We start from the raw sequence: 61,531 nt of genomic DNA, 5'->3' as shown, positions 1-61,531 counted from the left end.
TCCTATCACGAGCCGAAACTAATTCTCTCTCTCTCTCTCTCTCTCTCTCCCCTCCCCCCCCTCCTCATATTATTTACACACCCTTTTGCTTTCATAACTTCAACCATATATATTATCTCCTCCAACCCCCCTTTCTCACATAACAAACCAATTCCACATCTTCTTCTCCTTCTTCTTCTTCTTCCAAATGGGTTTTGATGATCATCCTTGTAACACAGGCCTTGTCTTAGGGTTAGGTCTCACAACATCGTCCCCTCAAGAGAGTACTTCTCCACCAAAGGCTCATAATCCATCAAGGTTTGCAAATAAGCCCTCCCCAAATTCTGCTCCCACAAGTGCTACTTTTGAGCCATCTTTAACTTTGGGTCTTCCTGGTGAGCCATATCATCAATTAGTGGCCTCCAATTACAAAGGTGGTGGTAATTCTCATGAGGAAGCAATAGATTTGTATAGGCAAGCTTCCTCACCTCATAGTCATAGCGCGGTCTCTTCCTTCTCTAGTGGTAGAGTGGTCAAAAGAGAGAGAGACCTTAGTAGTGAGGAGGTTGAGGTAGAGAAAGTCTCTTCAAGAGTGAGCGATGAAGATGAAGATGGCTCTAATGCTAGAAAGAAGCTTAGGCTCACCAAGGAACAGTCTGCCCTCTTAGAAGAAAGCTTCAAACAACATAGCACTCTCAACCCAGTAAGTTCTCTCTCTCTCTCTCCCTTTCTCTCTCTCCACGTCATTTTTGTCTATGTTTGGAATCTGATATTTGCCTTTATGAAAACTAATGTTAATTTTGTTGGGTTTAATTACAGAAGCAAAAGCAAGCTTTAGCCAGGCAGTTAAATTTGAGGCCAAGACAAGTGGAAGTATGGTTCCAAAATAGGAGAGCCAGGTAATTAATTACACAGATCATCCTTAATCGTATGCATAATTAAACATAACCCATTATTTACAAGTACTGTATATAGAAATTAATTAATTAATTTGGGGGGGTTTTTGTTAATTGGCAGGACAAAGCTTAAGCAAACTGAGGTAGATTGTGAGTTCTTGAAGAAGTGCTGCGAGACGCTAACGGATGAGAACCGGAGGCTACAAAAAGAGCTACAAGAACTCAAGGCACTCAAGCTAAGCCAACCTTTGTACATGCATATGCCGGCAGCCACCCTCACTATGTGTCCTTCTTGTGAAAGGATTGGAGGTGTGGGCAGTGAGGGAGCTTCCAAGAGCCCATTTTCTATGGCTCCAAAGCCTCACTTCTATAATCACTTCACCAATCCCTCAGCAGCTTGTTAATTAATTAGGCTCCCACTAATTAATTACTGCTGTATTATTAGAATTAGATGATAAGCGAAGGAGAAATTAAACCCTCATGACCCCTATATATTTTTTTGGTTCAGGGCTTTGTAGTGAATGAAAGACTAGCTAGTGTAATTAATTTGTAGAAAAAATAGTTTATTACTGATCAATCACCTTTACTTTTTTTTTTTTTTCAAATTATAATTATATATGTCTGTAAATCGTCAAGAATTATATCTATGAAGGGATTACTATTATTTTATTTATTTTTGGATTAATCTGTCTTTTGTAAATTTCTGTTCTTGGAGTTGATTTTTGTACAAAGCGTGCATAGCTTACGTATTATAAGAGGCTGATAATTTCAGATGTAGACAAGTTGAGACAAACTCGTGCATGACTTCATGAAGAAGTTGAAGTGAAAGATGTTGCAATGGATATATGTACGAAATTAAACCCCCCCCTTAATTTGTTGTACGTGTCCCAAAGTTCATGTAGGTAAATATTAGATGGGACAGAAATCTGGAACTGAATACAAAATATATATGTTCAATAAAAACCAAACAATATAAGACGGAAGTATCAATTCTTGGTCTTAGGCAAAAGGTTAAAGTAAACGTGAAATACGTTAAATCATCTGTATTCAGACGTGTATCAAGTAAATTCGAATAATGCTACATCACTCATGAGGATTCGATTTGAAGAAGTGTAAATTTACAGTTGAGTCTTGTATATAAACCATCCATCCATCCAAGTTAACTATTATATCACTTTGACTGATCATTTCCCTACCTAAAAGCAAAAGATTTCTATATATAAATGTGACCATGTCACTTTCATAAAATGTAAACAAGCAATGATGCAGCATTAGACATCAAACAAATGAAAATTGGTAATTAATTTAGGATCTGGATAAGATATTTTTAAAGGTCATCACTGAAACCATGAGATATTTGACCTAAAAAAAGAAAGAATTAATATTAATATTGGAGATGATGATTACATAAGAAGTAAGTGTGGGGTTAAGGGGTGGGACGTTAGCTCACATGTATCTGTCTGTAATTCAGTTGCTTAGAGACAGATAGAAGAAGGTGAGGGTCTACAAAAATGGGTGGTGAGAAGCGTGCAAAGAAAGAAAGGAATGGATGATCACTCAAAAAATAAATAAATAAAATATTTGAGGATTGTGGTCACGTGACATGCTACGCCTTTACTAGGACCAGTAGGGCCACAACCCACGTGATATGCCAATGGGTCTCTTCACTTCTTTCCTTCACAAAATCTTATCATGAGAGATTTTGTATCAAAGTCAGACTCTTCTTCTTCCCATTTGATGGATGGACCCCAACCCACCTTTGCCTTCCCATGGCTTAGAATTCCTAAAACCCCATATATGTATTCTACCTTTTTCAATAATGGAAGGATCAAATGGACGGTCCAGATTGATTAGGGCAAAGGAAAAAAAAACTTACATATGTTTACGTTATAGGCACGCTATGATGAATTATGAGAAAGGTATTTCTAAAACAAGTCCACACATCACTCATAATGGATGGTGTGGAGTGTGGACCAATTAAATCATGAGGGGAACTTTCCAGGAAAAGAGTGCACTTTCAGGGAAAACTCCTTTGTCTTATGGGCTTTCATCATCACTTCCATCACCCATTTTGTTCTGTCACAATCATCACCATCCATCTGCGAACCCTTCAACTCCCTCCCCCCCTTTGAATTCCAAAGTTGAATTATTTTAGTTTTGATTGGTAAAGAGTGTGAAAGCTTTATGCCTATTTTACAACAACTATATACATATATTTATATTTGTTAGTTTTTGATACTTTCTTTTTGCTATTTTAAGAGAGATTTTTGGTTGTTAATGCTATTTCTAGGAGGATTTGCTTGTTTTTGTTGTCGACTATGTGGGGGATGGTGAGGGGACATCCTTTGTTTAAGAGAAAATCATAATCAAATTATTTGAAAGGGCAAAACCAGTAGGGTCATTTGCTTTATAAAAGCTTTGGGTGTTTTAATATTTTCTCTAATTATAGATTCAATCTACGTGTGCACATACGTATAGTTAATAAAGAAATAAACCTGCAAACACATGTCTTGTATTGGATTCATTGTCGGCGCGTGGAGTTTGTATAAGGATTTGTTGAACATGAATTTTAGAATTACCTAACTTCACAAAATTCTACATCACTTACGCAAGTTTAAGTTAAATTAATCTTCCAATTTGTTTTTATTTGGGTTGGTTATTTCGGAGGTGTTTTCTTTTCTTTGTAAAATGTGTTGGTCATAAGTTTTCGTAACACGATTAGCCTCGATAAATAAAATCACATTCAATAGTAAATAACCAACTCAATGGCTAAAATTCCAATCCAACTGTCAAAATTTAAATATAAATAAATATAGATCAAATTCTACCCAAAAAAAACCATCCCAAATTCTATGAACTTTGATGTATATGAAATAAAAATGTTTTTTTTTTGTTGGGAAATTTGCAATTTCGTGGTTGATTTGTTTGTAGAAAAAAAAATAATGTTACTGCAAAATTAAATTAACACAAAAAAATGGAGACTAAATAATTGTTTAAAAACGAACAAAGATGAGGTCTCAAATGTTGAGAGTGGAGGCAAACAGTTGTTTGAGACCTCATGTATTTGTGAATAGTTGTACTTGGGATCTCAAAATTTATATACTCCTGCATTGTTAAATCATTCATCCTTGAAAGCAACTGAGCTGATTTTTATATTAAAAACCAAAAAGAGAAATTAAAATTAAAACTTGAGTATGGGTACGTATATACGTATGCGATGGTGCCCCCCCATCTCATATGACTCAGCAGTAAGGAAAAGAAAAATAAGCAAAACATGTCCATCAATCATGATGATATTCATGGGCAGCTTGTGACTATAGCTAGCAAGTACACGCGTGAGTCAGTACAATATGCCACATAAATACATTAACGTACCTAAATTTCAAACACACAAGTATAGAGATTTGTTTGGTTTGATTTGGTTTGGTTTGGCTCCTCACCCTGAAGACAAACATATGTAGGTTTGACTAGGACTGCTTGTTGCTTGTTATAGGTACTATAGCTTGCGATTATTGGACTTTATGAAAATGTTTCATTTATGGATAACCAGAATGGGGTGTTGTTCTAGATACGTGGAAGCCGACCTAGTTGTCATCTCATCTTAAATAATTGAGGGCTGAATGAAACACCTAGTGCCGAACATAATTAAATAAGACGGCTTATTGGTTGCTATCTTGTGTCAAATTTGCTGACACTATTGTGTGAGCGTTATCGATTTAAGGCTCTTTTTATCTGAAATTGATACTCGCGTAATTGATTTGAGGTCCTTGTTATCTGAAATGAGTATTAAAATGATTTCGATTTCTAACTCTAGTATCTCATTCTCAATCCTTGTTTGTCATATTCATGACTTCTTCAATCGATGGATGGTTCATATATATCCTGCTCCTAATATACTCAAGGACAATTAATATTAGAAAATAAAAACGAATAAAGGCTCTCTCTGCAGAGAAAGTTAAAGAAGTCGAGATTTGGAGGTTTTTAAAGAAGTATTCGACTGAGATTTGGTGTCTCGATCCACCGCCCAAAGGTTCACCAATTGGAAATACATCAGGCCAACAGGATCTTTCGAAAGTTCAGATATATAAAGTTCTATATGTTTGCAATATGGTTAGCAGAAGCTAAACCTTTATGGATGGAAGGTGCTTTCTTTGTCTTTCTTTTTAAATTTTTACAAATTCTTTTAGACTATGATTTATTTATTCTCAACTTACTTTTTTTCTTTAATTTTTTTTTACGTTTGTTGGATATTTGCATTGTAAGATGTTTTATTCATATTATGCATGATATTCGTTTATAGCTTTTTATACTTTATGAATGAGTTAATTAGCTCTAATGCGTTTTGTTTGATTTAGGTATAATTTTATACGACATGTCATTAACATTATTTTTTTGGTCGAAGACATCAACATGATTGAACACAACATGTTTCCGTATCAATAACCAAACCTTTCTACACAAATGCCCTACCATCTGCCAAAGGAGAAGAAAAAAACTTTCTTGACAGTTGAAGAAAATATATAATTAAATTGAGACTGGTAAAATGGATATGAAAATAAAATTGAAAAATCACTTTGAAAAATTACCCCTTTAATTTATTAGCTAAACAATTGATCTTTTGTCAATGAGAGTGGAAAGGGTCTTGACTTGCAGATAAATTGTCTTAAATTTGAACCCTCATGACATATTGGCAGTGCGTGAGTGAGAAAACTCTCATTTCCTAATATCTCTTGTATTTTTTTTATTAAAAAAAAAAACTGATCTTTTTGTAGATGAGGACCAAACAATAAATTATGGGATGAATTTGTGAGATGAGCTCGAAAGAGGGTTTAGTGCTTTCTGAAAGGGTTTAGTGCCTTCTGAATGAATACTGGTTAAATACTTGAGCCACTCTCTAGACTTAAATACTTCATAAAATTCTTGGTTTGTTGAGAGAAATTTGGCTCTTGCAGGACGAAAATTAGCCAAGCTCTCTTTTTTAAATTTTTTTATTTTTAGGTGTTTAAAAGTAGTGCGTTTGGATGAGGGAAATAAACTTAGAATTTTGACAAAAGTTAGAATTTCTAAATTAACATGAATCAATTCCCGTCGTCGTGGGAAAAACCATGGAATTTGGAGATCATAAATCCCAACTTTAAATTCTATCTAAAAGTCGTCATATCTAAAATTCCAAGAGAGATTGAGTTTTAAAAAAAGATAACTTTACAACTAAAGGTTAAATTCTGTATTTTAAATGCATCACCCAAACAAGAAACTTTACAAATTTTAGAACATTAATTTTCTTCATTTTAAATTCCGTCATTTATGAAATTTTTTGTACTTTTAAGTTCATGAGGTAATGATGCATATGCGTAAAAATTCAGGTGGTATTCAAGCAAATTTTTAATTTTTTTTTCTTCGGTATAACGGGCCTAGCTCAATAAAAAGCTCAGTCAGAAGCCTGAAATCAATTTGGTTCATGGGTAAGGCCTGGGCCCGATCATTCGTATTAAAATGGTCCAAGGATGGAAGCATTCGCCAGTTCTTGCAATGCTATCATTTCCTAATCCACGGTGCCTGCCTGCCTGCAATCTGTTCTTGAGTTTTTCTCTCTCCGAACCAAATGGTACTTCTTCTTCTGCTGTATTTCGCTTTTGGTTGCTGGTTGTATCTGCAAGTAAAGATAAAGATAAAGCGCACCAACTGTTTGCTAACATTCCCCCATGTTTGTGTACTGTGATGCGCCTTCTCGGTTGTAATAAATTTTTTTATTTTTAGAGAACTGAAGCTTTTGTTTTAGTTCATGAACTAAGAAATCCAAAATTAAGCTAATGTGTTCATCCATTGGAGCCAATATCCAGTATAATTATAATTATGTATGTTATACTGTGTATGTCTCTGAGTTTATCTATGTATCATCCAAACTGTTCTTGAGCGCAGGAATGTGCTGAGCAGAGGAGATGCAGAGAGATGGCCGAAGCGTCTACCTTTTACCGTGCAGTGTACTCAGAGGTGATTGGACAGTCATTTGAACCCATTATCTTTTGCCACACAAACACCAGTTTCCTGGAACTAAGTATCATTTTATACTGCAGGGTTATCACATCTGGTCTAGCATTTTGAAGTATTTATGTTTTAAATCTTTCAGGAGTCTAAAATATTATGGGTGCTAAATGCTCATTCTAAGGACCAAAAGTAAATTTTAAAATGTTTTTGGGTTAGTGAAAATCTATGCCTTTGAACTCATGGATCGTTCACCACAACTATTTTGTGTAAAATAATATATTTTTATGTTGAGTACAAATTCTATGAATCCCCATTGTGAAGGGCTCACCTTTCCTTCCTGAACAAGGCTGGGTTCGGAGAGGCCAGCTACACAATATTGCTTCAATTGTTATTTCCTTTAATTCACTCATGATTTTATTTCCCATTGAAATTAGGAAAACGCCAGAGGTATGAATAAGAACCTGTTTAAGATTCTGAATGCAGCAGTTGCTAATTATTTTCTCACATGAACCTGTATCCTGATGCTCTAACACCATACAAGCAAACTGATGTGAAGGCTTGTAGAATTGTTTCAGTATACGATTAAAAGCATTTGTGAAAGTTGTTAGTTATTAATGTCTTTGGATTTTCTATGACATTTGGTAACATAAGAACCTTCATTGCTGCTGATCATTGACTTGGTCATCATGTGAATGTAGATAGAGGAGGTTGGATGGGAGCATCTGGTGAGGTTCGGTGGAGATCTAACATCTCTCAGCTTTCGGATCTTGTAAGATATTCTTGTTCCCATTTAGTATCCAATCACTATTGTTTTCTTATTCATTTTGCATTTGATAAAAAGGAAAAAGAATTCTTTGGTTCTTCGAATATGCTGAGAATTTCTCTACACGGGCCAAGGATATCTGGTTTTTTGTGTGCCAGATTAGTTATAGTGATTTCAATATAAGAAGGAAGTGGAGATATTTAGTTGTGAGAAATGAAATAGTGCTGCCAAACATCTTTTGTCTTGTGTCCCAATAAATATTTAATGCTGTAAACATGTCATGCAATTATCAACTTATTAAAAGTTTCAAGATTGTATTTGTGTCGTGGACGAGCAATCTGGTTAGTGTGAAGTAGAGTAAACATGCTTTATCTGAAGGCATGTGTTGTGTTGGATATTATTTCTTGGGTTGCCGAGTTCTATTTTTTGGTCAAAGGGTTACTGAGTTCAGAACTGTGTTTTTCTTAATCCTTAATTCTCATCAGTAGATTAAATTTTATATATCAAGGAAGTACCAAGGAAATTCTAAAATGTTTATCCTGGGTGCTTGTGGAGTATTAAACCCTAAAGTTATGATAAGAAAAGTTTAATTTTCCAAGAATCAGATTTGAACTTCTAACACTTTTCAGAGTAGATCGTTTAATACAATAGTGTTATCTTAGGTTATCCTTGGAATTTTCTTTTAACACCATGTTGTTTAGCAAAAAAATCTTCCTGAACATTTAGGCTGTTATTGCAATCAGTTGTTTGGTAAAATTTCCTTTTTTGGCCATGCAATATGAGTTTCTGCCATTCTTCATTTTTTTATAAACTTTTTGGCATTCTTTTCCGCCATTTTGCACATGTTTATACTGTCTTAATCATGTAGTGGGCTCAATCTTTTGTAAATCTGATTACCAGAGATGGCAAGGGGAGAATGCGTATTATTGAGATTCAATTGGATAAAACCCATCCTAAATGCCCTCCTTCAATTTCAGCAGTATGTCTTCTCTAATCTTTTGCATTGTTAAGTTTTCCATTTGAGGCATAAATAAGATTTAAGCTTATCTCTCAGGATGTACCATATATGTTTGATTTAAAATGGTCAACACACTCAAGATTGAAAGATGTGGTGCAGCAGTTTAAAAAGGTATTCATTTTTTTCCCTTCAAAATACATTTGAGAGATGTTGCATTAGTTGATTCTAGTTGCCACTTATAGCCTTCATCTATCTTAATTGTCAAGTTGTTTTCTTGTGTTCTTATCTTTGCTAAAAGCTATCAATAACTTATTCTTGTATCCAGCATCTGGAGAAGCTTCAGGCATTTTGGTCTACTTTGGATGATATTGACAGGTCCCTTTGGGTTGTTGATCCTAAACAAGCATCTCCTGCTGTATCCTATCGCCAGATCAATATGGGTGAAGCTTCTTCTTCATAAGTATTGATAACTCTTCTCCCTTCTGTTTGTCGGTGTTAAGTCTTTCGAGATTTTTGTTTCACAGGAAATGATTGCTTCATTGTGTTGTCTATTAATGCCTTTGATCCTAGATCTTTACCAGAGTGAGATTCCATCTCAAACAAGTTACTAGAGCTACTACCGTCTAGCTTTTGCTCTTCATTCAATGAAAATATCAAGTTGTGTTAGATGTCGTTTTATTGGTTCAGGTCCAATTGTGAACTTGTTGAGAAATAGATGGCGAAGAAATAGCAAAAGATGGTATAACATTGCATCCCTTCCTTGTATTTCAATCTGTATTCTTTGGTACTTGTATTTAAAAGTAATCCAAATAGGAATTTTCTGGCTGTGTTACCGCCAAATCATCTTTTTTCATGAATATATTTGTCTATTTGTGCGCTTAATTTTGATGACACCTGGCTTTTCTTTAATGAACTCTACATCAACCTCGGTTAAAGGTTGGGAATCAAAAATAAAATTTCTAGAATAGGGATAAGTTTGTTATTGGGGGAGAGAGAGAGAGAGAAAAGGACTGAGTGATATATCTTTTGTGTGATTGCCCAGGATAAAAGACAAACAATTTCTAGAAAATCTTAAATGTCTTTTGGAGACTCAACTGCCAATTCCCCCTGATGTCCAGAAGAATGAGCAGCAAGTTGAATGCGGAATTTGTTATGCTCAGAGTCTTCCAATTGGTAATCCTCTACATACATTCTTAGATGTTTACTAAGTTTTTCAGTCGTTGATTTTAGCAATGTTAATGTAGATGAAGAGCTCAGACATAAGAGTGGAACTGGGACTGACTATACATGCGACAATACCAGTTGCAAAAGGGCTTTCCATAGCATATGTCTTGTGGACTGGTTGCGTTCTATCACCACAACAAGGCAGTATGTTAAGCTTCTTGTATCACAGTTAACTTCTGCTGGTTTATGCATGAATGTAGCCTTAGTTGTCTTTAGTAATATTTTGTAACAGAAACTGTGGGTTGAGATTAAATATGGCATATTTCAATAATGTAGTGTGCATTTTAACTTTAATATGATAAAAAAGAATACATGCACTTGTCCAGTTGAAATCTTTTATTAAAGCATTTCACTATGAGGCACAGCAATTATATACAAGCAGAAAATGGGAACTATCAGGACCACAACAATTATTTTAATCATCAGAACAGTTTGACATTAAGAATTATTTGGGCCACATCTGTCGGCCATGTGAATGCATAACCTACAGTGGTAAACGTAGGCTTCCTTTTATGGATACTTGAGGTATGATATTTATGTGTACTTTCATTACAGGTCATTTGATGTTCTATTTGGAAGTTGTCCATACTGCTCAGAACCAGTTGCGGTGAAAATTGACAGCATGAAGAAGTAAGCTAGGTCTTCTATACCTTCTAATAATTTGATTTCCTCATTTCTTCTGCACGTCCTTGAAGTCCAAAGGCTGTTAATTCTTTATGGTAAATTTGTACCACTGTGGAAATGTGAAGACCAAAACTCGGAAAATTGTATTTTACTTTGTGTATATCGAACAAGATGACTTATCAAATGCTAAATAGTTGTTTTCTATGCATAATACTCTGTCTAAACCTTATCCATTGTGCCTGTTCACTTGAAACCAAAAGAGTAACTTTACTTACCCTCTATACCAAATGAACATTTTTCTTTTTGTTTGGTTGCCAAAGCATTCATATATTGTCGGCTGTTTGTATATGCCTTGTGTCTAAGCAACTTTAAATTGATACCAACAGGTAGACCATCAGGTTGCCTCTCTATGGAATGCAGCAAACCACGTTTTGTTGAGGTACATTTGCACTATTCTTCTTGTGGTGGTCCTAATCCATGCTACTAGTACTAACCAACCAAGTCAGAGAAGATGTGCCATTCCAAACAAACTTTTTAATCCCTCAATTATCAATTATCACAGAATGGCCCCTCATTTGAATGCCCATTATCGATCTGGTTGGGATTTGGGGTCCCTTGTTATTTAGGCCTCCCCACATCATTATGAAAATGTTGCGATTTCTTTCGATTCAACATATACAACCAGTTGTAGGCAAGAAAAATTCAGCGACCTATTGATTGTTTGCTTGCGGGTTCTACACTTTATGTTGTAAGAGCTCGATGCAGTTGGATGCTTTGCCCTGCTGTTTTCAATTTGTCAATTTTGCTTTCTTCATGTTGGATTTGAACTTTTTTTGTTGATTGACTATATGGAGATCACCCAAATGGATATTGGTGGATTATTCATTGTTGTGAGTGTAAGTGATTCAACTTCTAATGGCCCGCTGGTTGGAGTGACATGTTTTGGAGTCATGCGTGCATGCAACAACTGACTTTGACCCTTACTCACCATGGGACCATCTTTGTGGTATTTATGGCTTTTGCTAGCTACCTAATGAGCCCCACTTGAAGAACCATTTCACTATTTCAGGGACGAATAGGTCATGCACTTACTCTCCTTAGAAAGTTAAAGCCATAAAGAATGCTATGGTGAGTCGATTAAGCTCCAAATGCACCGACTATTAATGTATATGGAACTCCCAATACATTAACGGTCATGATCATCACACTGCACCACTAAGCTCGACACTGCTCTAAAGATATCTAGAGAACAAACGAAGTATATATCATAGGACCATATGTTACATATTTAGTTCAGCTCAGTCTGGTACAGTAGTACTACTAAATCAAATCAACCCCTGTTTGTTTCCACAATTTCTTTCTTGGCTCGTGTCAGAATGGACCAAATTTCGTCCTTTTAACAGTTGAAAATAAGCACAGATTTTTGATTCACATTTGAAAACTGATAATGGATTTAAAAGACATATCCTTTTCACAATAACGCAGGAGCCTTATTGGTACAATAATGCGAGCTGGGTACAGACACATACAACAAGTAGAAATTGACATTTGCTCACTTCTAAAAGACTTAAGACTTCATCCACATATACATACACACAAAAGATTTTTCCATATTCCCAAACACATATATGTACGTACCACCGACATGGATTGTTCGGTATAATTGGGTCTGATTTAGAAGCCCGCGAGACACTCCGGTGGGGCTACCGGGTACCGGGATTTATCGGTGCAGTAATCGTAGATCATGTGGTTGATACGAACCCACCTGTATCTTCTATATTCAAGGGCATTGAGTGCTTGGTAGGCAGTCCCTTCCCACCAGTTAGTGGCGCTTGAGGCACAGTTGGCTGGTCCTGGCACAGAGCACCCCTCAATATCAAAATCCTTGTAGTAAGAAAAGAAAGGAGCTTTGCTCCAGTTTATCTTCTCAAGCCCTCCTCTTGTAGCCCAATCATCAGCTTCCCACAATGTTGAAAAGACCCCCATGGGTTGGAGCTTGGGGTATGGAACTCCTCTGGCTTCATTGTTCTTGTACACCCTTATAGGCACATCATCCACATAGAAACTGCACCACCAACAATCACGTTGACACCAAATTACACCAAATTCAAAACAGTTATTATAATAAAAAATAAAAATAAAAAACCAATATTATTATGTCTAATGGAGTAATTTTCTCTTGCCTAAACATGTCTGAAAGATAAAAATATTGTTCATGGTTAATGGTCTTGTTAGCTTACACAATATGGTGATGGTTCCAGAGTATTGTGTAAGTGTGGAAATCTGCAGCAGGGTCAAACCAGAGGTTGACCCTTTGCTCCCTATTACCCTTCCCATGAGCATATATATTGGTTTGGACTGTATAAGGCTGCCCAGTCCGGTTCCCCAAGAACTCAAAGTCTACCTCATCACGCACTGCGTCTGTGTTTGAGTTCATCTGCCAAACAAAAACCAATCCAAAGCAAATATTAATTCCCAAAAAACCAAGAAACCCAAATATCATTGTGGGTTTTTTTTAATCTGTGAAGTTACATAGAAAGCAGTGACAGTTCCAGCAGAATCTCCAGGGATGAGCTTGATCTTCATGCTCACACGCCCAAACAAGTACTTGCGTTTGGAGGCAAACCCACATCCTGAAATGCATCAAGTTTAACAGCCAAATCTCAAATGTTAGAATTTAGAAACCACTCATTGTTTTGTCATGCTTTGTGAGGACAACCCAATTGAACCAAACTTCTTTTTTTAAACCATTACTAAATATAATAAGTTGACCCCACGATTTTATATACATATATTTACCAGAATTTTGGTCAAGAATGAGTTGGATGGCCCTCCCTCCATCGATCTGCCTGATGTGAGAATCAGACCATGTGACTTGGAAGTCTTGCAGAAAAGTGGCTGGTCGTCCAAAAGCTGAGAGAGAAAAAGCAAGAAAACAAAAGCAGAGAGAAGCAATGAGGCTTCTCAAAGAGGGATATAGGGCCATAATAATTTTTAGCACAAAATCAGACTACTTTGTGATTAAAAGGAATTAATAATATCGATGAGATTTTAGATGATGAGAGGCTTGTTGTGGGCTGTTATATATATACACACACACACACACATAGAGTTGGGAGACTGAGGAAAGATTAGTGATTACGACTGTTGCTTCCTATTGGAAAGTTCCATCACAACTTTGCTTTCCATCCAGCTAATGGCAAGCTTTCAATTAGGCCCTACCCAACAGTTTGTATTCTTCTTTCGCGCTTCTTCTTTCTTAATCTCCCCCTTTAATTAACTATGATCCTTTTCTTCATCTTATTAATCTTTCTACTACTACAGAAATTATTCCAATTGGACTAACTATTGTGTGGGGTGGCATACTCCTCAGCGATCCTACCTTACTATTTTTTGGTCCGCTACAATGAAAGAGAATCGAACTCTTGACATAGTAGAATCTTATTAACTCTACTATTAGATCTAAATGAGACTTGTATATGAATTAATTGTTATATCATTCTAAGGAAAGTTATCAACATAAACTAGTTAACATAGCTAGTCTTTATACTCTCACAAATAAAATCAGGAAATAGCATCGACGATTACCTACGTGGTTGATATGCGTCGACATACGATAATGGATAAGTGTTAACTTGCAGATTATTTGTTTGGTATTGTGATAGTTCTGCAATTTTATTATGCAAATGCATCCAAATAATAACGTGAACCTTGGTTTGTGTGGATGCAAATGATGCCAAACTCATTCATCCATGCCATGACATTCCAAAAGAATAGTAAGGTTGGTGATTGTGATTTTACGGGACTATGGAATGTGTGGAATATTGGGATGAATTTTACTTGCACCAAACTCCAGAAGACATAGAGGCCATCAGGGCCATCACTGTTGAGTGTATGGCATAGTAGCCGTCGGGCAACAATCCCTGAACTTGAAGCCATCCAATCAAAAGTTCATCCTTTTTATGTATATATCAGCCTATATATAATACAGCCAATACAAATTGATTGATATGGAATTGCTGACTGGCCAGTAGTTCAAGCATGGAATGGACCCAATGATGTGGCCCTCACTTTACAGGCTGGGATTTTTGTTATTATTAAACACCATTTTAATTGGTTATTGTTTGCTTTTCAAGGTATTTCCAAACTTGTTTATATTATTGGAGGTAATATTTTGTCATTCGAAGCTAAAAATCTCTAACATTTGTCATCATATAGCTGCGATGATTTTTAGCTTCAATAATGAAGCATTTGCAACCCTATGAGAAGTGCTAAGATCAACCGCGCACTCGCACATGTTTTAATCTTGATTGTTAATATATGTAGAAGTTAGAGTGAATTAATGATTAGAATTAACTCGTACTAACTTGTATCGGCTATCATATCATTCTTCTTAACACTATACTTATAATTGTGATGATTTTTAGCTTCAATGATGAAGCGTTTAAACTTTATAAGAAGAAATTACATCGATTTTGAGTACATATCTATATTAGTCTTAATCATTGATACATGTAAAACTTAAAATGTATCAACGATCACAATTAGTACGCGCTAGTGTACTTCTAACAAGAGTTTCTAAATCGAAACAAAGCAAATCATATCAAATTTATATCTCTTTCAGGAAGAATTCTTACACTCCACCCTACGCAATAGAAGAACTTACTAAAGCTATTTGGCACGTGCACAAAATGGACAACTGGCTTCATAGAGCACAATGGCGATCCTGGAGATTTGATTGACACGTGGCGGATCCAACGCCAACCACGTTGTTGTCGGCTTCGGGATTATATTTGGTGTCAGAATAGAAATGAAGGCTTTAGAAATGTGGGGCCCAACTGAGACTGACGTATATGAGTGGAAGGAGAAATGTGGCACTACAAGACAAATGAATCACTTTTCCTCTTGCAACATTAGAAGGCTTTGTTGGGGGTCCAACATCTAAGTTCCTAGCTTATTATATGTTTATTTTGGCTTTTGGGATTTAATTTGAGCAAATTTAAATGAAAAAAAAAAAGAGTTTTGGAATCTAATACTTTTCTTTTATATCACATCAATTCAGTCAAAATAATACAAAATTAACATATATAGGTTGCAACAATTAAAATATATCATTTACAGCCCATTAGGGTTAGTTAAATTGGCAAGGATTGTTCTCTTCACTATGAAGGCCTAAGTTTGAGTCTTACTGTCAACAATTCATCTTCGTGGGTAATCTGTAAAAATCAAAAAGGAGCTAAGACCCCATCTGTAAATCCTCAAAGAGGCCTTGGTATACCCTGACCTTAGAATGGGATAACCTCTCATCCCCCTAAACTTGCTATTAGAGCACTTCTACCCTTATGGGCAAGGGCTGTCACTATTCATGTGAATGGTGACCCATTGCAATTTTGTTTCCACCCCTATGGGTTAAGGCAAGGGCAATTACTATTCACATGAGATATGAGGAGATGAATTTATATAGAGTTTTTGGTGTGGGAAGTAAAAAATATGACTATGTATTTATAATAATAAGAAATTCTGAAATTGTTGGTTTTTTTTTCTTTATTTTTTGTTGCTGACGTCAGCATTTTGCCCAAGCAGCAGCTCGAGCTTCTCTTGCCCCTGGGTTTGCTAGGGCTCGTGGAACCCACCCCTTGCCCGGGCTGAACTTAGCGCGAAGGTGTTGGATTTTGGCCCTTGGGCCCCCTCCTGCCTGGGTAAAACCCAAGCGGTGGAAGTGCTCTTATGAGTTTATCTAAAAATTACGTTCAAAACTTAATTGTAATCTCCATTCCCTAAGAAAAGGTATGAATTGTAGAGAACATAGTTTGAGGAGAATGTTGATGAGACAACACAATCAGCTGAAAAATCTCTATAATTGGTTATTATATATGGTAGACCATATTATTCTTCAATTCAGAATGGGTTTGCTTCAATTTTTTTTTTCGAGGTTCATTTAGGCCCAGTTAATCGGCCCACTCTAATACTATGTTAAGATTTCAGAAAAACGAACCCACAACCTACTACTAACAACATTGTAACTGTCTGCAACTTAACAACTTGGATATTCAGCATGTGTGGAGTTTTATATAAAAGGCCTAGATGTCAATAGTAATGGAATCATTCACTATATGTATTTGATCAAGTTCCCGATATATGGCTTCATATTCTTCAACATAAATAACATAGATTACAAATAATATTTTCTAGAATTTAATGTTGTTGACCACAAAAAAAAAAAAAAAAAAACACACACACACACACAGAATCATGAGGTGTTGTTCATGTTGTATCAGAAGGAATGAGTGGTAGAGCTGCAGAAATTAATTCCTCATCTGCCAAATATCAAATTCAGCATAAGCTTTATTTGGAGGAGAACATAGTTATTGTATAGGCTGAGGCTGGGCTGCAATCATTATATTTAAAAGATCTAAAAGAGAGATCTCAAAATTTTCAAAATTGATGGTTAATGATTCTTTCAAAATTGAGTTGTACAATTAGCCCACAATTGGTTGTTCACCCATTGAAAATATTTTAGCAGAAAAAACTGACTTTCTCGAACCCTAATATTATTGGTTTTTTCTTTGTACTTATATATAAATAATTGAACTTAAGATTTATCATTGATTATATTTCATCTCATGTCGCTTGAATTAAAGTTCAAAACCTAATAAAATTCATAATAATTCCAACGACGACGAGAAAAAAAAAAAGGGATTTGTTTGTGCTCCATGAGTTGTACAAATTACGACTTGCCCTAATTTTAACACCTTAAAAAATCAAAAGGATATGGTTTCTCAACTCTCAAGTCCTAGAATATTATGTTGAGCGTGTGTTTACCAGAATTATGGATGAGCGTTTTCCAAAAGCAGCTGTCAGTCAACCTTATCACTTATAAACAAAATATTAGATATATCTCATGTGGCTTCACAAGATGAAGATTAACCTTTTGAATTTTGATGGTGCTATCTTAATTAATTTCCATATGAAGTGCAGCAGAGTTGGTATGCCCCTCGTGCATTCAAGCAACTAGGACCTACTTTCAAACTCTTGAAAATGAAATGCAATAATGAAAAAGAGTATCCAGAACATGTAAACCACGTTAATTTGTTCACTAGTTTACATTTACACCAACAAAACAAAAATGAGAGATGCTTTAAGAGGTGTTAGGAATAGTCGTTCATACATTGTTGGATATCAGCCCTTGATCCCAACAAATCTCACAAGACATTAATGGTTGAAAATCATCTACGCCCATGAATGAGCGATTAAAATACAAATAAACTGAGAAAGACTCTTCTGAGACATGATTATGGTCCTTTTCAATGTATAGAACAAGAACACCATGGGCCAGGACCTCTTGGGCTATCTAATAATTGTGGGCTATCAGATTGTTGACATTTCACCTATGCTGATGCGTGAAAGATGATTGGTCTATGATGAAAGAGTGCATTAATTTGCCAAGTCTTGTAGGAAGAGCTTGTAACTAAGCAGAGTATTAAAGTGATTGTTTTGTGATGGAGATTAAGCTAAGTGAAGTGAGCAAGATTGATTTAGTGAAATCTACGCTAGGTAGCGTGTGAGTTTGCATTAAGCACGCCTTATCCACTCGGGTTCATAGGGCCCTCATACACTATGAGCATTAATTTATTTTATCATTTAACAGAAAGAGGAAAGGAAATGGAAAATACAAGGGGGCATAAAGATTTTGATCTTTTAGAACCACTTATTATGCAACTAAACCTCAGAAATATGTTTGTATTTTCTTTGGAGTTGCTTTCTTGTGTTTAATTTTAATTTTTTTTGTGAATTTTGAAAATGTTATAATTTTAAATTTCTTACTAATAAAGGGATTTTAAACACATTACAAGTCCACTACATAGATTAAAATGACATTCAGATGAAAGGAATTGCCAGCTCTGAAACTCCTGAGATCTCTATTACAATAATGTCAAGTTTTCTAATCAAGTCGACCACAGTCTTTTCTCTTCGTCGAAGTCATTCTAGTTGATGCCAAAACAAGTGTTCTTTAAGCTTTTGGACCTGAGCTACGCTAATAATGCAATGATAATTGAAATAGCATACGGATTCTCCTGATAATTCAAAGCAACTCACATCAAATATGGTTTGATGTTCGTTCCATAATTTGATCCTTCGGCTTTAGGTGGCCCAACAGCCTTGTGATATATTTTATTTTTGCTGGTATTTGGGGTGGCCAGATTTGACTAACCAACAACGTTAAGCATTATCTAATAGGCTTCTAATGACAAACATTAAAGGAAAGCTTGGAACCATATATGTATATGTGGATATACATTGTGGCGTGCTAGATTTTCGATTTGAAATGACATATGAATAAAAGACCTAAAATGAAGGGATTGAATCATGGGAATATGTGAAGTGGGTTCTAACGAGTTGTTAGTGTCGTATTAACTTAATAATTGATTAGTGCCAATACACATACATGTGTAGTAGTACTAGATAATGCTCTCTTGTCAGACTTATGTTATCAAACAAAAGCACGTTACATAACATGTTAGAGTTGCGTGCTTATGTAAACCTATCATATTAGAATGACAACTGAGGAATTGCATAGAAGAGCAAACCCACAAGCCCGTTTGATAACCATTTCAATTTTAGTTTTTGTGCTAGAGCATAGACGAAAAAAAAAGGGAGAATGGAAGTGAGAATGAGAGAAGACGGAATTGAGAGGGAAAATGAGAGGGGAGGATGGGAATGAGGAGTGACAAAAGTAAAAACAAAATCTCTTTGAAATTGTTTTCACTTTTGTTACTCTTCCCTCCCATCCTCCCCTCTTATCCTCTCTCTCAATCTCATCTTCACTCCCATTCTCACTCTCTTTGCCTAAACCCTGAACTAAAATTGAAATGGTTATCCAACGGACCTTAATATAACCAATAATGTTGTATTTGCTTGTTGCATTGCACCCACTTGGTTCAGTAAGATCAATACCTATCATGTATTTCGCTGGGGCATTGATTCTAACATCATACGAAAAAGAAAGAAAAAACCAGAATATTGTGCAAATCTGAGTACACTGTACGTATCACATATATTCATGGTGGCCGTTCATTACATGTTTCAGTTTTCTGAAGTGCATAGACAACCCCACATGCTCATGAATAAGAAAGATACCAGCCATTTGTTGTGATGTGAGGCTGCAGCAGCTTAATCTGTGTTTTGATATTTTCATGTACGGATGGATAAGAACACCAGCTATATAGAGCTTAATCCTTGCATATTAATTAATTATGGGATAACAACCTTATGGTTATGGGGTCATATTTGAATGGTTTGGCTCAAGCTTCTTCCTTTTGATCGGAATTCTACATCATAAATGACCAATATTAGCTGTACGTGTACTTGCACGCCATAACTCATACGAGAGCTCTAGCTTAGCTAACCCAATCTTCCATAGAGATAGGCTAGAGATTGACAGGCCTAATGCACGTCATGGGCAAGGAAATTTATAAATCGTATGAAAATATGGTGCCTCTAGCATTACTCATAATCTTTTCACATCGCGGCGAGAACTAAATTAACATTTTATATTTTCTAAAAGTGTCTTCATATTGGCATATTGCAAGTATAAGAACCAGTTAGAAGAGTTCGAAATATTGTGATGCTACAATGTATAAGCAAAGTAAAACCAAGATTTCAATGCTTGCACAACTACCGTGAGGTCCTTCACTCAAGATTCGATGGATAAATTTCACAACCAGGGAAAAGAGAGGATCTGAATCTTCTTTACAACAATGTATACAATCCAATGTTCTCTTGCAAATATTTGACATGTTATGTTATTTTGACCTTTATTAGTTTCTTTTTTTTATCAAAGGGCAAGTCTCTCCAATCCTTCATTGATCATAAGATATTTGGACTTTTGTTCTTCATACAGAATATTTTTCATGAACTAATTGTTGGCCATACCATTACAAAGCATGAGATTAACATAATAATGAGCCTCTGTTTCTGTTAGTTGCTTGCTTGGTTTTCTTCAGATACTCTGTTGGATAGTTTTCTTAGAAGTTTCAACTTCTATTTACCAAAAAGGAAAACTTATTAGGTCTTTCGCATAATGCACATGTGTGCCTTCTTCGAGGCAGCAGGTACATCATTGAGAGAGTGAGTAAATCTTGATCTTGTTAGGAAGCTGACTCCATACCTGAAACAATATTGTCTATGAATTGCATTATTAACACTTGGAACTCTTCGAGATCCACAAAGAGAAATTAAAACACGATTTGACGTGTGTAAATATTGACATAACTTTGTTTGAATGATACATGAGAAGGAAAAGAAAATCTATATGATTGATTACATTCAACAAGTAGAGCATGATACACACAATAAAAAGCTTTCTCCAAAAGCTAGGAGAAAAATAGACGAGGCAAATTCCAGACAGATACTACAAGGAATCAATGGAATGACGAGCACAGCGGCGTACCCTCCTACAAATTGCCAAGGAGAAGAGTCAGATTAAGTAGATAGAAATAGAAAGAAAATCGTTCAGAAAAAGAAAAAAAAATAAAGAAAAGCCCAAATAATATGTTCACAAACTTGTTGTAAGCTTGTATGTCATGCTGATACATGTGAGCGGCCTCAATGTTTGCCGGACTTGCAGGATTTGGATCCGTGAGAAGCGACTGCAACAGTTTATATATCAGTAAACCAGCGTTATCCTCATGTATTATGACTATGGGAGATAAGTAAATGAGTTGTGTGATTTGAAAATTACTTGAATAGATGTCAAAATCGTAGATACATTGTGGCAGGGTGACCAAGCATCCTGAATTATATCCATGCACAGTGTACCATCATGATAAACTGCATAAACCACATAAGTAATCAGTGAAGTTTCTTTTTCTCTTGAAAGAAAAAAAACGTACAAATGTAGAAATGTAGATATGTCAATAAACTGCAACAAGTGCTCATCTATACTATTAATTTAAGAAACCCTCTTTGTTGGACGTACATGAAACCAATATACCCCAACTATTTTTAAGCAACTCCGATGATTTATTCAAGAACAAAAGATGATAGGATCATCATACACAATACCCATAATTCAACTTCTGATCCCATTCAAGGAATAAACTTCTAATCAGTATACAAACAAGAAGAGGCCTATTGTTAAACCTCTACATCATTATGCCAAGTTCTTGAAAGTTTAGAAGCATACAGGAAACTGTATATCCAATCTAGATCTAAATTGTTAATGGTGGTCGAATAACAGTGGACCAGCTATACTCTTCTTCATAGGATATCAAGAGGGGAAAACCCATGGTCTTTAGACTACTGAAGATAGACCACTCCTCGGACTACTACAATAAGTTTGCATTGTATATTTGTTTGCAGCAGTGCAAACAAGTGCGTAAATAGCCTCTTTGATGGCATGTAAAACTTCAAACTAGGGACTTGAAATGTCATGCAGCATAGCTTATTTCTGAAAGAGGACCAAAAACCTCTAATAATTCCAAATCAATTCAATTTAGGCTTCTCATTGTTGTTAGCTTGATATGCATTGTTGATTCGTTCTCTAAAAGTTTTAGTTTTTGGGATCCAATGGAATTGAACATTCGGGCACTTTCATGGATGGTATTGATGTGAATCAATTAATAGACACTTACACACTTAATTGTACCAGACTTGATCTATAACTATACAGGTGAAGACCAGATTGATTAATCCCTATCTACAAGAGAAGATTGTAGCAGACTTACAAGTTAAGTTGCAAGGCTTAAAGTTTAAGCTTTCGGGTTCTGTAGTTGCTAACTTTGAATTGCACAGCGAGGTATGCTTATATAATGGAATCTTAAATGAAAACATAGATATAGAAGGGAATTCATTGCAAATAGATAGATAAAAGATTTATCAAACTTACCATTTGGATGGAACATTTCGGAGGTAAATCGAACCCGAGGCGGCTTCTCGGGGTAACGTTCACCAAATGTTAACCTCAAGCTGAAAGCACCACCTGAATATTCCATTTGCACATAAAAACTCAAATTTCCAAATAATAATAATAATAATAAAATTGAACAGATCTATCTACTACCTTCCCAGGGGCTCTCCTCGGGCCCAAATATGGTGGCGCTCCACACCATCAGGTTATCATCGGACAGAGGGCTGGCGCTGCAACCCTGCAACACAAACAACCCAAATGAAATTCACTAAATTCAGATTGAATTTGATAGGAATTTGAGCTTAATTTGAAGCCTCCATGAAAAATGATACGAAAGGAATTTACCTCAGGAGGCTCGCTTGTTATGGTTCTGAGATCGGACATGAGCCGGAGCTGAGCCGACGTCGCCATTTTAGATGTAAATCACAGAGCTTTGAGTCCTTGTGGACCAAAACCTCGCAGAATATATGTATATATATATATATATATAGTAAAGCAAAAGGTACACAGATTTGGACGACTTCTCTTTCCCCTTTTTTTAATAAAGGAAGAAAATGAATAAAATAAATGGTGGGGTGAGGTTGGGAAATTGAGGATGAGAATGAAAGAATTTGGGAATATGAAAACCGTTTCTGGAAATCTGACAAAGAAGAAAGGAATCGAAGCTCTCTCTCTCTCTCTCTCTGCTGTGTGTCTCTGTCTCTGTCTATGTGCGTCTGTATAATGTATCTCTCTATCTCTATCTGTAACTAAATTCTATTCTTTTTTTCATTTTGTTGGCTGGATATGACTAATCTTAGCAGCTGGGCTCTGGTTTCCCATTGTTAAATTAAATTTGTTCTATCGTTTTCTTTTCCGAGAGCCCCTGGTTTGAGAGTTTGGTTGGTGGCGGTTTGGGCTCCTTTTGGTTTTCGGTGGGTAGACGTAGATGGATGCTTTGCGGTTTCAGCGGTGCAAGAATTTCACAGCTCAGAACGTGTTCGTTAGCGGCAATGGCCATTTGCGGAAGTTGTCAACTTGCGTGTTGGTTGGTGTTAGCTATTGGGCCATAGCCTTCGCAATTGGGCCTGGAACTTTTCATTTGGGCAATACCTTTTATGCCATTTGGAACTGTGCAAATAAGCCCATCCATGAGAATGGCCATTTCTCCTCTTTCTTTTTCTTTTTTTTTTTGTCCTTTTTTTTGTCATGCAAGCGATAGTCTAAGCTGCAGTGGAGGGGGGTTTCTCACATACACACACCACAGTGTCATGGGAGTTCAAACTTGAGACCACTAATCTGCAAGTCAATGTCTTTTTTCACTGGGCTTTACCCAATTGGCAGCCATTTTTCTTCTTAGAAGGACGATTTCGTGAATGAATTGCATTTTGAATGAGTTGAAAATTGTGAATGATATGCGTGTTATTAATTCAAATCGAGATAGCATCCCCTTTCTCTCTAATGTGGGATATTAGGTCCTAACACTTGATGCTCCAGCTCCATCCTCCTCAAACCCACTTTCAAGGCTCACGCGTTCACCTCTCCTATGAGTTTTTTATTTATTTATAAAAGACCTTTCTATTAGCAGGGGCGATAATATACCAAACTTAGACACACTACACATATGCTAAGACTCGAATTCAGGACCTTTTCAACTCCCATACTAGTGAGTCCTTTGCCCTATCCTATGATTTTTAGTCTTCTTGTGGCAGCTACAGATCTACTAGCAAGAGTGATGGTCGATTTGGCAATGTGCTACTGATGCAGCGGCACTCAAGTAAGGATGTTGGAAAACACGACCCACGAACCACCAAGCCCCGTTTAGTCTAAGAATAACCGAAACTTGGCATAAAAGATAGAATAAAATACTCAAATTCGTTAATTCTAAGAATACCTAGATTATGAGCAAAGATGAGAAAATACTCTCTTTGTTTTCAATTTCAATTCTCAACAACTCCTTTGAGAAATATGAGCATACAAGAATTTAAAGACTTAATCTCTCATTGCATACATTGAACTAGCACCTAATTGAGTGGTGATTTCCTCACTCCAATTTTATCCACTTACACTCCATTTTATAACCAAAAAAGGAGTGTAAGTGGATAAAATTGGAGTACATTAAGCTCATCCAAATAATTACGACTCTAGCTATTTCATTCCAAATACATAGAATTTATTAGAAGCCAAAACAAAACGTTCATGCATTGAACTTATTAATGCTTTTAATTCAAATGCCCCATAAACTTTAATGACTATTTATCTGCATCAGCTACCTATAACCTAATTTCTTCCAAAAAGTTGTGTGTGGTTTGCACGTAATCTGTTTGCTTGGTATTCGTTTTGAAGGATCACCTGCGAGGCATATATAGTTTTGTTTTATCATAAAAGTTAATGAAGTTGGTCATAAATGACACATTACAACAAAAAATTTAATTGGGTGACATTGCTTCAGTTTTTTTCTTCAAGTAGCACTTTCTAACAATTCAGGTGGCATTGGTAAAAGTTTTCCTTCCGATCAATACGTTGTGTAATTGTACCATATTCTGGGCTTGATAATGCAAGTTTCATTTTCATTGGCCAAAAATAATATAATGAAGCTCACATTTTGGCGGTAAAAAGTTGATAACGAATGTGATTCAAATAAGTAGAAAAAAAAATAAAAATAAAAGGGAATGTGATTTAAAATGAATGATGAAAACTGAGCATTTCGATTCGGGACATGTGAATGTGATTACACTATCATGATTGAAAAGAGCTCAATGAGTGGGTGAGTGAGAGTACAATGTCCTCTCACACACACAGATATACATACATACACATATATCTTTATATATACACACAGAGAGAGAGATAAGGATATGGCGTGATTAGGTAGGACTGCTCAGACCAACCGCAACAAGAAATCCCAGAAACAAAACTTGGTTAAAATGAAAACCCTTTAAATAATAAATGGTACGAAAAAGAAGAAGAAAAAGAAGTCTCAAATTTTCAAGGAAAGCGAAAGCCCAAAAAACCACAGCTGTAAATCCACGTTTTTTAGCAGGAACTGGATCCCATCTCCTCATATCTTGTGGGGTTGTTAATTTGTTTTTGTGGTGTTTTGCTGTTTGGGTTCCTTGTCCTCCTCCTCTGTTTGTGTAAATCTTTGTTTGTTTGTTGTGTGTGCAGTGCAGTAGTTGGTCTCCCAAATCGAGGTTGAGATTTATTCTCTTTTCATAGCTCCCTTTTCTTGCTTCTTTTGCCTCTGCATTTTCTCATTTGTCCATCCAAGTATCCATGTTCAGTCACCTCAAAAATCCCACTGCTACTTCTCACTGAATTAAACCTACTTCTATATAACTCTATATATACATATATTAACCTGTCATTCTGTTACTGATCCTCTAATTGCTTTTACAACACAATATATACACTTTTCACATCTATTAAATTGCCCCCCACACATTTTAGTCCCCCTCTCTCTCTCTCTCTCTCTCTCTCTCTCTCTCTCTCTCTCTCAAAACTCTCAAAACTCTCAAAGCTTCCTCTCCATTTCCACTTAAATGGCTTGCTTACACCATCACACAATTTCTCTTCTGTTTCTCTTGATTCTGAGCTCAACCCAGTTAACCCAGTTGAGATTCATGGCTGAAGGTAGAGCAATTCACAACAGGGTTGGCATTTCCCAGGTGGGTTTACAACTATATATTGATTACTCTTCATATACTAGTGCAATGCTTTCTCTTTGAACTTTCATCAAACACCTGTGAGTTTTAGAAGAATTCAATGCATTAAAAATTTGTCTTTCTGGTGTTTTTGTATGGTTGGGTAGGCAGGAAATGAAGAGAAGAAAGCGATTGTAAGAGGGCAGATAGGTTCAAGGCCTCCAAGGTGTGAGAGAAGGTGCAGTTCATGTGGGCACTGTGAGGCCATTCAAGTGCCTGCAAACCCCCAACTCAAATCAAGCAACAAAAACTCCTCTTCTGTTGCATCCACCATTGCTTATGCCAGAGGTGATGAAAACTCCAGCAACTACAAGCCCATGAGCTGGAAATGCAAATGTGGAAACTCCATCTTCAACCCCTGATCATGATGATTAACTTTTTGTAATTATAATTAATTATGGTTAATTTATAGGTTATGGAGCATAACCCATTTTTGGATCCTGTAAATGGAGCATAATTATGATCTTACTACCCCCAAAAAAAAAAAAAAAAAGTTTAAATATCGGTTCCTTTGGCCATGTAATTCCCCTGTTTTTATTAGCTCTGTCTGACATCTCTGATTAGCATATATACTTAATGCAAATATCATTGCTTGGAAGTTGGAGGCTTGGATTGGACCCTGATTTCTTTTTCTTTTTTTTCCTTTTTTCTGTTTTTTTTCTTCTTGATTTTTGTATGATGGAAAGTGACAATTACATTGCTACTGCGGCCTTGTTTTGTGCACAAAACTGATGATGAGAGATGAGAAAGGAGGAGATGGACAACGCAATGCAGGACATTTTTGCAAATTTGTGAGATTTTTACCTTTTCGCCACGCTACCGTTCCGTTGTTCCCAAGAATTAGACGTTGGAATTTACAGAGGTAACGTAGCGTAACAAAACACCCATTTACCACTTAAACTGCGATCTTTTTATGGCCAAAAGTGCACTTTGCATTTCCCAAGATGCTCTATTCCACTTTAACCATATTTTTGCTGACGTAAAATTTTGTAGTTAGTTTGCAACTAACAGCTTGTCCAAAAGGAGCTTTGGCCCCTTTGGCTTTCCTTTGAATTGTTAGCAATGATAAGAAATGTGTCATGCAACACGTCCATTACACTTGAGCTAATTTGTGCATAGTAACATGCTTAACATGGTTTATAATTATGTCGTGCTATATTTAGCATTAACATTTTAGACTATGTAAATGAATAGTAATTATGAGAATTAATTAACTTTTAATTTAGTGATATTTTTCATTTCTTATAATAACGTCTTGAGTTTCTAAGTTCATTACTCGCTTAGAATTTTTTATCACTCCATGGGAACCACAATGGCATGGACATTACTGTGAGAAAACACTTGGAGATAATAAAAAAGTCACAACTTTTTTTTTTTTTCTTCTGCAGTGGTCCTTCTTTCATCGAGAAAATAACACATACACACAGAGAAAATTAACAAATCATTCACGTAAAAAGAAAAGTTTTAATTTCTATGTGCGCAGCAGCAGCTTATCTTGTTTGGGCAAAAGCCTTGCCTTGAAACTCTATAATTCACGTGCAATTCAAAAATGAGATGAGAATGTTGGTTGGTGCAAACAATCACATTGAAACTTCTCCATCCCTCATTCATTCTCCCAAGTTTTTTGCGCTTTTTTTCATGTCACAACCACCAAACCCCAAAAAAAAAAAAAACACACACACATTGAAACTTCTCCATCCGTAGGGCATGGACAAAACGTCTTCCAACAATCAAAAGTTGCAGTAGGGATAGGCCGCTCCCCAGTCACTATCCATGGTAACTAGTGTAACAGCCTCTCCGTTAGGGCACTTTCATTTCATGGGATGGGGAGCAACGCAAGTTTAGGCCTGAAAGCGCAACCAAACACAATTCAAATCAGAATTGGGTAAGCATAAAATTATCTGGCATGGGGAACCCCCACTGCCACAATATTCTTAGATTCTCCGGTGGCAGGTGAACCGAGACACATCAATAGAAAAGACAATTTAGAGCAGAATAATAGCATAAAAGCTTCCTGGGTTTAGATCTTCAAATACAAATATACCATGCTACCGATGCGATGGAGGCAAGACAACCAAGCAGATGAATAAACTTCTAGGTTTGCATTAGGATCCCATTTGGGAATGAATTAAACATAATTTAGAAGGCATTTGGGATGAGCAAAAGTATTAGAAGAAAATCAAAATCTCTGCCTCAGTTTATTTCAAATCTATGGGATATTAAAATTAAAGTGATTTCCAAACTTAAATGATGTTATGTTTGTTAGTGCAATCAGCTTCTAAGTTGAAGAAGTGGTCCCCTGTGGATTGGAAAATAATTCAACTCTGTTTCGCTAGAATTGGACCTTTTTGGCCTCTTCCACAAAGGCAACACCCCCACTCTTATTCAATCCAAAGGCAAAGGGGTTGCATCTATTGATCCCCTTTTTCACCACAAATTGATATCGACGCCCTTTGTTTTTAAGAAATTTTTTTACTTGCTTAAAAAAGAGACTGGATTTATTCAGGTTCCCCAATAAGGGCCATCATCCTCTCCGCCCCTACTAAGACGAGAACTGCTACCAAGCAAGTGTTGGGAAGAGGAGGCATGAAGCTCAAGTGTTTCAAGCGATGGTGGTGTAGCTAGGGTAGTAATAAGGATAAACAAGTACTTCACAAGCTGGCAAGCAACCATCTCTGTAAACCGCACCGGAAGTGGCAGATACATTGGGGTTTTAGTCACCAACTTGCTGTGTCGGTGCCCAGATGAGGTAGATGAAAGTTAACTGTAACACAGCTTGAGATAGCACAGTAGCTCATGAATTAGCTTCATTTGGGATGAAACAAGGGGCTGGCTTTGCTCGAGTATAACCCACCTAGTTGTGAACTTGTGATCCAGGTCTTGGAGATGTTAACCCAACATTTGCTGGAGTTTTATTAGAGAAGTGATTCTCAGACTAGAAAACAGTTCAGTTTAACCTAACCAATAATTAAGGCCCCGCAGGGTGAGTGATATTGGCCTTGTAAGTTATAGTGCACTCGTTCGTGCTACTAAAACACATACAGCAATCAAATACAGACGGCCCCTTCAAGAAATAACAACATTAGCCATACACCAGGCTCATCAATCAAACTCAAAGTATCATATGAATATAACATACGCCACAGAACATCATCTTAGGCCTGACTGATCAGTTAGAAATAGATGAATCCCAACAAATGTTGGGGTGATAGCACTTCAAGAATTTGCAGAGGGACCGTGTATTCTATATGATACCCAAATTCTGGTTTACAGGTTAAAGGCAAGCACCACTACCAACAGTGTGGAGTTGTAATTATGCATGATGCATCATCTACAAACTTATCATTGGAGAAAGCCAAAGCCCTCAATCAAATCATTTGCAGGTGTATTATGAGCAATGAGGTTCTTGTTGTCTACACTATAACTCCCAGCTTACAGAGTAAGGAGACAATTCAAGGCACCATAAAGAGAAGGGATAAACAATCTTCTCTGAGATGAAAACAGTGCACGTATTGCACATTGTCCTCTTGAATTGAGTATTGAAATATTTACAGAGACGAAGAATTGACAGACTTTAAGGAAACAACTGAATACCAAAAGCTGGAAGATCAAGTGGCAATATTATCAGAATTATAGAAGCAAAAGCCAAGACAGACAAAAATTCCATTTAAGAAACGACCACCACCACCCTGAAATACTCTTTCGTTGACATTTGCAAGTGTTCCTTGTCCATAAACCCTAACATACAATAACATACTTTAGAAGTATTGATGACTTGTAAGTCTGCGAGACCATTGCGAAACTAAAGCACTCAAGAAAAGAGACTAAAATGAATGGTGGCAACCATTTCCTATGTTTGTGCGATCTTCTATCGTACTCAGTTCATCAATGGGGAAATCTTGTTTGTTGTGCATACCCACACATATATGCATAATGCGTAAGAATAAAAAAATTGAACTACCAACCATATTCAAACATTACTCATTCACCACATGCATCATATAACGCATTGAATATTTTCTGTAATGCAATATAATTTATTCAACATGATACAAAAAACAAAGAAAGAAAATAACATATCAGACATAGAAATGTATCGTCAACATCTATCTAGCCCATATAAAATGCCAAGGATACACAACAGCGCCAGGCAAATACTGAAAACAACTACCGTGTTTGCAAAATTTCGTTATAGAGTAACTATGGAGAGTTGTCAAAGGCATTTACACCAAGGATAGCAAAATGAACCTCGAATTCTCCATCTACTCCATCAGCTGCAGCTCACGATTGCATATCTATACTTACTGCTTCACCCACTGCCTCTCACAAAATCCTCAATGCTGTGACCACTGAATATTCTTAATATCAATTCCATCCCTCACCATCTCATAAAGCGGGCTCATATCCCTCAACTTCTTCACCTGCAGCACCGTCAGCTGAACTGCCCGGTCAATCTCTGCCTCCGTGGTGAACCGTCCAATCCCGAACCGAATCGAAGTATGAGCCATGTCCTCATCCACCCCCAAAGCCCTCAACACATACGAAGGCTCCAAACTCGCACTAGTACAGGCACTCCCACTCGACACGGCCACCTCCTTCAACCCCATTAACAAGCTCTCCCCTTCCACGTAAGCAAACGACAGATTCAAATTCCCAGGATACCGTCTCTCGGTGCTACCATTCACCACAACAAAATCAAGCTTTTCCCTAATCCCATTCAGCATTCGTTCCTGCAACTCTGTTATCCTCTTCTGATCATACTCCATCTCCTTCTTCGCAATCTCACACGCCGCACCAAACCCTACAACCAATGGCGTGGGCACGGTGCCACTTCGAATCCCCCTCTCTTGCCCACCTCCATTCATTTGGGGCTCGACCCGAATTCTCGGCCGCCGCCTCATATACAGAGCTCCAACCCCTTTCGGCCCATAAACCTTGTGCCCGGAAAGCGACATCAAACTCACATTCCATTTGTCCACTTCGATTGGGATCTTCCCAAGGGCCTGAGCAGCGTCGGTATGGAAAGGAATTTTGAATTCCTTGCAAATTTCCCCAATTTCCTCCATCGGCTGAATAACCCCAATCTCATTGTTCACCGCCATGACCGATACGAGCCCGGTATCGGGCCGAATCGCAGCGCGAAGCTCGTCGAGGTCTATAAGCCCATCGGACTTCACTGGAAGGTAGGTGACATCAAAACCTTCCTGCTGAAGATGACGGCACGAATCGAGAACGCACTTGTGCTCGGTCTGGGTGGTGATGACGTGGCGCTTCTTGTCTTTGTAGAAATGCATGACGCCCTTGACGGAGATGTTGTTGCACTCGGTGGCGCCGGAGGTGAAGACAATTTCTTTTGGGGAGGAGCCGATTAAATCGGCGATCTGGGCGCGGGCGGTTTCGACGGCCGAGTCGGACTCCCAGCCGTACATGTGGGTCCGGGAGTGGGGGTTGCCGTAGCGGGTGAGGTAGTAGGGGAGCATGGCGTCGACGACCCTGGGGTCCACCGGCGACGTGGCCTGCATGTCCAGGTACAGAGGCCTTCCGGAGATTTTGACGCCTTTCATTGAAATTCCATCTGCGTCTTCGTAGGGTTCTGCTACGGCGACGGCGGCGGCGGTGGAGAGTGCGCGGGCCAGGTGAGAGGCGGTTGATGTGGGTTTGGGGGTTAGGGTTTGGCGGAGAGCGGAAGCCAGAAGCTTCGAAGCCATTTTTTCGGGGTTTTTGCTTGGTTTGGTAGCGTTGTGATGAAGGAGCAAAGGAGAGAAAAGAACCACATTTTAGCGTAGGAAATTAAATTCACCGTTCTTCGATCTAGAGAAGGACACGTGGCAGCTTGTGAACCCCTTATAAACGCAGAAAACGACGTCGTAAAGTGTATATAAAAAGTTGAAGCTGTAAAGTGACCAGATTTGGGACACGTCCACTTGCCCTAAATAAATCACGCAAGCCAGGTGTTGTTTCCTTTTTATCAAATTGTGAAGGAAGGGAAAGGATAGCAAACCCACTCTCTCTCTCCCTCTCTTCTCCGTCACTATAACTTATTGGTTACATTGTCTCTATCCTTTAATCAAGAGTTCAAAGTTCCAACTTCCATTACCAGATTCCAGATCCAAATCTAGGTGGGAAGAAGAAACATTGAAGGCTCGCCAATAAAACCCATTGCTCTGATCTTGCATTTGTGTTGAGTTTCCATGGCTATGTGTATCTAAGTATATCTACCAACATTTCCAGTTTCTGCCATATTTCATTTTTGGTAACTTACCTACCTACACCAGAGAGAAAAAGGTTCACTTTTTGTCATTGGCAGAATCCAACGGCCTCCAACACTCTCTGGTATGTTTTTCTCTCTCTCTCTCTCTCTCTCTCTCTCTCTCTCTTGAGCATTCCTTCTTCTTTTTTACTTTGTGAAATTTCTCAAATGTTGCTGCTTGCAATCAGATTGGGCGGTGTGCTGTAAGAGCATGTTCAGATCTGGGTTGATGTTTTCAATGTCTTAGAATTTTGCTCTGTTTTTTGTTCTTTCAGTTTCTTTGGTTTCCCGTTCTGATATCTACACTAGTTGAACTGGGTTGGCTTTGTAATGTGAAAAAGATAATTGATTTGGTTACATAGTGATTACATCCAAGTGGGATTCCTTCACAATTTGGAAACTCTCATTGGTGATAACAACGTGAATAGCTTCCCATGTGAAAATGGATGACATTGATATATGAGGTTGCTTTTTGGGTTCTGGTCTAGTTGAATTCAGGGTTCCTGTCTAAGCACAATGCTGATATTTGGTTGGATCCGTAGGGTTGGATTCACATATTTACTGCTATACACTCACAATTTTATTTTATTCTATTTCCATCAGTTTCCAATGAACTTATATTTGTTGCACTGAGATTTGATGAAACTAAATTTACCTATTTTCAGCTTATGATTTGATGACACTAGGAAGAATTCGGTTTTAGTTTCCCCTTCTTTGAATACGGGTCGAGGAATTTAACAGAAGTAGAACTTTTATGCAGGTGTTGTAAAGAAAATATTTTTGTTGAGCCTTAAAGAGATTAGGCATGTTCAAGCTATCTCCTCGAAGGAACTCTAGATCTAAAGGTTTCAAGGTAAAACATGCTTTACAGCTATTTCTTTTGGCGGGTGTCTGCATCTGGCTAGCTTACCAAGTCAAGCAGTCTCATGGTAAGAAAGCAGAATTCAGGCAAAGCATAAAAGATGGGGATCAAATTGTTAAGTTAGGAAGAAAGGACCTCAAGCCTCTTGTGGAGGAAAGTGTCAATAGCAATGCAAGGGAAAAGGAGGAGGAAGAAGAAAACAAGCCTGAAGAGATCGATAATGTAGGGAGAGGCACTGGAGACGATGGGATAAGTGAAAATGATGAAAATAAAATTGAAGAAAGAACAGATGATAATGGTGTTTCAGTAGAAGAAGAGAAAGAAAGGGACACGAGCAAGGAGAATGAAAATGAAGAGAGCAAAGAGGATGAAAACGCCCAGAAGAAGAATGAAGACAATAAAGCCAAGGAGAGTGAGGAAAGCAGTGAGAAGGAAACTAAAGAGACCAAAGAGAAAGAAGGTGAAGAGAAGGAGAATGTAGAGACCAATGGGAAAGAAAGTGAAGAGAAGGAGCATGAAGAGACCAATGAGAAAGAAAGTGAACAGAAGGAGCATGAAGAGACCAAAGAGAAAGAAGCTGAACAGAAGGAGCATGAAGAGACCACAGAGAAAGAAAGTGAACAGAAGGAGAATGAGATCAAAGAGAAAGAAGGTGAACAGAAGGAGAATGTGGAGACCAAAGAGAAAGAAGGTGAACAGAAGGAGAGCGAAGTGACCAAAGAGAAAGAAAGTGAACAGAAGGATAATGAAGAGACCAAAGAGGACGGAAGTGAGGAGAAAGGAACATCAGAGGAGAGTCAGGGAGTGGATAATAAAGAGGGGGAAGAACACATTGAGACAGATAATAAAGAAAACGAGGCTGAAGAGAAGGAAGGTGATAAGATTGAGCAACTAATTTTATCTGATGATCGGGTTCGAGATGGAGGTGAAAAAAATGATGAGGGGGCAAGAGAAGAGCCTTACAAGGCTGATGATGCTTCCAGTGCCGTGGCCCATGAAACTCAGAATGCGACAGCAAATAATGGACAAGATGGTGGTAACAAGAGTAATCACTCAGAACCAGAGAACGGTTCCACGCCTAACTCAACTGAGCAGGAGAAAGTCGATGCTAAGAAAGAGGACTCTGCACAGCAAAATGTTGTATTAGAGCAACCCGAGAAATCTGATGTACCTGCCAACAGCGAGCAACAAGACTCAAGCACCACAGCTTCCACTAAAACTGAGAATGGAGAGGCAACTAAGGGAGTATCTACAGATACTTCTAGTAATTCTGAATCTGTTGTGTCGGATAGTCAGATTGTCCACTCCAATACATCTACAGAAACAGAAAATAGTTATGCACCTTTAGCCATGAGCATTGTTCAGACTCAAAAGTTCAGCAGTGACACTGAGGTAGAAGGGACACAGGAAAGTACACTATCTCAAAAAACAAACGACAATGAAGATGGTGGCCAAAAGCAAGAAGCTGATTTTTCTAATCCTTCATTCCAACAAGAGAAAAATGCACCCTCAAACGCACATAACAAATCTGATGCGGGCCAGACTGTAAATGACAGTGCTGTTCCAAACAACATGAATGAAAACGCAAATGGCAACGACAACACAGATGCAGGCCAGAAGGAATTAGTTGACTCTTCTGATTCTTCAGTATCCCAAGACAAAGAGGAGTCTTCAAACACAAATAATAATGCGGAGGCTAGACAGAACGAGAATGAGAATGTTCTTCAAAGCAAGACCGATGACAATGCAGATGTAGGCCAAAGGGAAAATGAAGGTGCAGGCGGAGAAGAATCTGGTAATGCGCAGAAGGAGAGTGAAGATTCCTCGAACACTGACGAAAATACTAATGAGAGCCAGAATGTTACAGTTGATTCTTCACATTCATCGATCCTTGAAGAAGAGAATGAGGCTCGTATAGACCTGGAAACTCTGCCAGAAAGCAAAATCGAAACTCATACCAATGATGATACGGCTGCAGAGTAGAAATTGTAATAAGTTGATCGTTCATTCCACAACCGTTTATATCATTTTGTTTTCATCTTTTTGTTCAGAGGTGATTAGGCAAAACTGTAAGGTTCATTGCTCATTGTACTTGAGAAGTTGTAAGATCCAAGGTTTGAAATTACATAATTCCTGTGATGTTCCATTCTTACATGCTGTTGTTCCTCTTACTCTTTCTTTGTCTGACCTGTCTTACTCTCTCTTCTTCTGAACTTTGGCTTTCCCCAAAAGGATAACTGATTTTCCTTTATTGCTTGGTATAGCGAGAGAATGTGTTTAGATTTAGAACGTCAAATCTTACATCGATTCTTCCGAAGTTTTGAATTTCCTTTATTGTAGCCTCCATACTATAACGTTAAAATGAACATGGTATTTCTCAACAACAAAAAAATCATCAAAATCTTTCTTTAGGAAGAAAAAAACAATTTAATCAAACACAGATGAATGGACGTTAGAAACATATAGAGGAAAAGTAATTCAAATTTTCACAATCTACATTTTTTTTACCTTTATTACTGCTCTAATTTGGGAAAATAACACCAACCATGTGATATGAACAAACAAAAATTGGAACCGGGTTTATGGAGTTACTCTTCAACTCTTTGCCAACTCAACAAAAAATAGGCTCAAATTCACAACTGAACAACAGTAAAATAGAACTGCAGCTAGACCCATTAAACTCACGTTAATAAGGTTTACTTCCTAGTAATTAGCTCTTATCCTAAGAGCTAACTCCACCTCCTCCTTTCTAGCATTTATCATAGCAAGCTAATAACAATTCAACAACCAGAAAACTTTCTATGGGTGGGCTAGTGAATGTGGGGATGGGGAACCCCCGAATTGAAGATTGTGGGTATGAATACAAGGATGAGAAAAAATGCTTAATGGAGATAAGGATGGGAATGGCATATCCACCCCCACTTCGACCCATTGCATCCCTAATTATTAGGCATCTACTTACCAAAACACAGATATTATATAATAAATATCATCAACGTTTTGGAGTTTTTATCTGCATGTACTTAAACATCAAATTTTCTTCCAATATTTTCATCACTTACAAGTTACAACGTAGTTTCACTTGGGAAGGTGTGCGGCACATTAATGGGTGTGAATAGAAAATGCCATAAGAATTCTCCACATTCCAAATCACACTAGATACTTTAAGCTAGAAAAGGTAAAAACAATATCTCATAATCTTATTTATGGGTTTCAATGTTTACAGAAAAACATAACACAACTTGCCACAAGGATTTTGATCCAGAATTCATAATGTGAAACAAGTGCAGCCAATTCATATCCAATGAAATCCAAGGTAGTCTAATGAATCTGTCTAACATGAAAAACATGGACGAGAGTTATTCCAAATTGCGTCTCTTTGAAGTATCCCAAAAGCTAGCCTAGTGGTGCTCGTGCTTCTTTTCAAAAAGACCATTCGGACCTGAACACCAATGAAAAACATATCAGATATTCGAGCAATACTAAATCCAGGCAATTCTTCTTAATAAAAAACGAAACCTCATTAACAAGTATAATTCAAAATAATTAAGCTTCAACATAACAATATCCTCAAAACATAGATTTTAAAATCCAATGTAAACTTCCATCCAGAATTGATGCAAGACCTTAACCTTAGTGCCTACACTTCTAAGACATGGTAGGCTATCAACAATAATTTAGCCTAATAGCCCCAGCCCAAGATGCAGCTGTAGCATTATTATCAACCGTTTGAGGTTAAATACACCAATATGATATTACTTATCCGACTCATCTTTCGGAAAAGCAGTTTCAAAACGGAATAACTCATATCTTTCCTTGTGCCCACAAACCCCCATCGATTTTTAAAATCCAGTTCTAGTATCAAAATCAACTTGTGGCCGCATCACACTCTCTAGGTACAGCATTGGTTCTTGTTCAGATTACCAAAATGCATCTAAGGTCATGAAAAAAAATTAAAACATGCTCCCTCCATTGGCTGAACTACCTAGAGTGCTGTTCTTCATGACACATACTGATTAATAGTCAATGAAAACCAAAATAATGGCTAAGATCGAATCCATCATCGACAATAAATATGCTGGAACACTCTATCCAATGTTTATTACATGAAACAACAATGCAAATCTAACCAATCTTTCTCAGAAAAGAAAACAGCGAGCTAATGATGTTCAGAATCATACCCCATGGGAACTCCTTATTGCGGATGTGTAAATATGGGTACGGCTGCAAACACAGGCAACAGATAACACGGATCACTATCAGATGAAAAAAAGGTAAAGGAATATAGCATACCACGGAATGTGAAATGCAAAAATTAATATCACAAAAAAAATTTAAAACATAAAATACAAGGAAAGGTAGGCAGCTCCACATCGAGCAGCAAAATACAGAACAAAAATAAATCCCAAGGCTTAAGAAGAAAGCTCACAGGAGGCTCGTCGTAGTGAGGATGAGGCTTTGACAGGACAACAAACGCGAAAATAGTGCATGAAGCAATGCCTAAGTAAGTAATCTTCTCCCACTTGGCCGTCTCATCTGAAAAGGAGAAATAGAAAATAGATAAACACAGTTCAAAAACATTAAAAACATAGAAACTTTGAATTTCATATTACAAATCAAGATAAGTCTCAAGGTTTGAAATTCCATCAAATTCAAACAACGCGTAGATGAGATCCCAAAATTTATTACATCTCATTATCACACATTTCCAAATCAATCAATTTTATTGAACAAAACATAAGATAAAAAACCCAAACCTAAGGAACAATAGCGAAAGCCCTAATATGCAACCATAGCTCCAATGTCAATTAAGCTATCAGATCAAAATTTTAAAATAAAATAAAAATAAATAAAAAGAGGTCTTTGAAGATCAAAAACTAAATAAGCGCATAATTGCGAATGTATATGTCTGCGCGCCGGAGAGAGAGAGAGAGAGAGAGAGAGAGAGAGATTACGGGCATCGTCGTGAGCAGCAGAGGAGGAGAAGGAACGCTTTGGAGGAGCAGAGGATCGGGAGCCACTGCGCAAGGCGGTTCGAAGGGCAGCAGATCGGACCATCGACATCGCCATTTCTTAGCAAAACTCTCTTTCGATCGACAAGTGAAAATGTGAATCCCTTTTGCCCTTTGTGTCAGAAATGTATAGAGGAAATTAGAAACTACAACAAGAAGCCCATTAACAAGGCCCATTTTTCAAAGCCACACTCACACACCAATTTCTAATCACGGCCAGTTTACTATTTACAACATGTTTTGATACCGCTTGAATAAAAAAAGTAGTTTTTATAATTTATAATAAATATTTTTTTTTAATCAAAGGAATTTATATTAAATATTTTTATCGTCGGTTTTATGGAAAAGAAAATGAATCTCCGTATTTTTATAATATTACTGTCACATTTATAATTAATTCTTATAAATACTATTAGTCCAGCATGCATGTATTGAACTTTAATTATGTTTGTAAGGATGACACATACATATATGTATATATATATAGTTATTCCCTCTTTTAGATGTCCACATGTTATTTTCGTGGGGATAGTATTGTAAATAAGAAAGAAAGTAGAAAGGAATAGTAAAAAATACATAACGTCAGTACGATAATAACGTCTGAATATCCGCATAAAAGAATTTATATGTGTATAATTAATGCGGTGCTAATTTTCGATTTGGGTGAAATTGAGGACCACAAAATTAAACAATTCGATTAAATTGTAGACTAAGTCCAAGGGAAAAGTTAGCGATACATTAAATTACTTGGTTAACAGATGATCAGACAATGACTCTGTTAAGCCTGCGCTAGAAGCCTTTCCTTGTCTCTACGCACATTCTCTTGTACGGCTTCTAGAGCCTCCTTCATCTCGTATAGAACCTCCATGCTAAGGCTTTCCCTTGGTGCATAAAACCAGTCAGGCTTCGGTTTCTCCATTATTGCCCTCCTCATCTTCTTCCCTAGTTTCTTCACAAGCCCCACATTTTCAATAAGATCAGAGTGGGTTTTGTTAAGATCATGCAGAATTGGATCTTGTCCTGCAGCCTCATTAGAGCTGGTGCTGGCATCTGGGTTCTCAGAACAACGAAGCCTGTTAAACACAAAGTGGACATTAGGGTGGCCAAATGAAAATGCCTTCCCTCCAATGGAGAAGATGATAATGGCAACTTCAACGGCACACATGGTGCAGAGTTCACTAGCCTTCTTGAAGAGGCCAGATCGGCGCTTGGAGAACGCAACATGCCGAGCACTTTCAGTCTCGATCAACTGCATTTGAGTCTTCTTGCGGCCCATGTTCAGCATTCTCACTCTAGCTAACAGAAACTATGAAAAAAGCAGCCAAAACCTAGTTTTACTTGGATGGGAATGAGAAGCTTTTAGGACGAACATGGTTATTTATAGGGCATGCAGGCGTAACCAACTTGTAAATATATTAAATTCTATATTTTTTTGATTGGTTATGAGTATATCTTTCCATATATACCTTGGTAGTATGAAACCTATGAGAAAAATTTATCATCTTTGACTACATTGAAATTGCCAAATATCGTAATTCTTCGTTATTGGCATACCAAAATATTCATCTCACTCGTAAACTACACATAATTGGGATTTAAATTTCAGAACAAACTACCAAAATTATCTATACGAAGAGAAAAGGATGAGAAATTGGGTAATTCAAAATAGCTCTGACCCACATTCAGAGTGACCCAACTAGTTGTAACAAAAGCATGCATGGGACACACAGAGAAATAAATTTAAAAGGCACAACAAGTTAGATGATCAATCTTGACCTCCATTTATAAATTAGAATGAGCAATTAGGCATATCATCTTTGCATATTTATGTATTACTTTTTTATTAGAGAGGTATATACAATGTGATATGACTAGCGTTTTTGAAATTAAATAGTCACGTATACAACATTTTCAACGTGAAAAGAAAATAAAGAAAAACTTTAGCGATAAAATTTTTTTGGTAGTGCCAAATTAGTTTTATATTCTTAGTCAACCGGAATATAACATCAGGAGTCTAAATTCTAAAAACTGAAGGGCATAGAAATACTGAATACGAAAAGAAATAAGTTAAAAAAGCATATGAGAAAATAGATTATATTGGATGAATTTTATTATTCCTTTTCCCCCAGTTGTACATACGGATGGGGAGATTGATTAAATCATATAAATCAACACAATGATAGAACATTCCCACAAAAACCACTTCTCTAAGTAGAGATTAAGAAGTGATATTAATGGCCATTTCCATGGACATTCGGATCAACGGAAGCATGCCCAGCTGCGTCAGCTCCAGGGAAGTAGTCCGAGAGAATTCGGCAGGATTCTCAGCTGAGGAGATGAAGAAGTCTTGACTGGAAGCTCCTTCTTTCTCTTGAGTAATCTGTCCTGAACTTCCCCAAGAGCTCCCTTTAACCTATACAACTCTTTCAAACTAAGCGTATATCAACTGGTCACTTGATCAATTATTAGGCCCTCGGTTCTCCATATCTACTTGAATCTGTCCTCTCATTTCTTCTCGATCGACCTCCCAAGTGCTTAAGCAGATCACAGTTCTTCCCATATTATCTTGTTTAGAGTCACACAAACCATCCTCCATTGTTCTGCACAGGCAAATACAGATAAAACCTATTAAGTAGAGGGGACGTCAGAAATATAAATATTTAGATCGTAGTCAGAGAGGCTAATATGGTTGCGGATCAGTTAGCAAAAAAAGGACACAATTATAACAACTCGTGTGTTTGGTTTAGTCGTTTCCCTTTGGATGTCCTTGCTAGAGTTTATTTTTATTTGTATGGTCTTAGGATCCCTACGGGATCTAACTTTTAATGTATTTCAGTTTTCATAAAAAAAGAAAAAAAAAAGAAAAAAGATACTATTAGTAGACAATCTCAACAGTGCTCAATATAAAGTACTGTGTTTTTGTTATGATAGACAGGAAGGACGAACCTGGGTCGAAAGGAGACGAGGGGAGAGACACAAGCAGATCACAATGAAGATCCAAGGGATTAGGAGATTGGACAAATAGCTTGAAGGAGCTGTACAAACTACAAGGGGCCCTTGAGAAAGTTGAGAACAAATTACTCAAGCCAAAGGAGGAGCTTCTAGCCAAATCTTCTTCATCCTCAGCTGAAAACTCAGCCCAATTGTCTCTCCTCCCTGGAACTGACCCAACTGGGGTACTTCTTCTATTGATCCCTAATGGTCATTGGACTAATTAAGTGAGCTGATGACTTTACAACTTCCAAAATGTTCTCTTTTGATATATACAATTGAATGTAACATACAGTACAACATTAACAAATAAACAAGAATATATATATATATATATGTTGTATAAATTGAAGAAATAATAAAGAGAAACATAAGAGATTTATACCAGAACTTAGAACTGAATGGTTGGGACAGTGGCTCTGGAATCTGTAATGCACTCCATGTAGGGAGTTACCATCTCGTGCGCTGGGCACGAAATGAAGAGATGCAATAGATGGTGGAGTGGTCACCTGGTTTTATAGCAGTAGGGAGACCAAAAATGGAAAAGTAAATTTAGGTTTTACCCATAAAAAAACTTTCACTTTTGGAAAAAGCCAAAGCTTTTTCAAAAAAGACAGAAAAACCTCTCAACTTTCAAACCAAAGACATGCAAATGTAAAGGATTCCTTAGGAAATCAAAAAAAAAATAAGGGCAATTTTATCTATTTTGGCTTCTTTTAAAAATTTTCTCTCTCCTTTGGGCTTTTCCAAAGTCTCCCAAATGGAAACATGTTTGCCAAAAATGCAAAATGTGAAAACTAGGGCTCTCACTCCTGAGGCCCAAGAGGATAAATGATAAGAAATAGTATTTTTTTTGTTTGATTTTTCAATTATTAAAGAAAAGTGGTATTTCGAGGGGCAGGGGTAAAGATTTTCGTATCTTATGTTTGATTTTTCCCTTTAACGACATTGCTTGTATGTCTTTTTTTCTTTAATAAAGAGAAGCATTAACAACTAGAACTTAATAATGAACAATGCATGTGAGATATATAGATCGATAAAGGCGCCGTCAAGTAAAAAAAAGGAAAATTCAAAAAAATATCGAATCTCCAAACTCGATCGAAATAAATTCTACTAAATTAGCTTACCGATAGATAAATCACAACTTAGCATGCTATCACAAATTAGTTTAGGTATGATATATAGCATCTCCAACCTGTAATAATGTCAACCAAATGGTTGCTGCTTATCCCTAATGCAAGAAAAGATTTTTCAATGGTGGATGAACCAAAGTCTAAAGTCTTTTTAATAACACAAGGACTAAATAACTTGACGTATTATTCAATTTGAATTTGCTTGTAGCCAGGTTGAACAAAACTACGGAGCCTTTCTTTGAAAGTCAAACATTTTGCCGTACTACAACAAATGTGAGGCTAAAAAGAAGCAAAAATATAATTTTCAATATAAATTTTAAAAAAAAATAATTTATTGTAGACGCAACATAGTTTCATGAGTGCATATTGTAGATGTTTTTGGATTCCATATTACAAATTCTTGGTGTAGTCTCGGATTTCAAAAACACTGTAATTGGAAATACAAATGGATTTTTCCATAATTAAGGTTGTGCATGCATCCAAAAAGAATCAGATCTAACGACCTAGATATGCTCTGTATATTCTTGGTGTAATCATATCCCAGAACATTTTTTTGGAAATAATCAAATTAAATATATATGGTATAGATGTATTTGGAATTTTTTTGCATAAATAGCATTGTAAAATTTCCTTATCTCTCAACTTACCTTTTAAACATTTACCCAAAAACTTACCTTCCAAATCTAAATTCTATATTGGGCACACCAACTCTTTTACCAACTTCTGTTGTTATTAACCGAAGAGAAAAATGACATGGCAATCCATATCGTGTGCCACATTATCTTTTTTTTGTGGTCGAAAATCTATTTTAATTTTTTACAATGTTCCTAAATGTAACTTCTTTTTTTTATGTATTTCATCAGGTGGATCAATTTTCACTCTCCATGTTATCCATTGAACTCAACCCTACACCACCTAAACACCTTCCACCACCACATGTCTCTGTTGTCTCTTTGTATTCTACAATAAAATGGAGAAAATAACATATAGGAGATTAACAGCTACCTCTTTGAGATTAGAGATTAGCCAAGAAGTCTGTCGATTCCCAAATGGTGTTACGTTTACTTGGTTTGTGCTTCTGTTAATGGTGGGTAGCGTCCGATTCTCACTCCAAACTGGAATCGGTACTATTCATCTAATTTGATTTTGACCAAAAAAATATATGATTCGGTGCAATCCGGTTTGCCCATAAGCTGGTTCAGTTTATATTTTTTTGGATGAATTTTTTATTTTTTATTTTTTACAAAACTCAACTAAAATTTTATTTTTTGACTTAAAAATTCACAAATGATTCAATTTCATGCAAAGGGAGATGATTGGGCCTAGAAAAGATAGGTGATTTGAAGTTGGACTAGGAGAAAGATTTGTTATGGGCTTAGAAATTTAGCATTGGGCTCAAATATTTTATTAAAATACATAGCCGGTCCAATTCTACATAGTCTGGTTTTTTCACTATAAGAATCGTACCAGAAATCGAACAAAATTGGTCAAATCCGGTTTTTTGTCAACCCGATTTTTTCCATTTTTTCTATCCAATTTGGTTCAGTTTTCCCACTTGAATGCCCACCCCTAGTGTATGTACTATTTCTCTTCTTTGATTTGCAGTCCAAAATATGGTTGGAAGAATACGTTTGGTTGTCTTTCAAAAAATTACCATCAAATTTACTCTTTAATTAAAAATAAATAAAATAAGATAATAGGACACTGTGTTAAGTTTAACCGATGAACGATGGAGATGACTCTTGAATATATAAACATATAAATTTTAACTAAATAAAGCAAATATGACATGGATTGTTGTCATTTGGAACATCAGTCGATTTACTTAGTAAAAGAGTTATTGCATGTAGTGCTACTGATATTAACAAATGTATAACCTATATAAAATGTTATATGAATATTTTGAATCTTTGAAAACAAGTATGTGTCACATCAAGATTTGAATGTTAACTATGACTTAAAGCATAGTAAGTAAGTGCATTAATCATTGAATAATTAAATTGTAATCCTAACTCAATAGGATAAATGTAATGAAAATGATCATTTATATTTGATGTATGGTCTAAGTAATTGTAATTTGAATCCGATAATTCAAATATAAATCGGACTCCAATATGATATATTATAGACTATAGGTGAATATAATCTGATGAGGGATCTACTAGCCAGTTATCGCATAAGCACTCGTCCTCAAGACCAAGAGAGTCAACAATATCTTCCCTTGTCCAACCCCCACGCGACAACACCATAGACAGCAACCTCACGCGCCACCCCACACCTGCCTCATCCTCGCTGTCCCCCATCAAGTGGAGCCCGCCGCTCTTCTCAATCTTCCCATCACAGCCGTCCATCATCATCATCTCCCTAACCTCCTCCTCTGCCCAACCGCCCTCCCTCAACCTCCAAAACACCTCCTCCAAACACCCACCCAAGCACTCATCCCCACTCCACCACCCACTCGTCTCCCCACGCGCCACCACCTCGCTCCAAAAATCAATCCTTCGCGTCTTCTTGGGGGCCCACACGGGCACGTGTGCGAACCCAAACTCTTGACAAAAAAACCGGGTGACGTCACAGCTCAGAACAGTAACGTTCTCCGCGTCAACGTACAAAACCGGATTTCCCGCCACGCCCGGCCTCGACGGAACATAGCAGTTCCGGTGCACCGGCACGAGAACCGGCGCTTTCTCCAGCAGCTGCTTGGCCACGGCAGCATGATCTTGATCGCCTGGAGGGGGCTTGGCCCCCCACGACTGGCACCAGAGGCTTCCGCCAGAGACTCGGCGGAGGACGCTGAAGGACGGGAGGCTGAGGAGGATGCGGAGCTGCTGGAGGGAGGAGGAACGCCAGTTGGGGAAGGTGGGGCCCACGGGGAGGCCTTCCTGGAGAATGGCGCGGAGGTCGGGCGGGAAGGCGAAGTCGAAGGTGGCTTCGATGGAGGCGAGCTCTGGGTCGGTGAGGCCTTGCTCGACTGGGATGTTGAGTGGTGAAGATTTGAGGTGGTTTATGAGGGACTTGGCGTAGGCGGCGAAGGAGAAGCAGACGAGGGGCTGTTTGGTAGTTGTAGTCACTATGGAGTTGGGTTTTGGGGGCTTGCTGTGGGTGTGGTTGTTGGTTGTTGTTGGTGCCATTAAATTGAGATAATATTTTGATGGCGGTGATGAAGATCTGAGATGGTTTTTTTTTTATTATTATTATTTTGATTTTAGTTTAATTTGACCTGGTTTGGTGGTCCAGGTTGGGAAGAGGAAGAAGAAGGTGGGAAAGATGCATTTTGTGATGACCAACTGTTCGACGAAAGAGGCAGTGGAGGAGGAAGCGAATAAAATCCGTGTGAGAAAACATACCAAGTGAAAATGAGAGAGTTTTGACAGTCCTTGGCAGAAGTATATCTGAATCAGGACTCACGTGTTAGTTTCGTCGACATTCTTTATGTAATGAAAAATCATTTCTTCTGTGTGTGCATATAGAATAACTTGAGCGACTATCGCTAGCACAGCTTATTCGAATTATAATTTTCATGACCACAGAATTCAATATAATCAACATAAATTTAATTAATCTATCCAAATTAATCCAATTCAAATAGCTTTGTTATTTACTTTTTGTAGAGTGAACTGCATCTCCAATTTGTTACTTTTCCTACTTCTTTGGTCCCCTGGATAAAACTATAAGATTTGTAAGCAATCTAAGGGTAGATTTTGATGGAATGGTTTGGATGTTGACAACAAGGCTATATTAGTTAAGGAAATAAATCATCAAGCACTGAATACAATGTATTTAAATTGAATTTGAGATAACCACATGTAATGTAACATTTTGAATCAGTTAAAATGAGTAAATACAATGGACCATTTGAAATCCACTTGTTTTACTTTTAAATGTAACAAAAGTTGAATACGAGTTGGTTCTCCCACTAGATTGGTTGTTTTACTACTCCCTTATCGTTTTGCAAAAAGATCTTTTGAAATTCTTCTTGACTGGGTATTTAGTTCTAATACATTCAAAGCATGTTACAACTAAAATCTAGGTGATCAATTAATTTTGAAATTTCAGATGCCCCATTAGTGTAGTGATAAGGAGTTTTGTTTCCACTCAACTGGTCCTGAGTTCGAGGGCTGGCATTCTAGCTATTGACAACAACAAAGAATCTTGAAATCAATTATTTTATGAAGAAAAAAAAATCACATCCTTTTCACGAAAGCAAAATACATAAGGTCTTCAGTATAACGTGACAAATTCTCCTTTTGACTTGAGTGTTGAACTCATTTTCAAACTGCGGCCAGATTTTATGCTAACTATAGCGCCACGGTAGTTGGTCTAATGTTTTATATTCGTTATGAATACCTTCTAGACTGCTGGACCTTAACACGTAGATACGACGTATTTGCATTTGTTGTATCATACGGCAATATCAACTTTCTCTTATTCTATGTATAATATATACACATCAAAAGAAGACTTCTGTATCAATATATGCAAAACAAAGGCTTATCAGCCATGACGTGCACTGTGCACAATCCACAGTTTCTTTAAAACCCAGCATCAGGCCGAGTAATGCTTGTCTCTCCCTGCTTTAACCAAGCAAATCTTGTCAGGGACAATAATGCATGTTCTAATTCATTCTTTATCGCATATAATTCATGTATGATGTATATATTGCATTTCTGTAATAAAGAATAGCCTGTAATAGAGAATTGATGAAGAAAGACAACAGGGAGTTTCATAACAGAATTGAATGCCTGAATTAGATAGAGCTCCACATATACTTTGAGAGACTTCAATCTCTAGTTTTATAGATTTTCCATGATTAAATCATCCTGCTCCCCTAGCTACAAAATTTGGGCTAACATTTCTCTGCTTAAAAAGCAAGCCCTGTTGGGCAGAATTTTTCATCATTGTCCACTACATCAAAAGTCAATCATAACAAAGTCTTAATGCAGACTAGTGAAAGTAAATTCTATGACCAGTTAGGGCTAGTTCCTTCTCTACTACCATCCATGTTGTGGGCACTCTCATCTTTTGTTCGAGCAATTTCTTCTCCTCCTGAGCTGGAATCATCTCCCATATTTTCATCATTGTCGTCCTTTCCTGATCCTAATACAGCATCTTCCAGCTTTTCAGAAGCATCCTCTTCACTTACGAAGCTCCATCCAGGAATGATCTTTCCTCCTCTTCTGATAACACTACCACTGTTGTAGAAACCCTGGGAGCCTATATTTACCTCGTTTCTATCAGGTTCGGAGGAAATGCTAGAAGGCCACCCAATACTTGCAGTACCAATGGCACCCATATGAAGGGCCAAATTGGTTTTGGTGCTTGTCCCATTAGTTTGCTGAGAAGTGATGGCGTTGTTAGTTCTTACGTAGTTACCCTTGTCATCATTACCTTTCATTTCTGAAGAGGCAGTATGCCCAATTCTATACATTTGGACATTGGGAAGGTCCTGCTGAAATTGATAGTGGAATTCAGGCATCATTGAATTGCTTCCATTAACCTCCAAGTTGCCACCAGAATGTGCGACAACGTTTGAGATATTGTTTCCCTGCTCTGCAGCAGCTGTGGAGTGATATGCTTTCTCTTTATCTTCTACCTTGTTGAGGATAACCTTCTCAAAAACATGTGGTTTCATCTCAAACTGATGAATCTTGCATGCTGCAGGTTTTCTACCTCGAGTTCGGCGATGAGACTCACCTGGAGAAGGTAATGCATCGACTGAAGCAACTGACCTCTTTGGTCTTCCTCTTTTTGATGGTTGTCCAGATAAAACAGCCCCACTAACTTGAGCAGTGGGCTCTTCCGCTGCCGGTTTCAGAGAAGACACTTCTGCTTCAAGCCTCACCAAGCGAATTTTGTAATCCATTATTTCTGATTGCAAGTGATTAATTACATTCCATAGCTGGACATTTTCTGCAGACTATAACCTCAAAACCAGAAAAAAAACTCAGTTTATAATCATATTGACTAAATCACAAAATTATATTAAACAGGTTTAAGGAAAAAAGAAAAAGATTTGTACTTGAGCATCCCAAAGTTGCTGGTGCTTCTGAGAAAGTTTAGTTGGTGCCCTGATAATTCCTTTTTGAAAGGATTGCCCAAGGGGTGTGGTGCAACTAGGCGGTAATGCAGGTGGTGAAGGAAAGTAGCCTCCTGGAAAAGCATATGTGCATAGAGGTTGTTGTGCCTGAGCCTGACCCCACCAAGATGGATCACAAGGACCTGTGAACAGGAAAGCTCAACCGTTGTATGACTCAAATTTTAAGTTGTGGTTTGATATCTTTAAATATCAAACTGGAAAGTGTGTAAGCAAACTGGAATTATGATCATGTGTATTGCATAGTTACTAAAGCTGTCACCACCTTCAACTAGTAGTCAAGAATGGCTTGATTATTTATCCAATACCACATTGAAGATTATTATGTTCCAGATCAATCAGTTAAGCAAGATAAGATAATAACGTCCAAAAGAAGTATGTTACAATGCATAACACAGAATAACAAAAGTTTTGCGTATACCTGGAAAGCCCGGATATGGGTACCCAACAGGGTAACAGAAATTAGGAACTTGAGCTTGATTTGTTGTTGAAGTTCCACCTCCAACAGCTGCAGGAGTTTGCCAACTAGTATCAGTAGCTCCGAAAGCAATGAATGACGGAAAAGTTGCCGGTGCTTTCAATCCGGGCAACGTGTAACCAGCTCTCTGGGGTAGCCATGAGGGAGCAGCTGATTGGGAATAATTGCTTGGTGGCAGGCCTTGTGGGACCTGATGGTTAGAGGCATTCTGTTGTAGATGTGGAAATTGTGGCCATTGGTTTATAACTCCAGGCAACGGTGCTTGAGTTGCAATAAAGGGTCTAGGCATGAAAAGGGATTGTTCCACTCCATGCTGAGGCGTGTACGGCCATTGAAGAGTTGATGGGTATTGGTGATTTAGGGACGGTGCATTGCCGTTTGAAGGACTATCAGTTTTTGTACTCTCTGTCAAAAGTGTCACATTTGGCTGGCTTTGGTCCTCCTTGCTCTGTTCATAAACAGATTCACCATGTTAAGTTGTAGAAAATGAATTTCTATTTCAGATAATGTAATTCTTGTTCTTCTAAGTTTATAGCCTTGGTATCTCAAAGCATAACATCATAGAGCACATTTGATCATCCCAAAAGTTAAGGAAATGGCTCAAATCTCTCAAGAACTCTTAGACAATGGAAGCTACTAAACAATGTCAATTACAAATTAACAAAAAACAAAAACAGAAGAAAAAGAAAGCTGCTCCACATAAATAATTCTACACGGGTTACTGTCATTTGCAGTAGATAACCTAAACCCTAAACCCAGACAGAAGACAACAATTTTCGGTGTTACATTACTTAGGGCAAATGAACTCTACAAATAGAAAGGGTTTTGACAAAAGCTAGACTGAAAAATGAGAATGATGAAGAGGGTTTCATACCAAAATGCCATTTGCCTCTGGTTCTTCATCGGTGGCGCAAGCAACCTTGTGGTCCTTCTTCTTCTCCATGGCCTTCAAAGAAACAGTCTTTGTTTATTTGTTTTTACATTTAAAGGACACTCTTTGTCTTCGAGAATCTCAGAAGTCAGAAACTTCCCTACAGCAGCTAAAATATATGCAAGAAAGGCAAAGAAAAAGTGCCCGAATGTCTTCAACCCCCAGAGAGAGAATATTGTGTGGAGGAATTTTTCACAGCCTTTTTCTGCTTCTTGTTCTGGTTCCAGACTTGTCCTGTATCTTGGACCAACTCTTTTTTTTGGGCCCCAAATTAATACAATAATTATGCTCTGCACAAAAAATTAATTAAAAAAGATGAAAACCATTTGAGCAGCATTGGAAACCAGCAGGAGAACAGAGAGCCGCAGTTTTAAGACTTCCCTGTACTGTCATTGGCTTAATTTCCTTCTTAAAAAATTCAGAAATTATGGAATGAGAAAGTGGCAAGTTACAGAAAATGTCGTCGTTTGAAGAAGGAATAACAGAGCTCGTCATTTTCAATGAGTATTTGATTTACGATATTCAATTTCCCAAGAGGTACCCACAGAGAAAAAAATCAAACACTGAAAGAATCTCCCGCCAAAACACACAAAGGGATACAATAAATTAACGAGTTAATAATGAAATATCCCGCAATTGATCCTTCAAAAATAGTTTTCAAATAGAGAATTGTGAGTCCAAATGATAGGAAAGTAAAATTTTAGTGCATGGAAGACCACCCCTCTAAAATCCTGCTCTGGTCAAATACTGCCCTTTTCCAATGTCTCCTCTGATTATGTACCTGCACGTGTGTACTAAAAAAAACAATAACAATAAACAAATGTATAGGTAAATTGATTAGGTTTTGGAATTCTTCTGGCTTCAATCAAATCCCTTGTTAAACAACATTCATGTCATTGAGAAGTCTTTAGTTCAGGAACAAAGAAAACCAGATCAATGTTACTACATGCTTTTGAAAACAAAATGATACCACTAATATCATTTAAATTGTCTCAGTAGTCGTCTCCCTCATCACCGTCTTCGCCCTCGTCAGCCTCGGCACCGACCTCCTCATAGTCCTTCTCCAGCGCAGCAAGATCCTCACGGGCTTCAGAAAACTCACCTTCCTCCATGCCCTCGCCCACGTACCAGTGAACAAATGCCCTCTTGGCATACATGAGGTCGAACTTGTGGTCAATGCGCGAGAACACTTCAGCCACGCTGGTGGAGTTTGAGATCATGCACACTGCCCTCTGAACCTTGGCAAGATCGCCACCTGGAACAACAGTTGGGGGCTGGTAGTTAATTCCGCATTTGAATCCAGTTGGGCACCAGTCGACGAATTGGATAGTGCGCTTGGTCTTGATGGTGGCCACAGCTGCATTGACATCCTTGGGCACCACATCCCCTCTGTACATCAGACAGCAGGCCATGTATTTCCCATGGCGTGGGTCGCACTTAGCCATCATCGATGAAGGCTCGAATGCGCTGTTGGTGATCTCTGCAACTGAAAGCTGCTCGTGATAGGCCTTCTCAGCTGAGATAACGGGAGCATAGGACGAAAGCATGAAATGGATCCTGGGGTATGGCACAAGATTAGTCTGGAACTCTGTTACATCCACATTCAAGGCACCATCGAACCTCAGGGATGCAGTCAGGGATGATATCACCTAGAGAACACAAAGCAGAAGAACATTAGTATACATGATCCTTCAATGAGAGAAACAAAAAGTGGTGAGTTACATAAAGTAAAATATGAACAATACCTGAGAAACCAAGCGGTTAAGGTTGGTATAGGTAGGACGCTCAATGTCAAGGGAGCGCCTGCATATGTCATAAATGGCCTCGTTATCCAGCAGCACAGCAACATCAGTGTGTTCCAAGAGGGAGTGGGTCGAGAGGACACTGTTGTAGGGCTCAACAACAGAGGTTGAAACCTGTGGAGAGGGGTAGACAGTGAACCCGAGCTTGGACTTCTTGCCATAGTCCACTGACAGACGTTCCAGTAGAAGGGAGCCAAGACCTGAACCAGTGCCTCCGCCCACAGCATTGAAAACCAGGAACCCTTGGAGGCCAGTGCAGTTGTCAGCAAGCTTTCGGATGCGGTCCAGGCACAGATCAACAATCTCTTTCCCAACTGATAAAAACAAAGAAATGTAAGCTGCTTGCTAAAGAAAATCACAAATCACAACAAAAGGGGTTAAATAGTTACTGGTATAGTGGCCACGAGCAAAGTTATTGGCTGCATCTTCCTTGCCGCTGATGAGCTGTTCAGGGTGGAAGAGTTGGCGGTATGTCCCAGTCCTGACTTCATCAATGACAGTGGGCTCCAAATCTACAAACACAGCACGAGGAACATGCTTCCCAGCACCAGTCTCACTGAAGAAGGTGTTGAAAGCATCATCACCTCCCCCAATGGTCTTATCACTTGGCATCTGGCCATCAGGCTGTGGAAGACATTAAATTTAGAACATCATATCAGGATTACAAACCAAATGACACCCATCAAAACTGGATCACCAGACCATGTTCTTAATAGTGATTATAAAATGCACAACAATTCTAATACTTAGAGCAAAAAACTACATACACAGTAAAAGATTATAGCTGATTCAAAACTACTAACATTGAACAATTTTACCAGATGTAAACAAGCATTTCAGAATCCAAACAGTTCAAACAAATTCTCATGTCTCATAAAGCTTTATAAAAATAAAAATTAATGCAAATCCACGTCTAAAATAAAATAACAAACCTAATTTAAACAAAAAGAAAAGCACCAACAGCATGTTCTAATTCAATATAAATTACTAGATCTAATACACTGCCTAGACATGCAACATATTTAAACAGAACCTAACAGATCTAGTCAAAATAAAAGGGAACAAGCAATGCTTATCATTGTCTATCATATAAACCAAGAGAAATTGCAGATCCGGTCCACAAATTACAAATAATCGAACAGGATCAAGTAAAATTAGCCATTCATTTCGTAAATCCACACCAAAGAGCCATAGAGAAGCCTAGAAACCCTGGATCCAGCGTAAATTGAAGAAAAATGAAGCAAATCTAGCCAGAATGAGGCAAATTGAAGAAAGATAAGGTCCAAGATCTAGCAGAATCCCAAATAAATCGCACAACAAATGAGAGAAAAAGAAGAGATACGTACATGGATTCCATGCTCGAGACAGTAAAGCTCCCAGCAAGCATTGCCGACCTGAATACCAGCCTGACCGATGTGAATGGAGATGCACTCCCTCATTTTCGCTAAGAGAAAGAAAACCCTAGAAAGCTAAGGAGAGGAGGTGAAAATGGAAGTAACAGAGAGACTGAGAAAAAGAGAACGGGCGTTTATTAAGACGCCAAAGGTGGAAGACAAGGCAATGTGGGTCTGGTTTTTCGCTATGTTGGGGTTTTTATAATTGGGGACGAGGGGAATTGGAGCGGGAAGGGGATTTTAACCGCGGTTAGTTTACACGGGGAGGTGAATGCTTTTTTACCTGCTGTTATTGGCTGTTGTTGCAGTTGCACAGCCCTTTTTTTCTTTTAACTGCTCCAAAACTAACCGCGTCGCTTGTTTCACGGGAACGGTTCGCTTTTTTGTAATTTCAAATTTTGAATGAGTTTGAAAGTGTTTGTGAGGTGAAGACGATGGCGTTTTACCTCTGCATAATGCACGTGCTTCCATGTGCTTCGAAAATAAAAGGGAAAAAGCGAAAAGTAAAACATTAGCAGGACACCTAGGGGTCGTTTGGTACACAGGCTTGACTTGGACTGGCTTGGATTAAATTTAATACCACGTTTGTTTCATTTAATTCTAGTCTTAGATGGGATTGCTAATACCGGGCCCACCAAAAACACCTCCTTAGGAGGGGACTACTAATCTCATGTAGAAAGGGAGGATTAGCTAGTCCTATGTTTACCAATATATGAGATGCATATATTATATTGTAATACTAATAACATATATTACTATTATTATTACTACATACACATATACTATAATGTACATATATACATGTATATACACATATATACATATATAATATATATAAATACATATAGATATATACACATATATTATTATTATAATATACTCATATACACATACATAGTAATATTATAATAATAGCACACATGTATACATGTATATATGTAATATATATTATTTTATATATTAATGTACATATATACACGTATATACATGTATATATAAACACATATATATACATATATAATATATAAATACATATAGATATATACACGTATATTATTATTATAATATACTCATATACACATGCATATTAATATTATAATAATAGCATACATGTAAATATGTAATATATATATTATTATAATACATATATATAAGTATATATACATATATGTGTATATATTATACCCATGTATGTATTATAATATACATATACACACGTATATAGACATATACATTATATATTTATACTATATGTATATATATTATAATATACATATATACACGTATATACATGTATATTATTATTATAACATACCCATATATATTATCTATTATAATATACATATGTATATGTATATGTATTATACCCATGTATATATTATAATATATAGATACACCTATATACACATATATTATATACATGTATATACGTATATATATATGTATATTATAATATATAATATATATATACATATATTATATATACATATGTATTTTGTAATATATATATATAATATATATGTATATATACATACATATATAATATACATATATACACATATATACATGTATATTATTATTATTATTATTATTATTATTATTATAACATACCCATATATATATTATATATTATAATATACATACATATATATATAAATATATGTATATATGTATTATACCCATGTATATTATAATATACATATATACACTTATATATATGTATGTACGTTTATATTATTTAAAATATATAATATTATTATAATATACTTATATACATGTATATACATATATATTATATATATTATAAAATACATATATACATATATATAGATATTTTTGAAAAAATAAAAAAATTATAGTCCTAGTCCAAGCATACACCAAACGCAGGATAAGTGTTATCTAACTTAGACCAAGCCAAGCCAAGCCAAGTCAGTCCCTAAGCATAGTCCATGCCAAGACAGTCCTGTGTACCAAACGAGCCCCTAATGTGTTAGTTTTTGTGGAGACTACTGTGCAACAAAAAGAGAAGAGAAGTATACATCCAAAAGTAGGTTTTATATCCCCAACATTAGCCGGACCTAGGGGTGTACAAAATTCAATCCAATTCGAACAAATTGATTAATCTAATTCAATTTTAATCGGTTTTGATGATTTGATGGATTGGATTTGATCCGTAATTTTGAAAATCGACATGATTGGACCAGATGATGGATTTGCTCATGAGAATCCAATCCAATTTAATTAATTTTATATTTATTTTGCTATTATAGGTATTTGTAGTTGAAAAGTTATGAATATTTTAAGTCATTTAATGGAGTTATGTTTAATGTATTATATAATCAATGTTGTAAATGCATGAGTTGGTGGATGACCACCATACCTCTTAATATTCCACCGTTGGATTTTATGTAACCTATGCACTAAGTATTTGTAATTAATGCTTGTAACCTATAGGTATATTGTAAATGATGGTATTCAATCTCCTATCTTGTAAGCCTATAAATAGGTGGTTCTACCAAAGATTTAGTGAAGAATAAACATACTGAAACTTTGTCTTTAGCATATCACTTCTCTCTACATTTTCTCCCTCTAGTTTTATAACACGTTATCAGCACGACATTGCTCTTGGTATATTTTCTTTCTCTGAATTTTCTTTCTTCTTATATGAGCTAGAGTCATCACATGGTATAGAGTTTCTTTGTACTCACCATCAAACTTCATCATGCTTGTTTAAGAAAAAAATTCTTATTCTTATTACACATGAATATAATGCCATGTTTTTATTTTTATTTGTTTGTTTATTTAATTTTAAGTATGATCTTAATTATTATGATGAGTTTGAATTATACAAAAGATCAGGGGCCCGAAGTTCCGTGATCCTCATCATATAACTAGATTAGGATATAGAGTCCTTTTGATTGAATCAGAACCTGAAGTTCTTTGATTCCAAATAATTGAGGGCGTGAAGTTCCGCGAATTTAAAGAGCACATAAGGACATAAAACTCCTCGATTTTGTATTAATCAAAATCAGAATTCCATGAGGCCTACATATGTCAAGAACTTGAACCAGAAGTTTTGAGTGCATATACATCGATTTGAGTATGAAGTTCAAAGCACAACTATTAATTCAGTTTATTTAGATCTACGTATTCGTACCTGAAGTTTCGAATATATATTGATATGAACCTGAAGTTCATAGTTTTTCATGGATCTTAATACTATATATGAACTTGAAGTTCATTACTTATTTGTGCCTATATGAACCTGAATTGGTTGGAAATCCAATTCTTAAACTTGTAGTTTTATCTACATATTGAATCCACATTAATATTGGATTATCTTGGAATTTCATAATCTTTAATTGATTTATTTTATTCCTTGTTTATACCACTTTACTTATTTTATTATATTTTATTTTATTTATGTTAGGTTATTAATTAATTTCGTTTTACAATGGTAATGTTTTGTATTACCGCCCCAATATTGATAGCCAGAGGCGTCTATTGGAGAAACTTCCTACTTTCTTTTGTGGGTAGGAAGTTTATGATGTTATGAACTAAAAGTTCTTGAGGCCCCAATATTACACAACTATTATAGTTGAAGATTATGATGTCATGAACTAGAAGTTCATTGACCGAATAACTTTTATGTTGTGACATGACTATCTTGGCAATCCATGTCCCACAATGATGCATAAGATTTTTATAAATTTGTAAGGACATCGTTTAAAGACTCGAATTATTGTCTTGTCCAACAATATCATTACAAAGAACGCTCACAAATAAAAGCTGTCATAAGATCATCTCAGTCAAAAATTAACTTTGAGCCATCTTTCCTGAAATAATTCAAGGGGATATTTGTGAGCCTATACAACATCTAATTATGGATCACTTCACCAGTTTTACTGAATGTGCCTACTAAAATAGTCACATATTTGATAACGACTGTGAGTTTATTTTCCTACATTTTGAGACAATTTTCCCGCCGTTAAGGAGAGAAATGACAATTCCTAAAGAACGTCGTGAAATAGTGTTGAATCAATCCGCTTTTGTCTCATCAAGATAATGCATATATAAGTTGTACATATGCTAACATGGATTGATATTCTCGTATCACAATCCATTAACATGGTGACTATATATATAATGCATGCCTGAAGCATGTCAGGAATATAGGTTCTAAAGACTTAACTCCTCAGAAATGGAGATTATTTGAAAAATTCAAGCCCTATAAAAAATAACGCTCTATAGGAGGTTATGATCCACATATTTTAAATAATTCATTGTAAAAGAGATGTTTGTCCCATAAGTGACAACATAAGCCCCTGAAGAGGCATTGGTACCCCAAAGCAATGAGATGATTATAAATTATGCATGTGCATGCACATAAGAATTGTGGGATCACAAATTGATGATACATTTGGTTTATTAGTAGCTACTACAATCATCAAGGGCTATGATTATATTAAATCACGTTTCATGAATGTCGACAAGTTAAGTGATTGGCCAAAAATGGAAATAGGCAATTCCATTTATCACTAAATAAGAAGAGTTGGATATTGAACCTATAACTCAAACACCAAATTACAAATGTTCAGTATGAAGGTTACGAATTGGTGTTTGTGAAGTGAAATAAGATCACTAATATGACATAAGGTTTCCTGGGAGAGACATGTGATTTTAGTCTCCAATCTCATCGTAAATGCATCCACATTTCTATAAGTGCGGTTGTTACTTTAACGCAAAACTTATAGTATGTGTTAAATGCATATTTATTAAGACTATATGGTACATGGAAATCCTCAAAGCTCATGAAATATTTGAGATATATCGGATGAAGCAACCTCTTGAAAGATATAAAGTACCACAATATTCTTAATTAAGAGTTAACACTAAGAATTTGAGTATTTTGAATTCAAATTTGATATTGTTGTAACATATTCTAACTACTAAATTAGTTGTTGATACTCCTAAAGATTTCAATCATTTGAAAAGTGAAAAGCAGGTTGAATAGTGTGATAGATGATCATGTATGAACACAATGTTGCTTGTATTGCTCAAATCAGAGAAGGAGAGATATTAATCAGGGGGAGATATCAATCAGGGGGAGCATCCCAATTCTACTACATCAAGGCATATGCGCGTTGTACTCTTTTTCCCTTCGACTAGGTTTTTGTCCCACTGGGTTTTTCCTAGCAAGGTTTTAACGAGACAATATAAGCTCATCCATCACCATATCAATGATTCAGAAGAAAGTTTCACTTTTTTTCCCTTCGCTTTGGTTTTGTCTCACTGGGTTTTCCAAGCAAGGTTTTTAATGAGGGAACTATGTCATTGTATGGTGGACATCCAAGGGGGAGTGTTGTAAATGCATGAGTTGGTGGATGACCACCATACCTCTTAATATTCCACCGTTGGATTTTATGTAACCTATGCACTAAGTATTTGTAATTAATGCTTGTAACCTATAGGTATATTGTAAATGATGGTATTCAATCTCCTATCTTGTAAGCCTATAAATAGGTGGTTCTACCAAAGATTTAGTGAAGAATAAACATGGTGAAACTTTGTCTTTAGCATATCACTTCTCTCTACATTTTCTCCCTCTAGTTTTATAACAATCAAAACAATTTTCTCTAGTATTTCATTTATATTTTACATTTACCTCTATTAATATGTCTTGTTAGATTAAACCTAAAAATAAATATTTAATATTTGGGTGATTGGCACCCTAAAATTTGCTTTTTGCACCCCACATTCTCTTTACACCACACTGAATTTTAGTAAAATTTAAAATTACTCGCTGCACCTCATTTTTCTTCCTAAATTGCCCTCATGAACCTCATTCCTTAAATTACCTGTGTAAACCCCACCGAAATCGTTACCTTGTTCAATGATAGTCCACCAAATTTGTTTCCGTTTTTCAGTGGCTATCTACCGAATGTGTTTCCGTTGTTCAGTGGTAGTCCACCGTATCTGTTTCCGTTTTTTAGTGATAGTCCACCGAATTTATTTCCGTTTTTCAGTGGTAGTATACTGAATTCGTTTCTTGTTTCAGTGATCATCTACTGAATTCATTACTGAGTTTGTACTTAATATTGTTTTTTTAGATAAGAAGAGGACTCACAGAGATACTACTGATGATTCTTCATCTCGACTTGATAGACAGCGTCTCATAGCCTCAACGAGGAGACATAAAGCTGCCAAGTTAGCCTCTCAAGAGGACTTGACCCAGCATAGTCCCCAGACCACTTTGAGGATATGACAGAATTTATTGAATTCAATGGATGTATACTCTCCTCCCCTGTCACTTCTCAATTTCCTCAACTTATATCTACTTTGCAGTTCAACAGTGGCCTTAAATCTCTTAAACACATTGAATAATTCAGACTTGTATCTCAAAAAGTAAATCCAGAACATCCGAGTACAATAGTCTATAAAGGTAAGAAAGTACCTATTACCTGCCTTTGTGACAGTCTGCATTGGACCACATATATGACTATGTATAAGTTCTAGAGGAGTGAATGCTCTAGTAGTAGCTGCCCTTGGAAATGTCTCCCTGCAGTGTTTACCTAGAACACAACCCTCACATACTTCTTTAACTGCTTTGATTTCTGGTAAACCCACCACCATTTCTTGTTCCTGCAACAGCTTCAAACTGCTCATGTTCAAATGTCTCAACCTCCTATGCCACATAGTTGTAGAGTGACACATACTTACCTTATAGGTAGTGTGTATTCTGGACTACAATTTCACTGGAAAGCTTCGATTGCCTCTCATTTGTACCTTTGCAACCATGTTGGAGTATGAACTGTCATCATAAATTTCCACCTTGTGATCTCCAAACACCAAGTAGTAGCCATGCTCCATCATTTTACCCACGCTGAGTAAGTTTTCCTTCAGTCCAGGCACCAGCATAACCTTCTTGATGTATCTCTTGCCTATTTTTGTTTCAACCACCAGATTTCCTTTCCCAGTCACTTCAAAAGGTTGTCCAGTACTCATTTCAACCTTTGCAGTCACAGTCTTGTCAATATCAATAAGTAGATCCTCCTTACCTGTCATATGGTTACTACATCCACTATCTATATACCATACACCCTCATATCCTTTTACACTAGTATTGGAGTTGTTATTAGCATAAAACATGGTTGGGTTAGATTCTACCTGAGTGGCATACTTGAGTTGTTGCACTAGTTTCTCAGATTTTTCTGGTTTCTTGCTATAACAGTCCCTTGCAAGATGACCAAACTTGTCACAGTTGTAGCACTTTGGCTTGCCCTTAAATCGACACTCACCAAAAGGCATTTTGCCATAGTGCTTGTAGGTATTTCTAGGACCATCAATGGATTTGTTATCCCATTTGTTACCTTTTGCCTTCCAATTCTTCTGATCCTTAGTACTTTGATTTCCAGTGGGCTTATCTGATTTGGGATTCACACTTAGACTAGTAAATGCTCTCTCAGTTTTGTTTTCAGAATGCCTATCTAGCCTTAACTCAAAGCTCTTCAAAAAGGCTACCACTTCTTGTACCTCAATCACATCCAAATCCTTCGAATGTTCAATAACAAAGCGGATAGAATCATAGGCTGATGGCAGACTAATTAACACCTTTTAAACAACTCGTTGTCTAGATAATTCCTCTCCATAGCTCCTCATTTGATTTATTATATCAAATAATCTTGTAAGATAAACAGATAGTGATTCATCATCTCTCATTCTTGTATATTCAAACTCCCTACGAAGACCTTGTAATTTAACACTTCTGACCTGTTTATCACCATGGAATTCTTGCATCAAGATATCCCAAGCTCCCTTATAGGTATCTTCGTGAGAGATCCGAGGAAAAATCGCATCAAAAACTGCTCCTTGAATCAGACCCAAAGCTTTAGCATCCTTCATAAGCACCTCTATGAGAGTCATCTTCCCAGCATCGTTTGATTCTTCTTTTTCTTTCTTCTTTGCATCAGCTCCCTTCGAATCTGAGCATTCTACTCCCTTCTCAACAAATTCCTATAACCCAAGAGATTTGAAGATGGTTTTCATTCTTATGCTCTAGAATTCATAGTTCTCGTCATTGAAAATTGGCGCTCTCAGCTCACCTCCTTCAGACCCAGCCATGTTAGACACAGATCTTGTAAGCAATTTCTTCAATCTCAAATCGCTTCTTTCACAGATTCAAACACCCAGAGTTAAGCGATCAAACCTGGCTCTAAGGCCATGTTAGATTTTGGAGAGAGAGAGAGAGAGAGAGAGAGAGAGAGAGAGAGGAGCAAAATGTATTCTGTTACTTCATTCACGCACATACTGTGCACACATCACTGTTGGGAACAAGATATTCCCACTTTACATCATCCAAATCTAGCCATCCATTCTTCTATTCTAAGATTACATCTTAGTTGTCCACTTGGACTGTGATCCAAGGGCCCACATTTAAAGCTGTAAAGTTAAACTAATTACAAACTAATATCAGCTAAATCACTTATACTTCAACATAATGACATGCTTAGTCATTGGTTTGGCACCAAAACATGCCAAATTTTAGTCTTTTTGCGGTTGTGTTG

General features: G+C 37.0%; 12 protein-coding genes across 15 annotated transcripts; 4 read left to right on the top strand and 8 right to left on the bottom strand.

Moving 5' to 3' along the window:
- LOC18773282 (homeobox-leucine zipper protein HAT22) lies at positions 32-1,560 on the top strand. Its single transcript, XM_007205617.2, has 3 exons — positions 32-682; positions 799-878; positions 997-1,560. Exons 1-3 carry the CDS (start codon positions 188-190, stop codon positions 1,277-1,279), a joined length of 858 nt encoding a protein of 285 aa, XP_007205679.1. The 5' UTR covers positions 32-187; the 3' UTR covers positions 1,280-1,560.
- LOC18772620 (E3 ubiquitin-protein ligase FANCL) lies at positions 4,788-11,310 on the top strand. Of its 4 annotated transcripts, none has more exons than XM_020567592.1 (12): positions 4,788-5,017; positions 6,239-6,480; positions 6,795-6,866; positions 7,559-7,629; positions 8,524-8,602; positions 8,678-8,752; positions 8,907-9,021; positions 9,106-9,163; positions 9,249-9,320; positions 9,624-9,754; positions 10,361-10,435; positions 10,816-11,310. In XM_020567592.1, exons 2-11 carry the CDS (start codon positions 6,478-6,480, stop codon positions 10,414-10,416), a joined length of 732 nt encoding a protein of 243 aa, XP_020423181.1. In that variant the 5' UTR covers positions 4,788-5,017; positions 6,239-6,477; the 3' UTR covers positions 10,417-10,435; positions 10,816-11,310. The 4 variants fall into 4 exon arrangements, with proteins under 4 accessions (XP_020423181.1, XP_020423178.1, XP_020423179.1 ...); XM_020567589.1 differs by lacking the exon at positions 10,816-11,310 and adding an exon at positions 9,826-9,949 and having other exon boundaries at positions 4,797-5,017; positions 6,291-6,480; positions 10,361-10,636; XM_020567590.1 differs by lacking the exon at positions 4,788-5,017 and adding an exon at positions 9,826-9,949 and having other exon boundaries at positions 6,327-6,480.
- LOC18774375 (probable xyloglucan endotransglucosylase/hydrolase protein 6) lies at positions 11,825-13,502 on the bottom strand. Its single transcript, XM_007205604.2, has 4 exons — positions 13,229-13,502; positions 12,962-13,062; positions 12,670-12,866; positions 11,825-12,494 (listed from the first exon to the last, which is right to left on the bottom strand). Exons 1-4 carry the CDS (start codon positions 13,413-13,415, stop codon positions 12,104-12,106), a joined length of 876 nt encoding a protein of 291 aa, XP_007205666.1. The 5' UTR covers positions 13,416-13,502; the 3' UTR covers positions 11,825-12,103.
- On the bottom strand, positions 20,647-23,301 carry LOC18774177 (ubiquitin-conjugating enzyme E2 1). The gene is made up of 6 exons (XM_007207423.2): positions 22,683-23,301; positions 22,491-22,575; positions 22,317-22,409; positions 21,171-21,259; positions 20,993-21,078; positions 20,647-20,883 (listed from the first exon to the last, which is right to left on the bottom strand). Exons 1-6 carry the CDS (start codon positions 22,746-22,748, stop codon positions 20,841-20,843), a joined length of 462 nt encoding a protein of 153 aa, XP_007207485.1. The 5' UTR covers positions 22,749-23,301; the 3' UTR covers positions 20,647-20,840.
- On the top strand, positions 25,420-26,495 carry LOC18772166 (EPIDERMAL PATTERNING FACTOR-like protein 2). Its single transcript, XM_007207213.2, has 2 exons — positions 25,420-25,984; positions 26,128-26,495. The coding sequence occupies exons 1-2, from the start codon at positions 25,859-25,861 to the stop codon at positions 26,380-26,382; spliced, it is 381 nt and encodes a 126-aa protein (XP_007207275.2). The 5' UTR covers positions 25,420-25,858; the 3' UTR covers positions 26,383-26,495.
- LOC18774398 (cysteine desulfurase, mitochondrial) lies at positions 29,988-31,787 on the bottom strand. Its single transcript, XM_007205109.2, has one exon. The coding sequence runs from the start codon at positions 31,726-31,728 to the stop codon at positions 30,355-30,357; it is 1,374 nt and encodes a 457-aa protein (XP_007205171.1). The 5' UTR covers positions 31,729-31,787; the 3' UTR covers positions 29,988-30,354.
- Positions 31,983-35,286, top strand: LOC109949807 (myb-like protein X). The gene is made up of 2 exons (XM_020566322.1): positions 31,983-32,353; positions 33,031-35,286. The coding sequence occupies exon 2, from the start codon at positions 33,076-33,078 to the stop codon at positions 35,113-35,115; it is 2,040 nt and encodes a 679-aa protein (XP_020421911.1). The 5' UTR covers positions 31,983-32,353; positions 33,031-33,075; the 3' UTR covers positions 35,116-35,286.
- Positions 36,301-38,282, bottom strand: LOC18773925 (cytochrome c oxidase subunit 6a, mitochondrial). The gene is made up of 4 exons (XM_007207447.2): positions 38,088-38,282; positions 37,562-37,668; positions 37,314-37,356; positions 36,301-36,574 (listed from the first exon to the last, which is right to left on the bottom strand). Exons 1-4 carry the CDS (start codon positions 38,200-38,202, stop codon positions 36,534-36,536), a joined length of 306 nt encoding a protein of 101 aa, XP_007207509.1. The 5' UTR covers positions 38,203-38,282; the 3' UTR covers positions 36,301-36,533.
- LOC18773516 (agamous-like MADS-box protein AGL61) lies at positions 38,923-39,420 on the bottom strand. The gene has a single exon (XM_007206949.1). It carries the CDS (start codon positions 39,418-39,420, stop codon positions 38,923-38,925), a length of 498 nt encoding a protein of 165 aa, XP_007207011.1.
- LOC18774087 lies at positions 44,211-45,771 on the bottom strand. The gene has a single exon (XM_020565351.1). It carries the CDS (start codon positions 45,397-45,399, stop codon positions 44,398-44,400), a length of 1,002 nt encoding a protein of 333 aa, XP_020420940.1. The 5' UTR covers positions 45,400-45,771; the 3' UTR covers positions 44,211-44,397.
- LOC18772178 lies at positions 46,994-49,999 on the bottom strand. Its single transcript, XM_007207113.2, has 4 exons — positions 49,715-49,999; positions 48,784-49,288; positions 48,288-48,487; positions 46,994-48,185 (listed from the first exon to the last, which is right to left on the bottom strand). The coding sequence occupies exons 1-4, from the start codon at positions 49,781-49,783 to the stop codon at positions 47,229-47,231; spliced, it is 1,731 nt and encodes a 576-aa protein (XP_007207175.2). The 5' UTR covers positions 49,784-49,999; the 3' UTR covers positions 46,994-47,228.
- On the bottom strand, positions 50,595-53,246 carry LOC18774137 (tubulin alpha chain). The gene is made up of 4 exons (XM_007205121.2): positions 52,920-53,246; positions 51,963-52,197; positions 51,517-51,887; positions 50,595-51,420 (listed from the first exon to the last, which is right to left on the bottom strand). Exons 1-4 carry the CDS (start codon positions 53,010-53,012, stop codon positions 50,764-50,766), a joined length of 1,356 nt encoding a protein of 451 aa, XP_007205183.1. The 5' UTR covers positions 53,013-53,246; the 3' UTR covers positions 50,595-50,763.

This window comes from Prunus persica, chromosome G6 (genome assembly GCF_000346465.2).
Source record: "Prunus persica cultivar Lovell chromosome G6, Prunus_persica_NCBIv2, whole genome shotgun sequence".
Taxonomy (NCBI): Eukaryota; Viridiplantae; Streptophyta; class Magnoliopsida; order Rosales; family Rosaceae; genus Prunus; species Prunus persica.
The sequence above is the reverse complement of the archived record's forward strand: the minus strand, read 5'-3'. Positions and strand labels throughout refer to the sequence as shown.

Coding starts and splice junctions, on each gene's coding strand:
- LOC18773282 (XM_007205617.2), top strand. CDS start 188: ATGGGTTTTGATGATCATCCTTGTAACACAGGCCTTGTCTTAGGGTTA. Junction 683..798: donor AACATAGCACTCTCAACCCA/GTAAGTTCTCTC, acceptor GTTTAATTACAG/AAGCAAAAGCAAGCTTTAGC. Junction 879..996: donor TTCCAAAATAGGAGAGCCAG/GTAATTAATTAC, acceptor GTTAATTGGCAG/GACAAAGCTTAAGCAAACTG.
- LOC18772620 (XM_020567590.1), top strand. Junction 9,022..9,105: donor CTATCGCCAGATCAATATGG/GTGAAGCTTCTT, acceptor TTTGTTTCACAG/GAAATGATTGCTTCATTGTG. Junction 9,321..9,623: donor CGAAGAAATAGCAAAAGATG/GTATAACATTGC, acceptor GTGATTGCCCAG/GATAAAAGACAAACAATTTC.
- LOC18774375 (XM_007205604.2), bottom strand. CDS start 13,415: ATGGCCCTATATCCCTCTTTGAGAAGCCTCATTGCTTCTCTCTGCTTT. Junction 12,867..12,961: donor GAACTGTCACTGCTTTCTAT/GTAACTTCACAG, acceptor TTTGTTTGGCAG/ATGAACTCAAACACAGACGC. Junction 12,495..12,669: donor TGGAACCATCACCATATTGT/GTAAGCTAACAA, acceptor TTGGTGGTGCAG/TTTCTATGTGGATGATGTGC.
- LOC18774177 (XM_007207423.2), bottom strand. CDS start 22,748: ATGGCGACGTCGGCTCAGCTCCGGCTCATGTCCGATCTCAGAACCATA. Junction 22,410..22,490: donor CGAGGAGAGCCCCTGGGAAG/GTAGTAGATAGA, acceptor TGGAATATTCAG/GTGGTGCTTTCAGCTTGAGG. Junction 21,260..22,316: donor CGAAATGTTCCATCCAAATG/GTAAGTTTGATA, acceptor TGGTTTATGCAG/TTTATCATGATGGTACACTG.
- LOC18772166 (XM_007207213.2), top strand. CDS start 25,859: ATGGCTTGCTTACACCATCACACAATTTCTCTTCTGTTTCTCTTGATT. Junction 25,985..26,127: donor ACAGGGTTGGCATTTCCCAG/GTGGGTTTACAA, acceptor ATGGTTGGGTAG/GCAGGAAATGAAGAGAAGAA.
- LOC18774398 (XM_007205109.2), bottom strand. CDS start 31,728: ATGGCTTCGAAGCTTCTGGCTTCCGCTCTCCGCCAAACCCTAACCCCC.
- LOC109949807 (XM_020566322.1), top strand. CDS start 33,076: ATGTTCAAGCTATCTCCTCGAAGGAACTCTAGATCTAAAGGTTTCAAG.
- LOC18773925 (XM_007207447.2), bottom strand. CDS start 38,202: ATGGCGATGTCGATGGTCCGATCTGCTGCCCTTCGAACCGCCTTGCGC. Junction 37,669..38,087: donor TGCTGCTCACGACGATGCCC/GTAATCTCTCTC, acceptor TCTCCTTTTCAG/ATGAGACGGCCAAGTGGGAG. Junction 36,575..37,313: donor CAATAAGGAGTTCCCATGGG/GTATGATTCTGA, acceptor ATTGGTGTTCAG/GTCCGAATGGTCTTTTTGAA.
- LOC18773516 (XM_007206949.1), bottom strand. CDS start 39,420: ATGGGCCGCAAGAAGACTCAAATGCAGTTGATCGAGACTGAAAGTGCT.
- LOC18774087 (XM_020565351.1), bottom strand. CDS start 45,399: ATGGCACCAACAACAACCAACAACCACACCCACAGCAAGCCCCCAAAA.
- LOC18772178 (XM_007207113.2), bottom strand. CDS start 49,783: ATGGAGAAGAAGAAGGACCACAAGGTTGCTTGCGCCACCGATGAAGAA. Junction 49,289..49,714: donor CAGAGGCAAATGGCATTTTG/GTATGAAACCCT, acceptor GTTTATGAACAG/AGCAAGGAGGACCAAAGCCA. Junction 48,488..48,783: donor CCCATATCCGGGCTTTCCAG/GTATACGCAAAA, acceptor TCCTGTTCACAG/GTCCTTGTGATCCATCTTGG.
- LOC18774137 (XM_007205121.2), bottom strand. CDS start 53,012: ATGAGGGAGTGCATCTCCATTCACATCGGTCAGGCTGGTATTCAGGTC. Junction 52,198..52,919: donor GTCTCGAGCATGGAATCCAT/GTACGTATCTCT, acceptor TGTCTTCCACAG/CCTGATGGCCAGATGCCAAG. Junction 51,421..51,516: donor TTAACCGCTTGGTTTCTCAG/GTATTGTTCATA, acceptor TGTGTTCTCTAG/GTGATATCATCCCTGACTGC.